The 72,089-nt window shown below is 38.3% G+C and overlaps 3 protein-coding genes and 2 pseudogenes across 3 annotated transcripts in view; 3 read left to right on the plus strand and 2 right to left on the minus strand.

The window, feature by feature from the left end:
- zgc:172090 (uncharacterized protein LOC565611 homolog) overlaps positions 1–821 on the minus strand; it is a 3,906-nt gene extending 3,085 nt beyond the window's left edge. Inside the window, exons 1-3 of the mRNA XM_056453021.1 lie at positions 770–821; positions 298–360; positions 1–214 (exon numbers count right to left, since the gene is read on the minus strand). The exon at positions 1–214 is cut by the window's left edge and continues 3,085 nt beyond it. Of these exons, the coding sequence (XP_056308996.1) occupies positions 1–214; positions 298–342 (259 nt within the window). The 5' untranslated portion in view covers positions 343–360; positions 770–821. The remainder of the gene's footprint in view (positions 215–297; positions 361–769) is intronic.
- Positions 822–3,038: 2,217 nt separating this feature from the next.
- LOC130220763 (GTPase IMAP family member 8-like) lies at positions 3,039–37,860 on the plus strand. The gene is made up of 5 exons (XM_056453000.1): positions 3,039–3,114; positions 16,075–16,160; positions 30,844–30,935; positions 33,585–34,186; positions 34,291–37,860. Exons 2-5 carry the CDS (start codon positions 16,146–16,148, stop codon positions 35,601–35,603), a joined length of 2,022 nt encoding a protein of 673 aa, XP_056308975.1. The 5' UTR covers positions 3,039–3,114; positions 16,075–16,145; the 3' UTR covers positions 35,604–37,860.
- A 12,919-nt stretch (positions 37,861–50,779) lies between these two features.
- On the plus strand, positions 50,780–51,556 carry LOC130220812 (GTPase IMAP family member 4-like). Its single transcript, XM_056453056.1, has one exon. It carries the CDS (start codon positions 50,810–50,812, stop codon positions 51,554–51,556), a length of 747 nt encoding a protein of 248 aa, XP_056309031.1. The 5' UTR covers positions 50,780–50,809.
- A 10,446-nt stretch (positions 51,557–62,002) lies between these two features.
- On the minus strand, positions 62,003–63,609 carry LOC130216961 (uncharacterized; annotated as a pseudogene).
- Positions 63,610–66,072: 2,463 nt separating this feature from the next.
- LOC130216968 (GTPase IMAP family member 4-like) lies at positions 66,073–67,575 on the plus strand (annotated as a pseudogene).
- Positions 67,576–72,089: the final 4,514 nt, after the last annotated feature.

Genomic DNA, 72,089 nt, shown 5'->3' on the forward strand with positions numbered 1-72,089 from the left:
AGTTTGAGTCAAAGTCAGTGTGTGTGGAGAATCTGAAGTCTGGAGTATCGACCACTGTTAGTCTGCGGTTATTCACAGATGCAGTGTGTGTTTGACTGACTCTCGTCACTGATGTAGAGCTTAGTCTTGACTCAAACACTGAAGCATTGAAGATCATGTTTCCTGTGATGCTTTTCCCACATCCACTTTTGCCGATCAGCAGCACCACTGTGTTCTGAAACACACGAGAAATACACAGAAAACTAATGGTACCATTTATTTCTGTTATGAATACTAATGAATAAGAGAGACACTCACCTGCTCCATGAACTGAGGTTCATTTGTCTCTTTGCTCAACGACATTTTCACCAACAAAACAGTCTGAATCAACAATAATGGCAAATGTAATTAGCATAAAAATCACAAAAATTTATATTATTGACATCATGAACACAAATCACTGATTCACATTAACACTAAGGCTCATTTGTTAACATACTTAACATGCAAACTAACATTAAAGTTAAACAAGGTCACGACCGTGAAGCTCACTGTTAGCTTGTTAGTAGTTCTGTTAAATTATATGTATTAATGTTTAAAAACAAACGCTGCATTTGTCACTGCTAAAATTATCATAACATAAGATTAATAGACAAAATCCTTTACATGTATAGTTCTTATTAAACCTAAAACATATCTGATTTGCTGATGTTACTGCAGTAACAAAAGATAATGATCAGCGTCCAGCACAACGAGTTTGTTAAATATATATTAATGTAATTGTACTCACGGAGACGAACTCAAAACAGTCGAGGTTAGATGTCTTCAGTCTTCAGTGAGCTTCAACAAATGCCGGAGACTGTAATGCTTTCACTTTTAACAACAGCGTTACTGAATGATGCTGTTTGTCTCCTGCAGGAGGCGCTGTCACTCCATCAGCTGAACCGGCAATGAATGCCATTGAAACATTTTCTCTGAAGCATTAACATGTTCAGCTAAACATCTGTGCATAAATAGGACCTTCGTGAATATGTAAGCGTTATTATTGTGTGCTATTAGAGAGCCAGTGGTTTAGGCAGTCAGTATTTTACAATAAACCATGTAATTTTCATAAATTATAGGATATATAATAATAAAAATCATGATCATGTGAGATCATGTGCTGCCAGGCAGAATTCGTGCTAGAAATACTAAACCGATGCAGAGAATGAACTAGTATGTTTTATACCAATATTGTCTGACATTAGTGGCTCTTAATTCCGCTCCTCGGGACAACAGCCCTACACTTTAATAAGAAATGTCCTGTTACTTTCCACTCACACATATTGTTAAGGCTCCATCTCTACTTATCTACAACATAATCTGAGATGTGTTAATGTTTTCTTTTATTGTCAGTAAATTGAATGATTATTCAGTAATGTATACCTGATTTCAAATTTTGACAGGTTTTTTTAAGATGTGCTCACCTTGGCTACACTTGTCTGATGTCTATTCATGCATAACTGTGGCATTTAAAACTAATAGCAATTTGTATTTTGTTTGATATCGACACAAATTGCCTGGATTTTATGCTTCTAAATGAAACTTGGCTAGATGACAGCTGTAGCGCAGCAGCCCTGGATGGAGCAGCTCCTTCAAACCTTGATTTTCTGAGTTCAGCCAAGATGTGTTGACATCAGGCTCAACCACAACTTAAGTAATCAGACATTATGTCTGATTTCATCACTCTCTTTTTATCTCTTTCTCCTTTTTCGGTCTGTCTCCTGTTCAGAAACACGTTGAATCCAGTCTGCACTGCCGTTGGTCTTCTCCGCCTGGTTAAAGCTTGCTTGCTCATAATATTACCTTAACATCTTCTGTACCCTCATTCTCCTCATCATTGGGTCTGTTGCTAAAAAAATAAATATGAGTAAAGGGTGGAGGATTTGCTTAAATTATAAAAGCACATTTCACTAATAATATTAAATTCATTATCTATCACTCAAAAAAATGTTGGTATTTTCACATGATTCATTCAAGTGGTCTTTGCTAAACAAATCAAGTCTTGAAATTGACTTAAAAATAACACATGCAATAGTGTTACCACTATTTTTTTAGGTGAATAGCACATAAGATTTTTTTTACAGTGTATTCATGATTCATTTATGTAGCACTGTGGTCCTGCGAGACACATTTAGTTTCTCTGCGTGTTCACACATGTAGCAGAATGACAATAACGCTCGACTTGACTTGAGTGGCGTGGCTTGTAAAGAGCACAGCAATATACTATTTCATCAACCCGAGTCGAATCTGTCCGCTGAACTCATTCTTCATTTTCTCTCTCCAGATTGGAAATACGTTTATTTTTAATAGGAAGGAAACAATGGAAGGAACAATACTCTATAAAGAGTTATTTGTCAAATGTTAGTGACATTTTAATAGTATTCCTTCATATTTACAATGTTAGTCGCCCTCTTGTGAGCCTGTAAATCATCATTTTCCATAACTATTATTTAGTCATCATTGATCATGCCACCCTATGAAGTTTCTTTTAACAAAATAAAATAATTCTGAAATAATACTTTTATCCTATTAAGCCATTTATACTGAAATTTTAAAGAAACATTGATTGTCTTGCTCTTTCTTTGAAATTTCTACTGAAAGTGCAGCTCACTTATTGTTGGGAATGTCCTTTTGTTCAGTCTTTTTGGATTAATATGACTGCATGTTACTGTATAAACATGGTGTAGTTTATTGGAAAGTTTTATATTCATACAAATAAATAAATTAAACACATTTGTGGTATATGTAAATAAGGACTGGAACAGGATTAACATACCATTCAACATCTAGTAGCCTAAAGAGCGATGTTTAACCAACAAACACATACTGTATGTTGTAGCGGTGTCTGTATTGTTTCAAAAGCAGCGTTGCCATTTACCTGCTCGCTACTCCAAGAATTTGTGTTTAATAGGCATATTCATTGATATTTACTTCCTTTTCAAGCTAGTTTTTAACTCCACCCCTGCTGCGGCTCCGTTTACGCCTTCAGAATAAGACGTTTAGTCTGAAATTGAAAGCAGAAATCTCACACTGTTGGAAGCTTACCAAGAGCATCTGAACACAACCTGTATTTCCAAGGTCTTGCTAATAAAGGTAAGGGTAATAACTGCATTATCATAAGGTGGGAGATGATAGATTTATTTCACATTACACATTGTTTGTTTCACATTCAACTTCGGGTTGGAAAATGTTTTTATTTTTTATCAGTTATTGGAGTTTTTTCAAGACACGTAACTAAGATTATCTACACACAAAAAAAGAATAAAATAAATTATAAGCCATCAGTTTTGTACAACTGCCTGTTAAATTAATCTAAAAGATTCATCTGAAATACGTTTGTTAGCTCTTACACAGCAGTTTCTTTTGAAAACAGGACAAAGAGACCGTAAATAAATAGTTTTTAAAATGGCTTTTATTTCTGTAATAGTTTAATTCACATTAATAGAAGGCTACTTTTATTTTTGTATTGCCAAAGTGCCAGGAGTTAAAATGTTACTACTTACCCCACCTGCAGGGCAAGTTGTGACAGACAGGGGGTTAGCTGTAACACACGCTTAAAAAGGCAGATTTCACACAGTTCATTTAAATCCAGTTTACTTTAAATAGGAGCTATATTTCTTCAGTACTTAACTCAGGTTTTTTTCATTCTATATAGCACAGAATGTGTATTCATTTATCTTTTGGATAAACACATTTGGATTTATTTGCATTATTATCAATTATTATACAAGGCATTTGTTTGCATTATTAGCAGAAAAATGTATGTTTTCTATTAAAAAAGATTTTCTACTAAAAAAACATTTTTTTATATTAAAAAATGTTCCCAAAGTTTCACTCAAAATTTATATTGTTTGTTTAATTGGTGTCCGCATGTGGCTTAATTGTAAGACCCTGTTACAACTAACCCTGCTGTGCTGTGTTTTCCTCAAAACAGGCTAGCAGTCACTGTGTGTTTCTTACATCTTTTTAAATGGGTTCATCTTTTAGCCTATATAATATTATATAATATTATAATTATATAAGCCTATATAATATATAATATTTTAGCCAAACAATATAAGATTTTACTAACATGCTTCCACAGATTTTTTTTTTAATAAAAAAATATTGACTATAATAAAAAATACGTTTATGCTAAAAAAATGGTTTCTCCTGTGTTTCTCATCCAAATATTGCTAAACTTTTTCAATAATTGGCAGGATGACATCTGCCAACACTGTGCTGAAAACCTCGGGAAAATGCCATGGTTAACCTGAGCAAATACCTTAAACTTTGTGCTTCATTTTACCCCACGTTACTTCGTGCCCCGCGCTCCCCTACAGAAATATCCACCATCATATTTATTTAGTTTTTACATATATAACGTTTTAGCCTCTGCTGCTATAAAAGGCATTAAACCAATGAAATCATTTTTAAAAGGAAAATGAAAGATGGGTGAGGATCAATGCTTACTCATGTAGCCTAAACAAACGTGTGTAAATGTACTCAAAAATAAAGGATCTAAATGAGAGCTCATCAACAACACTTTTAATCTTTTAGGAGAAACACTTTTTCTACTGTTGTGAGCATTTTGCGTACTGGAAAGGCTTTTTTCCCCACAGTGAATCAAGAGAGTAAAGTGATGTTGTTTACTCTTCTCTTATATTCTGTCACTGGTCTTCTGTTGAGATGTTCCTCTCTTTACATTTAACAGTGGCTGGAGTGAAGAGAGGAGTACAATTATGCAGACTGACACTTCTTCTAATACGACACCTTCTAATAATTAACACAAATAAATAAATAAATAAATAAATAAATAAATAAACAAATAAAAGGCCTATGTTTTTTTTTATTAATTTGTAGGACTGTGCCACAAAAGGAGGCTGAACGCATGTTTTATTACACAATTAAAAGAATCATTTAAATTGTGTAATAAAATCATTTAAAATCTGCAGAATCATTTCCTACACTTATGTCTGTGTCATAAATGAACAGCATAACTTCCTTAATTGCATTGGGGTCTCTTATACCCGAAACTAATGTATTGCATTGCCAACTTGTTTTTAGCTTAATTTAGCGCAATGGATTCTGGGTTCATCTGCTTGCCTGTATGCTGCATTATATATATATATATATATATATATATATATATATATATATATATATATATATATATATATATATATATATATATATATATTACCAAACACCAATTAGCAATATTACCAATATGTACTGTACAGTGAATTTAGTCTTTCCATAGTCTATCAGTGTCATAATGTGAGATCAAAGTGCAGTGAGAGTGATTGGAGGGTACACTGACGTCACACACTGATCGATCTGCAGTTCTGCTTCTAGTGTGCACAACCCCCCAATAATATCTGTTATTTTCTTGTATTGAGTAGGGTAAAACTTCAGGCCCGGAGATCGTTTTCTCAGACGGTGCCACCTGTTGGGTTGGGGAAAACGGCAGGTCCAGAGACCCAACTGCATGCTCAGACCAGCACTTTCTAGCAAGTAGCAACATCAGACCCCTGAGTAAGGTTATTGATTATTAAAGCGATTCCTGAAAATGACAGTTTATTACAAAAATTTTTGTTTTATGGCTTAAATCACTGATGCATCTTATTACACCAACAACCAATTGTTTCAGTGTTTGATTTGAAAAGTGTCAAAGGATAGCATTAGTTTATGATATTTACAGCTTGCTCTTATTTTATGTATTATTGTAGCATTCAGGGATAATTTTCTAGCAATGTTTTCTGGCAAAATAAAAAACCTTAAAGTAAAAATGTTAAAATAAAATGTATAATAGATAACGCAGTTATTATTTGAAAGATATTTTAGTGCTACAGTACATATGACTGTATTGTCTATCTGAAAGTGCTACCAAAGACAATAACAGTAACACAATAACAGTTAAACAGTGGTTAATAAGTTCTGTAAATACAGATAAGATCTTGAAAAGGAAAATATCAATTCATCTGCATAGAATTTACAATATGAGCTCTCGTAGGTTAAAGCAGAAATAATTTGCCTGTGATGTGTATTTTTTCCCAGTTGAATATTACAATTCAAAAAAAAGGGGGTCTATGCCAACACTAATACAGTGCACCAAATGCTGCAGATATTTCCAGTTTTTTGCTCGAGAAATGAAAAACCTCATTAACAAGAATGTAAAGCATTAATTTTATTTGATGTTATTTTCTTTGCAATAAATAATTATTAATCCAATTATTATTTTTCACCACTTTTCTCTGCATTGTTTGCAGCTCGATGACTTGCAGGACCTCATGAAAAAAGTCCTCAAAAATAAAGTTTGTTGTGAGAAAATTACTTAAGAGTACTATAATTTATTGTATGTGAAGAAAGAAATAATATTCATTCCCTCAACTCAATACTAAACAGTGTGGAAAAATGCTTAATGACAATAAATGAGCAATAATTACAAATTCATTCATTCATTTTCGGCTTAGTCCCTTTATTAATTTGTGGGGGGAACCTGAAAATTCCCAGATGTGTTCTTGATATTGATATTGAGGGCAAAACTCACTCAAGAAGTCCCAGAAGTTATTGCAGCTGAATAAAGGAGGTGGGAAGTGCAGCATTTTATTTAGATTTATTATTAAAGTTCAGAGATATCACTTATTTGTCTCAGGAGTTTCTCTAAAAGAAACAGTGAAAGTAAACAATATCATGAAAATCTTAATAAAGGAATAAACATTAAGGGTGTTTATTTGCTGAAAATTTTATTAAAATCTGTTTTATTTATATTGTGCACCGTATATTTGTAATGTCTTTATGCAGAGTATATATTTAAAAAAAAGGGGGAAAAACAATAAATGGTTGTATGAATAATGCTGCAATATTTACATAATTGTCCATTAAAAACGTGTGAAGGTCGTGTGACCATCAGGAAGAACGCAGCATCTCATTTCTCACAGGATGCATTCTCTGTTCTTGAGGTCTCCCGAGTTCGTTCTTCTGAGGTAATCCAGCAAGACCGGTTTCCACAAGAACGTTTGTTTCTTTATTTACCCAGATAAAAATCCCATTGAGATCAAGATCTCATTTACAAGGGTGACCTGGCCAAGAGGTCCGCAACACACGACTTATGAAAAAAATATAATAATAATAATAATAATATTATCATTAATAATAAATAGAAAATCAATATAAGGTAAAAATACAGTTCAGTTGTTCAGCTTTACCACATTTCAATATATTAAAAACACATACATTGAGAAATGGACTGTTGTTGTTGTTTGTTAAATAGGTTAAAGCGACACGATGTCATTGGGATGAGCTCAGATATTTTTAATTCAGACTGAAGAGTATTCCAGGATGAGGGGGCGGCATGACTAAAGGCTCGCTTCCCTATTTCAGAACCCGGGGAACAGTCAAATAATAAGATTCACTTGATCGTAGGGCATACTGGCTTTTAGACTTATGAAGAAGGGAACATAGGTATGAAGGCACCAGTCCCAGGAGAGCCTTGTAGACCAGAGTCATCCAGTGGGTGTACCTTCTTACACTCAGAGAAGGCCACTCAGCTTTGGCATACAATTCACAATGATGAATAAGTCTTTGACAGCCAGTAACAAACCTTAGAGCACTGTGATAGAACGTGAGTTCATTCTCTGCATTCTTGAGAAACAGCCCATGTGTGTGTAGCCATGTGGCATGCTGAGCTGTTTAGCTCTGAAACGAATAAATCTTCTTGAACTTGAAATCTTCTTTACTCTTCATGCTTGAGCAAACAGTACAATATCCCAGTTTATGATAATGTCAACATGAAACACCTTGGGATTCGTTTTAAAAATGACTCGTTTGAATGATTTTGAGTTGAATTATGTTTTTATTCACGTACAGCTGTGATACACACTGCATGAAAGGCCATTTTCAAACATCCATAAAAGGGGCTCTGCAAAGAACAAATAGGGAAGGTTTTTAGGACAAAACCATGACTAGATTGTTAAAGTCATTGTCTGTTTTTGTTAAAAAATAAATAAATAAATAAACTACTTCAGTGTATCGCTGGTTCAAGTCCTGGGGGCTGTTTTATAAAAGCCGTGTAGAAAAGTGAGAATTAAAGTCAAAAGACTGACTTCAATGAGCCAAACTAAATGCCCATGCTCAAATTGGTTCAGTAACAGCAAGTTGAAGATCATTTGATCTAATTAATCTGAGTTCAGATGAAATAATCCAGATAACTGCTCGTGCACATTACTGTCGTGAAACACTGAAGGTCGAGCAAGGATGCATCAATTATCAGAATCAGTTTTATTGCCAAGTGTGCTTCACACACACAAGGAATTTGTTTTGGCTACAGAAGCTTCCAGTGTACATAAAGTGACAAGTGACAACACAAAATAAATATGGAAAAGAGAAAGATGATAAACATTTAACAGATGCAGTTAGTCAAAAAATCTGGATGCTGAATTGTGTGTATTAATTTGTTATAAATTTGATTTGTTATAAATATACAGGTTTTGTCAGTTTGGTGGCTAATTCGTATGAATTCGTTGAGTTCAGCCATATGAAATTGTACGATTTTAAAAAGTAGGCGTGGCACCTAACCCCACCCCTAAACCCAACCGTCATTGGGGGATGCGCAAATCGTACGAAAATGTAAGAATTAGATCGTAAGAATTCATACGAATTAGCCACTAAATCAAAAAGTTACGAATTGCCGTGAGATTGTGTTGGGACAACAGATCACTCTGCGTACCGATGGCAAATGTTTTTGCACATTAGTGTGAATATTTCCCTTGTACAGTCTAACCGGTCTGCTTCTCCTTTATTTTAACAATTTAATTTGACCGTTTATTCTTTTCTTGTTCACAATCACAGATATTTTAAGTGAGAGTTTCGGAACTTGTCTGAGTATATTACATCTGAGAAATTCACTACACGTCTATACTGATATACAGTATTTAAACAGCTATCAATTTTGTTCAATTGATATGCTTACATAAAACGTAGTGCAAGATAAATACCTTTATTGACCATAGACTGTTAAACAAACGGTAGAACGTGATGACGTCAGTAATATGCAAATTAACGTATGACATAATCTAGCAACTTTTAGCAACTTTTCGAGCAGAGCTTACCACCTTTTTATTGAAAATAGTTGGCAACAGTGGTTTAAATGCTCTTACAGAATGAGTTCAACTAAGAAAATTAAATAGTAATATTATAGTACCATAGTAAACGCTCACCCTGACCTGACGCAGGAGAAAAAAATCACATTTTTACAGTGCATCCATGCCTAACTATTTTTAAGACACTTGCACTGCTAAAAAATCTTTTCTTACTTAGAGTTTTTGTCTTGTTTCTTGTCCAAATATCTAAAAAGTCTTAAATGAAGAATCATTTTCTAGACAAGTAAAAAATATTGTCATGTGTTCAGAAATAATGTCAAAAATAAGCGAGTTTTTCCTTAAATCAAGCAAAATAATCTGCCAATGGGGTTAGTTTGAATATAGATTTGCTTACCTCATTGGCAGATTATTTTGCTTGTTTAGATAATAATTTCTAAAAACCAAACAATATTTTTGCTATGATATGCTATCTTCTTATTTTTTTAATTAATTGCTGTGTTAACAACATTCCCTTGAGTGCTGAGGTTTATTTAAAATCAATATCACGCCAGTATATTTGGTTTGTCTACAACAGGACACATCATTCTCTTGTGTCTGCCAGGCATTGACTTGTGAATATTTATGCAGTAAATATGTCAGTAATAAGCAAATTGACGTATGACGTAATCTAGCGACTTTTCGGGCAGAGCTTAGCGCCTTTTCATTGAAAATAGTTGGCAACAGTGTCAGACGAATTCTATGGATTACCTAGGGAGACAACGTTTGTTTACCAAATGAGATGAAAAGTGCACCTTCAAAGCTTTATACTATGTCTATAATGTGTATCTCTCATGTATTCGTGAAGATTCCGCAGTTTTTTTTTCTGACCACAGTTTACATGTCACACATGTATCACATGGACGATTGTAATAACAAAGCCCCGTGGGCGTGGCTGCATTAAAAATAATGAGCTCAGACTGGGAAACTAGACATGTTGGTTTGATACTGATTATTTTATCAAACAATGTTTGTTTTCAACATGCACGCTGCATTTAAAAGTAGACACTTGAAGCTTTGTATAGATATATGCGAAAACAAAACACACAGACATGAGACAGAGTTTCAGTGCATTTTACTGACCTGTTTCTAAAAACAGTTCACGGAGAGAGAAAAGAAAGAATGCCTACACTGTTTATTATCCTTATTTTGCAAAAGCACATAAGTTTGTTGTTGTTGTTGTGAGTGTACACAAAACGTAGACATCTAACAGATTAGATTGATGTATTGCTCTTATCTGTACAATCTAAACTGAAAGTGTAATTTAAGTTTTTTTTTTTGGCGTTAGCAGAAGAAGACAGCTCAGAACACGTATACACAGTCTTCAACACCTGAAGGTTAAGCGATGTGTGCTCTTGCTTCACTTGTAGAAAATCCCGTTATTTATTCATAAATCTCACTTTGATTATATATAGCTACTCTGCTAACATGAAAACCGCTGTCATATTTCCTAGTTCCTCTGTAAGGCCCACCCTCAAGAGGCTCTGATTGGTCAGCTAACATAATGTGCTGGATTCACGGATTGACTCCACCTCACACCCTACAAGCACGCGCTTTTGCGCTGTGTAAACAGTCCAGTCAGAGCAGCGTTAGCTACCTGAATCAGACAGAAAAATGAAGAGCACACAGCTCAACCTCACGCCTGCTCTTTAAAATAAAATCTGACAAGTGTCTTGTACATATATTCGGAATAAGCATGTGTCAGTAATATGAAACGTTCACATATTTTTTGCGAGATCTTTTGTAGAATGCACTGCTGAGGATTGTGGCTGATTACAGCGGTTTGAATGATAAATATAAATTTTTAGCTCAATTGTTAGCAGTGCCAAACAGTATTTCCCCTTGTTTACATCCTTGATTATGTCCTCGCACCACCATACCATTAACACTGCATGTTGTTGATCAATTTTAACAAATAAAAATTCTTAGGGTGCTTTCACACCTAGGGCTTTATTTTGATGATCCATGCGCAAAGTCCAAAGCGCAGGACGCAAACGCATTAAGGGCGTGTCAGAATCCACTTTTGCTATTTTAAGGACGGAAAAATCCGCTTTGCACCACGGCGCATGGTCTAACAGGGTTGAGCTTATTCCCTTAATAAGTTATATAATCAGTTGCGTCGCGCCATAGCGCCATTTGCTATTTACCTGAAGGACTTTGTAAGTGTAAAAACTGAACACTTCACTAGCGAGAAAACAGTTAAACAGAGCATCTGCAGCGCGAGAATGAGAGATGAGCCTTCTCATTGTTTACTTTCACTTTCACTCTAGGGAAACCTTGTACGCACAGACATCCATTAGCCTACATGATTAATTTAGTTTGTTAAGAGCAAAGATTTGATCAAAACTATGTCTAAATTCAGTTTTAATTTCCAGCAAAGGAATAAATGAACAATAACAATGACGTGTGGTCAAACAAATGAGTTATATCCTAATACACATGCTGTGCTCCATATGGTCTAAAACCTGACAGGTGGACAAATCTAAGCTTGTTTTTAATAAAACAAATATAAATATGCAGATAAACAATAATACTGCTAATAATAATGACATTATACAAAAGCAAATTATTACGAATAAACTGAAAAAGCCCCCACCCCAGATAAAGTAGGCATGAAAGTATGGTGTTTATATTTATGTAGAAAATAATAATTTTTGTAATATTTTAATCCTTTAATTCTTTTTCATTTGTAAAGATATTTGTGTATTGTTGTACACCCTGTGTGTATTAAGCAATGTGTAAGCGAGGTGCACAACTAACGCACTCTGCGCTGGACAATAGACCTGATTTGATCTGGTCTACTGAATAGTCTATTATAGTTTCTCAAAATAGCAACGCTCCAGCAATGCGCCTCAACACGCCTCCTTTTTTAAATAAGAACGCCTATGGGCGCACATATGAGCGCAAATGCATTTGCTATTTAAACAGTGTGCTGCAAAACGTCAAAACCACTCTTGCGCCAAGCTAAAACTAGCAAACAACAATTGCATCACGCCTTGCGCTGCATTGCGCCGGGTGTATGATAGGGCCCCTAGACTTTTGTTTTGGAATCATCTCTTTGCCTAGTTAGCGCGATTCGTTTGGCATATGTGAATCCAGCAATCGCGCTCTGATCTGTGCCAAAACAATCGGTCCGAGATCGCCTGAATGAGGTGGTCTCGGCTCAATTAAAACAAACTCTAGAGCAGATCGATTGTAGAGAGAAAGCGATACGATTCGAGCCCAGCTATATCACAGTGTTTTATGGATTTTGTTTTACGGACAAATGACGAAAGACAAACACAAAGGTGTGTGTGTTAATCTATACTTAATGTTAACCTGAGGGAAGATGGAAATATGGAATGAATGACTGGATGCGTGCGAGATGACAGGGCCCTTTGTCACTAGCAGCGTACCGAGAGGAAAAGGAGGGGTGAGTAGACATATGTATGTGCGTGTGTGTGAACGTATGAGTGTGTGTGTGAACCAGTGCGGTCGTCAGAGACGCAGGGAAGAAGCCCGAATACTTCACAACTATACATATACTTTTCTCTTTATTCCTGTTTAAGAACAAAACAACAAATAATAACAGTGATGAAAAACAGATTAAAATGTGTTCAACAGGTTATGGAAAAAAGACCCAATAGTGCGATCTGTGGGCCGTAGCACAGTGCTCATTCAGTAAAGGTACAGCTAAACAGATGTGTGTTCAGTCTTGATTTGAATGTGCCTAATGTTGCAGCACATCTGATCATTTCTGGAAGCTGATTCCAGCAGCAGGGGGCGCTGTTAGTAGCTGAAGGCAGATTCACCCTGCTTTGACTGAACTCTTGGAATTTCTAGTTTAAATGATCCTAAAGATCTGAGTGATCTGTTAGGTTTGTACTCAGTGAGCATATCTGTAATGTATTGAGGTCCTAGGTCATTTAGTGATTTATAGAGCAGAAATAATACTTTACACTGGCTCCCAGTTACATTCAGAATAGAGTTTAAAGACCTGAGGACAGGTGTGATGTGCTCTGATTGACCGGTAAATTGAGAGCTTTGCCTTTTGGCTCAGCTCCTTCTTTAACGCAACGGACCAATATATTGCCCGCATTACTGCTGCCGCTGCACCTATCCACCTGACAATCTCACGCTCCATCCTTCCCTCACTCGTGAACAAAACCCCGAGATACTTGAACTCCTCCACCTGGGGTAAGGACTTTCCTCCAACCTGGAGATGGCAAACCACCTTTTTCTGGTGGAGCACCATGGCCTCGAACTTGGAGGAGCTGATTCTCATCCCAGCCGCGTCACACTCGGCAGCAACAAGCCCAGTGCTTGCTGAAGGTGCATGTTCGATGAAGCCAACATAACAACAACATCTGCAAATAACAGAGATCCTGTGGTCCCTGAACCGGACCCCCTTCAGCCCTAGGCTGTGCTTTGAAATTCTCTCCATAAAAATTATGAACAGAATTGGTGACAAGGGGCAGCCCTGCTGGAGTCCAACATGCACTGGAAAGAAGTCTGACTTATTGCTGGCAATGCGAACCAGACTCCTACTCTGTTCATACAGGGACGAGATCCAAATTCAGGCTTGTTACCATTAGTCAAAGCATTACGAGTTAACATGAACTGTCAATGTTCATTCATTCATTTTTCTTCGGCTTAGTCCCTTATATATCATGGGTCACCACAGTGGAATGAACCGCCATTTATTCCAGCATATTTTTTACACAACAGATGCCCTTCCAGCTGCAACCCAGTACAGGGAAACACCCATACACACTCATTCACACACACTCATACAATACGGACAATTTTAGTTTATCCAATTTCCCTAAAGCGCATGTGTTTGGACTGTGGAGCACCCGGAGGAAACCCACACCAACACGGGGAGAACATGCAGACTCCACACAGAAATGACAACTGACGCAGCCGGGCCTCAAACCAGCAATCTTCTTGCTGTGAGGCCACAGTGTTAACCGCTGAGCCACTGGGCACTTTATATTGAGTCACAGGTCACGCTGTTAACAAACATACACTATTATCTAAGACTATTACCTCAATAGACAATGAATTAGCTGCTTATTAATAGTTAGTAAGGTAGCAGTTGGGTTTAGGATTTGGGCAGGATTAGGGATGTAGAATAAGATCATACCTTATAAGTGCTAATAAACAGTTAATATCTTAATAGGTAATAAGCCAGTGATCGACATACTGTTGTAAGACAGACATTTAATATGTACATGTGGAAATTTTCGCAGCGGTAAAAAGAGTACTGAAAAATCATACTCAAGAAAAAGTACCATTACTTGACAAAAAATGTAGTGCAAGTAAGAGTATCTGTTGTAAACTCAAAGTGTGAGTAAAAAGTAGCCTTTAATGGCTCGTTTCCACTGACTGGTACGGTACGGTTCGGTTTGGTACGGGTCACCTTTATCAGGCTTGCGTTTCCACTAACAAGGGTACCCTTTTGGTGGGTGTGGTGTATGACAGAAAGTTTCAGTCGACGGCATTCTCGCTCGAGGAAATGTCTACAATATAGCTGTACGGGTCACTTACATATATGAAAAGCACTCCTCACAAAACAGATGCTTCATACACATAATACTTGTGTAGAAATGTTTATTACTAACTTTACTATGAACATGAGTTGATTATAACTGCAGATCAAAGACAGTGTGAAACAGCCTACTGTAACATCTGTAATTATATTAAATAACTAAATAAATGAACATATATAAACACATACAGCCCCTTACAGTCTCCGATATGTAACCAACTACAGAAGAACTACACACAGCAGACATTTCGTCAGTATTTAGGTTCAAAACAACACATAAAATATAGCCCACAGTCAGTGTAAACCTCTCATCTGTGTCTTTAATCTTCAGCAGCACATGTAGCCTCTGTTAGACAGTAATTCCGTCATTCTGAGTTCATATTAGTCCAAAAGGTGAAGATAATAAGTTAGTTAATCATGGCATTTTGTTCATGTTTGCTGAATAATAATGTGCTCCTTTTTTTCCGGCTTCTCCTTTGTTTCTTCACGCTTCACTCTCGCGTTTGTCAGTGTCTGACAGGATCGGGTTTCAAAAGCTCGTCAATAATCAAGCGCAGGTTATTATCATCAGCTCAAGAAGTTTGTTATTTCAGATATAATGTTAGACGCACGCGAGCGCTAGCAAGAAAGCGAAACCGCTCGCGCCTCAGACTGCCTCGTAAAAAACTACGGGGCAGAGGGTAAATCAGCTCTACTCCATGGGTTTGTGGCTATTTATCAAGACGACGACAAGGTTTGTTTGAGCCCAGATCAACCATGGCTCGTTATTATATGTATAAATAATTCCACTGTAATCTCTCGGCTGTGTATTTCAAACATGGCACTTTTTTTGTTTTCATTCTGGCTTGTTGCGTAAGCGAATGACGTATCTCTGTAAACCAATAGCGTTCAGCTGCGCGTCTAGCTCCGCCTTTTGGTACCCTTTCTCTTTTTTGGTACCCTTTCGAAAGGGTGCCGAAAAAGTGGTACGGTACGGTTCGGTTCGGTAAGCTTTTTGACAGTGGAAACGCCTATAAAAGCGTACCAAACCAAACCGAACCGTACCGTACCACTCAATGGAAACGGGCCATAAATCTACTCAGTGACTCTTTTAAGGGTGTTTCTAAATGTAATTGAAATGATTTGTCATTAATTCATTTAATGTGAGAACATGTTACATTATTTTATGCACCTTTAAATATATTAATACTTTATAGATATGAGCCAACAAAAAACTAGTTATTTTGTCTTGCTCTATGTGCCATATCAATTTTCTTCATGTGTTTGATTCTGAAATACATCGAAACCAGTACCAAAGTATTCTAAAGTGTTTACCCAAATGCTTGTTTTTTTTTAATCCTAACATATGTGCTTTATCTACTGGATTTGATCTTTCTCTTAGAGTTGTTGCTCCTCTTTTTGCAGGTGAAAATTAAAGTGCTTTCAGGAGCAGTGAACAAAACCAACTGAAGCTCACATTCATACGAATCTCAGAGATGTTTTTCTGTAAGGTAAGTTTACAAATATCTGAAATCAGATTTATTTTAAGCTATAATGATTTAATGCTATATGTAAAATACTATAAATTATAACCTTCAGAAAGGACGTTAGGTGAAAACGTAAAAAGAAATGGCGATGCGCATAAAAAATAGGTTGATGGAAACGGCAAGATGCACACAACCTTTGAAAATGCCCATAAGAAACATGTGCATAACTGAGTAGGATAAACGTTTTATTCGATAAGATGCGCATAAACTACGATGGAAACTATTTTACCAAACAAATTCCAGTATGTGTATTAAAAAGATCATGTGGTGATGAAAATGTGTGTAATTGGACAAACCAGCAGGCTGAGCACACTGTAGAACATCTGAAATGTTGATTTGGTCGTTCTAAAACACTGAAACCATCTCAGTATTAGTGTTATTATATTATTAATGACCTTCAGAACTGTCCAAATCATCTGTGCTCTGCGTCTCATGGCTTTTAATGTCTCCAGGCGTTCATTACATGTCGGCATTGTCTTCTGAGGTGAATGTCATTTATTAAATGAAGAAAAGACTCACTCAGCTTCTTCTACCACAGTAAATTCCTCTTTTATTGTTGATATTTGGAGCCAGTTATTTAGCAAGTGACGATTTTGTTCTCTGGTTGGATGGAAACGCTGCTTTATTTGCATATTTTTATGCAATATTCCAGTTTTACACATAAATTGAATGCATTTTTGGATGGAAACATTGTTCTTTGTGTGACTGAAATATAGGCAAAGTCACAAGAATGGCTTGTCCTTTTTAATGAATAATTATATTAAATTTGCTGACCTTCAACAGAGACATGTATACTGCAACTATAGATTAATGAGATTTTATAGAAACAATTTTTTTAGAACTGCTTACATTCTAAATGTTGTATCAACCTCCACCTTTAAAAAAGTTAAAATGGGAACCTTAAATTAAACATCTCCACTGAACACAGAGGCAATCCAGAGTCGTAGTCAGATTTACAGGCAGATGGTCAGAAGGCAGGCAGCAGACAGGGATAAACAGACAATCAAGGTGCGGGTCAAAACTCTGCAAAACAAGACAAAGTAAATGCGTTGTAATGTCACAAAATGTAAACAAGACTCAGCAACTAGTGTGTGTCTGTGCTGCTTAAATAGCCCATGTTATCAATGTATATACCAGTAATCTGCTCGGGCTGGATTGATCCACTCCCCTGCCCCTAAGAGCAGCTTCCAGACTCTCCAAATACAGACCAGGGGGGAGGTGGAGCAGAGGTAGAAAAGGGGGAGGGATGGAGGGCAAGGACCCTGCAGCAGAGGTGTACCTGAAGCGTGGAGCTGTGGTGAAACCTGGAGTGTGGAGCTGCAGAGGGCCTTGAGCGTGGACCAGCTGAGGGCCTGGAGAGTGGAGCTGCGGTAGGTCTGGGGGCTCAGGTTCAGCAGGCATAGGTGTGTCATACCCCCACAGTGGGTCAGGAGGCTCTTGTTCAGGAAGCACTGGCAGTTTAAGTAAGGCTTGGGTTCAGGGGACTGATATTTCATTTAATCCCATTGGGTCAGGAGGCTTTGGTTCAGGAGGCACTGGAAGTTCATATAACCCCAGTGGGTCAGGAGGCTTTGGTTCAGGAGGTACTGGCAGTTTGTATAACCCCAGTGGGTCAGGACGCTTTGGTTCAGGAGTCACTGGCAGTTTGTATAACCCCAGTGGATCAGGAGGCTTTGGTTCAGGAAGCACTAAAGGGTCATACGGCTTTGGGGAGTCACACTGCTGTGGCCGCACTGGGAAGTCACACAACTCTGGCAGCCATTTGTGGAACTTAGGTTTTGGCTCTGGCCTTTCGTGGGACTTAGGTGGCGGCTTTGGCCTTTCATGGAATTCGGGAGGATCTGACACCCACAATTCGGGGGATTCAGTGGTATTTGGTGTCTGCCATTCGGGGAATTCAAGAGGATCTGGAGCCTACCATTTGGGTAACTCAAGAAGATCTGGCGCCCGCCATTCATGGGACTCAAGAGGATCTGGTGCCTACCATTCGGGTAACTCGAGGATCTGGCGCCTGCCATTCGGGGGAGTCAAGAGGATCTGGCGCCCACCATTCAGGGATTCAAGAGGGTTCAAAGTAAAATAACCCACACTCAAAATAAACAACCACCTTGCATAACAAACAAACAAAGCCAATATAAAACAAGCCTCCCCATATGAGATAATCCTTGCTGTTTTTTTTTTTTTTTTTTTTTTTTAAACATTCTCTTTATTGCATTTTTACATCAGTACAAATGATAACTTTTACATATGTGTACTTTTTTCTTTTTAAACACAAAATTGTAACATCACGTTACTATTATATAAGAGAACAAAAACTAAAAAAAAAAAAAAACAAGAGAAATGGGGGGGAAGGGGCAAAGAAAACAGAAAAAAAAAGAGAAAGAACAAAACTAAATAAGGGGGGATATTTGAGGTGCATTTACTAAGGTTCAATCACTGCTCTCTTGTTAAAGTATTCAATAAATGGATTCCATATTACATGGAAATTCTTTGTTTTATTTTTTAGGGAAAGCCTTAGCTTCTCAAGTTGCAGACAGGACATGACATCCTTTATTAGTGTGGAGCAACAATATAGCTAATATAGCTAATATAGCTAAAATAGGCCCAGGAGAAATTTGTTTTCCCACCACTTCTGATATTAATTCAAAAACTGAAATCCAATAGTTAACCATTTTAGAACAACTCCAAAACATATGACCAAGCGAAGCTGGGGTTTGATTGCATCTATCACACAGTGGGTCTACGGCAGGGAACATCCTAGAGAGCTTTAATTTAGATAAGTGGAGTCGGTGCAGAATCTTAAATTGTATTAAACCGTGCCTGATACACACAGAACCAGAATGAACTTGTTCCTGTGCTTCCTCCCATTGCCAATTTTCAATTTCTGCTCCGAGATCCTCTTCCCATGCCATTTTGAGATGCTCTAATGACACGTCACATTCTAACTGAGATAATTTATTATATATAATTGAAATTCCTCCTTTCATAAATGGGTTCTGTAGAAACAAAGTTTCTACTGAGGAAGTTTGTGGTTCATTAGGAAATGTTATAAAATTCTTTTGGGCAAAACTGCGAGCTTGTAAATATTTGAAAAAATGGGTACTTGGCAGATCATATGTCTGCTGTATTTGTTGAAACGTTGAAAAACAGTTATCAATGAAAAGATCTTTAAAGGAGTGTATCCCTTTATTTGACCAGACATGAAACAAAGAGTCAGTTTGAGAAGGGGTAAATGAATGATTCTTAGTCAGTGGGCTTAAGACAGAACATGTTTGCCACTTAAAGTGTTTTCTAACCTGTTTCCAAATTTTAAAAGTATTAGACACCACTGGATTGTTTAATCGAGGTGTGGGGGGGGTAGATAAGGCCGAGTAAAGTAGAGCTGGCCAAGAGGAAGGGGAACATGACTTATTTTCCATGTCACCCCAATCTGTTAATCCCTCCTTTATCCCAAAAGAAAGTGCCCTTATATTACATGCCCAGTAATACAACTGAAAATGTGGTAAACTCATCCCTCCTTTCATTTTAATTCTTTGTAAATATATCTTCTTGATTCTAGGATTTTTTTTATTCCAAATGTATTGGGTAATCATTCTATCTATTTTCTTAAAAAATGATTTATTAATAAATACTAGGATACATTGGAAAAGAAAAAGATATTTGGGCAAAATAGTCATTTTTACTGTGTTAATACGGCCAGCTAACGAAAGAGGAAGATTGGTCCATTTTTTAAAGAGTCGTTCAGTGTTTTCATATAGTTTTAAGCATATAGTAACTTAATAAATGAAATAAAGTTTGAACCGAATCCAAATTTAGCAAGAGTGGCAAAAAGATAATCCCACTCTACCCGATCAAAGGCTTTTTCAGCATCCATAGAAATAAGTATTTCAGGTTGAGTGGGACTATGATTAGATGTATAAATAATGTTTAATAGTCTTCTGATATTAAAAAATAAAAGACGATTCTTAATGAATCCTGTTTGGTCTGTGGAGATCACTGCGGGAAGAATTTTCTCAAGGCGAGTGGCTAGAACCTTTGCCAAAATTTTTTGGTCCACATCAAGAAGACTGATCGGCCTATAGGAACCAGGATCTAGGGGATCTTTGTCTGTTTTGTGGATTAAAGAGATATTAGCCTGGTAGAATGTTGGCGGTAAACAGCCCTTATCAAATGATTCATTAAAAACGTCCAGAAGCATTGGCGAGATTTGATCACTAAATTTTTTATAAAATTCGGTTGTGAAGCCATCTGGGCCCGGGGCCTTAGAACATTGCATGTTAGTTATAGCCTTTTTTATTTCCTCAATTGTCAGTGGCTGTTCTAAAATTTCTTTGTTTTCTGTGTCTAATAAGGGTATATTAAGTGATTCTAGAAACTGGGTTAAATCAGATGGGTTGTTAGTAGATTCAGAGGAGTATAATTTGACATAAAAGTTTTTAAAAATATTATTAATTTCTAATGGATCGGATATAACTTGTCCTGTATTATTTTTGATTTCCATTATTGTTCGTGATGCTGCTATTTCCTTAATTTGCCAAGCTAGTAATTTACCTGCTCTCTCTCCGTGTTCATAATATGTAGCCTATGCCCGTATCAAACGATTTTTTATTTCTGTAGTGGATAATAATTTAAATTCTGACTGGAGAGAGAGCCTTTCCTTATATAGTTCTGCTGATGGGGAAATTGCATATTTTTTATCTATTTCTAATAGTCTATTAGTCAATTTAGCTTTTTGTTCTCTTTGCTGTTTCCTAATTGAGGCACTGTGAGAAATGATTTGTCCACGCATATATGCTTTAAATGCTTCCCAAATTGTAGATTTGGAGACATCTGTTGTGTTATTTGTCTCCAAATATAATCCTATTTGAGCCTTGGTTTGTTCTATAAAGTTAGTTTCTGCTAATAAGTTATTATCAAATCTCCATTTAATCATGTCGTATTTCGACTCAAACTTTATCTTAAGAATTAAAGGGCTATGGTCCGATATTACCATTGCATCATAATCACAATGTGTTACCTCTGGCAAAAGTTTGTGATCTATTAAAAAATAATCTATTCTTGAAAATGTATGATGAACGGGTGAAAAAAATGAATACTTTCGTTGGTTTGGAAAAGTGTACCTCCATGGATCTATTATTTTAAATTTGTTCATAAACATTTGTAGCAATTTGGCTGATTTTGGCAAAGGTATTATCCTATTTGATGATCTATCTAAGATAGGATCCAGCACAAAATTAAAGTCACCTCCCATAATCAATTGGTGAGTATCTAAATTAGGCAGGATATTCAAAATAGAGGATATAAATCGATCATCATCAATATTGGGGGCATATATATTAACAAATAATGTTGGTGTGTTGTAAAGTTGTCCCGCTACAATAACATATCGTCCATTTGAATCCGAAATTACTTTTGTGGCCGTAAATGGTATACCTTTCTTTAATAATATTGCCGTACCTCTAGACTTAAAATTAAAATTTGAGTGGAAAATTTGTCCGACCCATCTTCCTCTTAAACGGTTCCGGTTCTTTAAATGAGTTTCTTGTAAAAATACAACGTCTGCCCCTAATCTCCTAAGATGAGCTAACACATTTCCTCTTTTTATTGCTCCATTAAGACCCTTACAGTTCCATGAAATAAACTGGACCGAATTTGTATTAGTACATAGTGTCTTCTTAGTCATGATCCGAGTTTTGAGAAATATTGTGAGAAGCAGTTTTTAGAGTGTACAGGGAAAAAGAATGAATAAATAAATAATATAAAATAAACAAGAGAGTTGGAGGGAGGACGGAGAAAAAAAAAAAAAAAAAAACCTGAACCAACAAAATCTGAACAAGTTGAACATAACTCTGTCCATTGTGTGTATGAACATCACACAAAAAACAGCAGAGTAAGTTTAGAGGACTTCTTCTGTTGTTAACGTTACTCATTACTTCAACCAAAGGGTAGTAAACCATTTGACTTACCACTTAGCTCCTTTACAAAAACAAATAAGGCACTCATTAGACCAATTTACATGTACTATTTTCACTTTACTATAATCATTGCGGTTCTTTTTTTTTTTATTTTTTTTTTAATAAAGTTATGTATATGCCCAGCAATATATTAATGTTATTTTTTCTTAAGTGTCCAAGCCTGATAAAAATGAGAACAGACACCGCATTTCTTTTCAGTTAGATGATCAAGCCTCACAGTTCAGCCATCTAGGTTTGAGACTTCTTTTCCAGAAATTTATCAGCTTCTCGAGGGTGCTCAAAAGTGTACCTGATTCCGTCCACAGTAATTGTTAGTCTGGCAGGGTAAAACAGACTGTAGGTTATTCCGGCGGCTCGCAGCTTGGCCTTGACTGGATTGAACGCAGCGCGAAGTTTGCCGACTTCTGGACTCATGTCAGGGAAGATGTGTACTGGGGATCCCTTATAGTAGAGACGGCCTTTATTTCTGGATAACTTAAGAAGTTTCTCTTTGTCCGCATAATAGTGGAAGCGGACGATTAATGCCCGGGATCTCTCTCCCGTTGTAGGTCTCGGAGCAAGGGTCCTGTGCGCTCGATCCACCATCATATTAGAATCCCCAAGTTCGTCAGCTCCAAACAGCTCCAGTAGCAGGTCTTTGATGAATCGAACCGGATTTCCCGCTTCAACCCCTTCAGGGACTCCAACGAATCTTAAATTTTGTCTCCGGCTACGATTCTCTAAATCCATACACTTCTCTTGTATTTTTTTGTGTTCTTTACTCATGCGTTCGTAAGACTGTTCAAGTACTGCCACTTTATCCATCGTGTCACTCAAAGTTTTTCCCATCTCTGTGCACTCCTTCGCCGAATCGGATTGCGCTTTGTGCAAGGTTGCCAGTTCCGGGAAAATTTCTTCTCGTAGCGCACGCAAATCCTCTTTCATCTCTTCGCGGTTTTTTTGCATCTCCAGGTGGAGGTTTTCAATTTGTGATTTAATGTCCTTAATCACCGCTTCCCGATGAGTTTGTAGCTCTGATCGGAGTGTTGTTAGCGAGATGGGAGAGCCGCCGTTTTTGTCATCCATTTTGTTATCACTGCCTTCTGCTTTTGTATTATGTTGAATTGACGATGTAACTTTCTTGCTCGAACTCGGTTTCATGTCAAAAAGTTCGTTATTATGATTATTTGACTGACCTGTGAAGATCTCACGGGGTTGATAGGTCTGTTGAGATATAAATGATTATTTATTTGAGGAGCTCCCGTCTTTCTGGCTCACTCCATGCGGGCGGAAGCGGAAGTCCAATCCTTGCTGTTAATATAGAAATTGAGGATGAACAATAACAGCAGCCATTCACAATTTAGAATCAGAATCAGTTTTATTGCCAAGTGTGCTTCACACACACAAGGAATTTGTTTTGGCTACAGAAGCTTCCAGTGTACATAAAGTGACAAGTGACAACACAAAATCAATATGAAAAAAAGACGATAAACATTAAACAGAGATGCAGTTAGTCAAGAAATCTGGATGCAGAATTGAATGTACAGATTTGTTATAAATATACAGGTTATAAGGTGCTGTGTATTAGGTGATGTGTAATGAGAAAGTATTGCACATATTTTTTGCACAGTAGGGGAATATTTAACTGTTCATGAGGTAGACAGCCTGAGGAAAGAAACTTTTCCTGTGTCTGGCTGTTTTTGTGCTTGGTGCTCTGAAGCGCCGACCAGACGGTAACAGTTGGAACAGGTAGTGTGCTGGGTGTGAGGCGTCCAGAGTGATTTTGCGAGCCCTTTTACTCACTCTGGAAGAGTACATTTCTTGAAGTGTAGGAAGGGTTGTGCCAGTGATACGTTCAGCAGTCCGGACTATTCGCTGTAGTCTACGGAGGGTCGGTTTTGGCAGCTGAGCCGAACCAGATGGTGATTGAAGAGCAGAGGATGGATTGGACGACAGCTGAGTAGAACTGTACGAGTAGCTCCTGTGGCAGGTTGAACTTCCTCAGCTGACGAAGGAAGTACAGTCTCTGCTGGGCTTTCTTCACAATAGAGTCTATATGAATGTCCCACTTCAGATCCTGAGAGATGGTGGTGCCCAGGAACCTGAATGACTCTACTGCAGCCACAGTGCTGTTCATGATGGTGAGTGGGGGGAGTGCAGGGGGGTTTCTCCTGAAGTCCACTATCATCTCCACTGTTTTGAGCGTGTTCAGCTCCAGGTTGTTGTATCTGCACCATAACGCCAGCCGCTCCACCTCCTGTCTGTATGCAGACTCGTCACCGTTCTGGATGAGGCCGATAACAGTAGTGTCGTCTGCAAACTTAATGAGTTTGATGGAGGGGTCTTTTGCAGTGCAGTCGTTGGTGTACAGGGAGAAGAGCAGTGGAGAAAGAACACATCCCTGGGGGGCACCAGTTCTGATGGTGCGGCTGTCGGATGTGATTTTGCCCATTCTGACTAGCTGTTGTCTATCTGGCAGAAAGCTGGTGATCCATTGACAGACAGAGCTAGGAACAGAGAGCTGGGCCAGTTTGTACTCAAGCAGTGATGGGACGATGGTGTTAAAGGCAGAACTGAAGTCCACAAACAGAATCCTTGCGTAGTTCCCTGGTTTGTCCAGATGTTGTAGGGTATAATGCAGTCCCATGTTGACTGCATCATCCACAGACCGGTTTGCTCTATAGCAAACTGCAGGGGGTCCAGCAGGGGTCCAGTGATGTCCTTCAGATATGCTAGCACCAGTCTTTCGAATGACTTCATGACCACAGATATTGAGGCCACAGGTCTGTAGTCATTGAGTCCTGTGATCTTTGGCTTCTTCGGGATTGGGATGATAGTAGAGCGCTTAAAGCAGGATGGAACTTTGCGCTGTTCCAGTAATCTATTGAAGATATGGGAGAAAATGGGAGCCAGCTGGTCAGCGCAGGTTCTCAGACAGGCTGGTGAAACACCGTCTGGCCCTGGTGCTTTCCTTCTCTTCTGTTTACTGAAGATCTGACGCACATTATCCTCACTGATCTGAAGAGCAGGGGGGAGAGGAAGATGGCTGGAGGTGTTGATGGCAGTGTAGGGAGATGGTCCGGGCTGTGTTGATGTGGTATTGATGGCCGTGTAGAGAGATGGTCTGGGCTGTGTTGATGTGGTGTTGATGGCTGTGTAGGGAGATGGTCCGGGCTGTGTTGATGTGGTATTGATGGCTATGTAGGGAGATGGTCCGGGCTGTGTTGATGTGGTATTGATGGCCGTGTCAGGAGATGGTCCGGGCTGTGTTGATGTGGTATTGATGGCCGTGTCAGGAGATGGTCCGGGCTGTGTTGATGTGGTGTTGATGGCGGTGTAGGGAGATGGTCCGGGCTGTGTTGATGTGGTGTTGATGGCTGTGTAGGGAGATGGTCCGGACTGTGTTGATGTGGTATTGATGGCCGTGTCAGGAGATGGTCCGGGCTGTGTTGATGTGGTGTTGATGGCGGTGTAGGGAGATGGTCCGGGCTGTGTTGATGTGGTGTTGATGGCTGTGTAGGGAGATGGTCCGGGCTGTGTTGATGTGGTGTTGATGGCTGTGTAGGGAGATAGTCCGGGCTGTGTTGATGTGGTGTTGATGGCTGTGTAGGGAGATAGTCCGGCCGGGTGTGAGGTGTCTGGTCAAAGGTGTCAAATCTACAGTAGAATGTATTCAGCTCGTTTGCAATATGTTTATTGCTGTCGATGCTGGTGTCTTGTAGTTAGTAAAAACTTTTAAGCCTCTCCACACTGATGCAGGGTCGTTAGCTGAAAACTGGTTATACAAAATACAAACCCACCAGAAATATAGTTAGATCAAAGCACACATACACGCACACTCACAAACGCGCCAACATCACACGAATAAGCACACCTTCACGCCATATAAGCGCACACACACAACCACACACTCTGCCTTGACACGACCAGGTCACACACAATCAGGTGCCCGAGAAGAAAAGTGAATCGCTTCCCTGTAGCACAGTCAGGCAATCTCGATAAAACAACCGTGCAAGAATCATTATTCACACGTTAAAGTTTAAAATCACATTTCTAAATAAAAACACTTAAAAAAAAATTTATGAGAACTTACCACTTGTGTTGAGAGCCAGTTAACTGTGCAGGTGAGTAATCCACCGATCACACATGGATACCACTAAAAGAATGATTTACTTTTAAATACGCCACTATTCCATGCCAGAGAGAAACGGAAGCAAAGGGAAACCTCCGCACTTTTAAAGAGGCCTTGAGCTTAATTTCTGACTCCATTCACCTACATATAATGGGAAACCCCTCCCCTTTGGGGATCACCCCATATACATAGAGTGACCATACATCCTCTTTTTCACAAACATGTCGTGTTTTAGGGAAAAAAAAATTTAATCTCTTAAAATGTCCTGGACTTGACTTTTGCTTTCTAGATGCTGCACATTGATGATTTTGCTCTTCAGTGTTTGGACTCTCAGTAGTGATTATTAAACCACACTGAACTGAGCTCAACTGAACTGAACTTAAACACTACAAACTGAACTACACTGTTCCTATTTACTTTGACCTTTTATGTGAAGCTGCTTTGACACAATCTACATTGTAAAAGCGCTATACAAATAAAGGTGAATTAAATGGAACTTCATGAGTTGTATGCAGTTTTGCATTAATTTTAGCTTTCTCTATATCAGCGGTTCCCAAACTGGGGTGCGCGCACCCGAAAATGTTTGTAATGGCGGAAAATTTGATCTTTTATTATTTTTATGCATTTATTTTGGGTAAACTTCACAAGTCATATTACTGAGAGAACAAAAATTCACTGAGAGAGAAACAAAAAAATCACATTACAAATTGTAATTTACAACTTATGCAGTCATCTCGCTGTTCCACGTCTGTCACAATAGCCCCGCCCTTTCACATTAGGCGCTAAGTTGTTTTCAATTACTATAGTCATCAACATGGACACCTGGTTAAAAACTGGCACTTTAAAGAAGTCAAGTGACAGTAGGGATGAACCATCTACATCGGCCGTTTCTATGGAGACGTACAGCAGCCTTAAATATATAGCCGGGCTTAACAATAAGGCGAGACGTTCGGCCCAGTGCAGGACATATGTGAATCCAGCAATCGCGATCAGATCCGCGCCAAATCAATCAGTCCGAGATCGCATGAATGAGGTCTCTGCTTGATTGAGCGGATCGATAGTAGTGAGAAAACAAAACAATCCAACAAACTAACGACCCAGGCTATATACATCCACATATACGGCTACATAGAGAGAGCAGGGCGAGATGTCATTCCTACCTGCAAATGTGCTTCATGTCTAATACGAAAGTGAAAGCATGCTGAAATTTTACAGAGTGCTGTTTATCCATTACGAAAATTGACCAAAGTTACCATCTGATATTTTAATCTTATAATATGTTGTGTTAGGCCAGTTGTTTTGTTGATTTCTGCACTGACAGCTTGAAAGAAAGATCAACATTGATCTGCTTTATGATCTGATGCAGTCTCGGTTCATATGCTGTCTCTCTATAATTTAATCCTATAATGCAGAATTCTAGCCAACGTTTCTTTAACAGATTAATTCCATAGATAGATTTTTACAAAACTTGACAACTGAAATGAGGCTCTGTATGAGAAAGCCTGACCTCTCTGATTTATATTTGGTGACGATGTCTGTGGGTGTCAAAATTAAAGTGCACACTTTCACTTATAAAATATTCTATACACAACTGGTCACAAGTTTGGGGTCAGTATGATTGTTAAATATGTTAAAATAAGCTTCTCCTGCTCACCAAGGCTGCATTTAATACAGCACTAATTGTAAAATTGTGAAATGTTATTATTGCACTATAAAATTGCTGTTCAAAAGTAGTTTATCATTTAATTTAATAATTTATTCCAGTGACTTTAAATAAACATTTTCAGCTTCATTACTCTACTCTTTAGAGTCACATGATCCTTCACAAATCACTCTATACATTAATTATTATTGCTATTATTATTATTAATGGTAATAGTAATAAAAGCAATACTGTCTGGAGTAATAACTTTATTTGAAACTACATACAACAAGAAAGCAGGCATTTAAAATTTTGATAAATAATTAACAATTAATTTTTTTTACATTCAATAAATGTGGCCTTGATGAACTGAATGATTTTCCTTAAAAAATATATGTAAGAAATTAATAAAACTGACCGCAAACTTTTGACCGGTAGAGTAAAATATATACATATTTAGTTTCAAATTTATTAAAAAAGTTAAGCTGAATAAAAAGGGTAGGTATTACAATTATGTTTGGCTTTTGACACATTATTTAAAATACTGTATGTGGCAAAAAATAGCTATTAACTTCATTTTGGCAGGGCCAGTGAAAATTTTGCCAGGGCAAGTACAAATTTGAACCACTGGCCAGATCGGGCCAGTAGAAAAAATCCTTAGCGTTGAACCCTGTATGGATAATGAACGAGGTGAAGAGGCTCAGGTGGAAACAGAGAAATCCAACAGAGATGTACTGATTGTTACCGACTCGGTCCCAGTCATTCCCCTCACTGGCCAGCAGAGGTCACCATCCCCGGACTTTTAAGCATTACATCATCCATCTAAACTGATTGTGCACACACCTGAACTGAATCTAGTTAGCGACCCACGCTTCCTATATAAGCCACACTCAAACACCAGTTCATTGCGAAGTCTTGTTTAGCCCCGGCCAGCATTACTGAGCGTTCTTTCCTGTCTGATCTTCTGAGAATAACCCTGGATTGTTTCTGACTCTGAGTTGCCTTCTGCCTGCCCACGACCCTTGCTTTATACACGGACTCTGAACCACGCTGCCTGCCCTCGACCCAAGCCTGTCTAACGGATTCTCAACCACTCCGCCTGCCACTGATCTATGCCTGGTAAATCACTCTGTGTCTGTCAGCCGCCAGCCCCAAGACCATTATTGATTACTGTTGATGTGTGTTCACACTTTAGTGCGTATTGGGATGTTTGTGTTTGACTGTGACTAATAAATACTGCATAATGGATCCCTCCGTGTCAGTCTCCTCGTTACACTGATGAAGATAATTAAGGGGGTCACACACCAGAAGTGCCGCTCAGTGACGCACCACGTAGCGCCATGCAGCGACATGCATTTTAGAATTCTGAACATAGGTTTCTATCAGAGTACACACACATCAGCGCCGCAAGTCGGTGGCGCCCAGCCACGACTCAGGACACTGTTCATATTTAACCGTGCCACAGAGCGCCATCTGATTAGTTTCATTTTAATAGCATGCGAATGTGCACGTCTGGTGTGCGATACTTTGAACTCTCATGTGTGCGCCGTGTTGCAGCACTGGGCGGCGCATCCTGTGTGTGACGCCCTTTAGGCCTACGCTTGAGAGTGAGAAAATGTCAAGTAAGAAACGCAAATATAGCGACAGTTACATTGGTTTCGAGTTTACATGGATTGGAGATGCAGAAAATCCAAATCCGCAGTGAGTAGTCTGTGGTGAGGTTTTAGCTAATAGCAGTCTTAAGCCATCATATATGGTCCGACACTTACAAACAAGACAGCCACTTACAAAAGATGGCTGTAAGTTTTTTTTTTCAAGGAAAATTGGAGGAACAAAGCAGTAGCTTTCATCCGAAAAATTGCACCATCGGTTTCCTGGGTACACTGCAGCATCCACCAAGAAGCTCTAGCGATGGAAAACATGCCAGATGAACTTTTGTCTGTACTTGATGATGCTGCGAAAGTAGTCAGCTTCCATTAAATTCACACATTTTGCTATTTTTATGTTAATTGCGTATACAGAAATGTGTGTATTTAGTTATTGTAGTAAAAATGTGGAGTTTAATCGGAGAAAGTGGTGCTTGACAGGTGTCAAATATTAGAAAGGGGTGCACACAGCAAAAAGTTAGGGAACCACTGCTCTATATGTTCTGTCTTGTCATCAAATATTGACCAGTGTGTCTCAATCCCTCAGCAGAGCAAATAGAGAGAGAACGGTGCACATGGCTCCTGAATAGCATCAAAGTAAAAAGGAAATAGTGAATTGTTATATATATTATATATTTTTAATTTCAACTTTTATTTTACTTTAACCCATTGTAAAGAAACAGCATCATGTAAATGGTGTTAAATGCTAAACATTGATTTATTTATTTTTCTTTTGTTGAGGGCCAGTTTAACAGAAAGGATTTGGCTACTTTATGTACTAAAGTTCAGCAACAGTTTCATGTTTGAGAATGCATTTGTAAAGTACTTACATTTCCTCCATCATCAAATGTATTCTAGTAACTTTATTCTGCATAGATTATGGACATTTTTAAAGCAAGTTTACGCTTCACTTTAAAGCTAAATGCACTCAATTAAATGCTAAATGCAGTACATTCTGTAGTAGTGTATTATGGAGTTACAGTTTACTTTCTAGAATATAGTTTAGTACTAAATCATTGCTTAAACAGCTAAAATGACACTTTAACAACAAAATTAGTTTTGTTAAATAATCTAATGTAATTGATATGTATGTAATTGAGAAGTTTAACCTCCATCAAATCAAGAGCAGATATAATGAATTTGTGTTAACATCGATGACTAAACACTGACATGATTTGTTCAAGAATCACACACACATAAAGATAATCACTGAATAATGAACATGTCTTTGGCTGAAATGCTGAGATTGACTTTTGCTCTTTGTGTTTTACAGTGCTGCAGAGGAGCCAGAGAAGTGGACGACATTATAGAAGCTGACAAACTGCTTCAAGACAAAGATGAGAGGACAAGCTCATTCCCAAAAAGGTTAAATTTTCACACTTAAGAACTGAAATATAATAAAATGTTTAAGTCGCTTTTATTTCTGTAGCACTTCATGTAATGCAAATTATTTGAAAGCAGTTTTACAGAGAAAATTAGGCATGAAGGGTAAATCTGGAGTGAAGATTCATTACTGTGAGTTGGATGAGATTCACTGTAGAGCAGCTCTAATGAATCTCCTGTAGTTTGTGAATGAACTTCACACCAGTGATGATCAGTCAATGATAGAGGAGAAGCATCCCTTGACTAAAGAGTGGGACCAATGTCTAAACTACTACACTAGGCAATAAATAATAACTCCTTCATTGACACCAACAACATCCTCATTGTATATACATCCTGTTTATAATCCTTCAGAAGTACATACACTGAAGACTAAGTTTTTACTAATGACTTTATAAAATATGGACGATGCGACAGCCCATTTTCCCATTGAACACTTTGAAGGCAAAACGCCTTGAGACTGCTGAAATTGGAGCCTGGGCATGCACAGAAGGACTGGCTGGTAGAGCCAGAGGTGCGGAATCAAGCTTTCAACTAAACGCTTGTACATCAAATCAACCATGCCCCCTGAACTTCTCACTTGACCGCCGGTATCTGCACTACAACAAAGGCTCGCTAATATAAATATAAGCACTTACATTTAAAAACACATAATAATATATGACTTAAAAACTGAGTGATGAAAGCAGTTATAATTTAATAAAAGCAATACATGTTGGACTGCAGAAATAAACACTCTTTCACACACTCTAGCCTGAGTTAGACTAATATGAGCACAAATAATAGTTCTCTTATAACAGGGTTGTTAGTATTTGTTATCTTCATAGGGGAAGTAATAGCACTTATGAACAAAATATGAACAATAACATATATACAACACATACATTTTTAGAAAGGTTTTTACTTTTTTAATTAGACATCAACAGGACCCAAAATATACAATAGAGGTAAAGTTGGTTTTATATTGGCACTTATAGACATTCTCCTTAATAATATAATTTCAGAAAAGTATTCTTTGCAAATTCTAAATAAAGAAAATCATATTAGCAGAAAATGACTATCAAAGTACAGCATTGTTCACAGTCAATTAGATAGTGTTAATGGTGTTTACAAGTCATGCTTGCTAATTCAGATCGAATATTCAAAGTAACATGGTAAACAATATAGAGACTGCTAAATATAAAACCAACTTCAGCTCTATAAATATACACACCATAGATAACGGTTTACCATGAGGGGAAAAAATCATGTGTTTAAAAGATAAATACAGCAACATTTCTAAATATCAACAGAATATTTCCACATCCCATCGCTGCACTATATAAAATAATCCTCGTCAATTTGTACAATAAACTTCCCAATATTAATGCATCAACTGATGTTTATCAGCTGCTGCAACATCGCTTGTATATGGTTTATTATTTTTTGCCTCCGTGGTTTATTCGATGTCTTCATTATATCTGACAAAAAGGAATTTACCTTCATTTTAAAGTTTATTAGGAGTTTTAAAAGAAAAAGCCAACAGTAAATAATGTATATAAATAATATATAACATTTACAGCTCTATTTGTTATATAAGATTCAGTTTCTAGAATATTAATATTTGATAACAGCAAATTCAGCAGATTAACTCAATATCATGCTAAAACTCCAACACAATCTCACGGCAATTCGTAACTTTTTTTTTACTGGCTAATTGTTACGAATTCGTACGATCTAATTCGTACAATTTAGTACGATTTGCTCATCCTCCAATGACGGTTGGGTTTAGGGGCGGGGTTAGGTGCCACGCCTCCTTTTTAAAATCGTACCATTTCGTACGACTGAACTCGTACGAATTCGTACGAATTAGCCACTAAACTGTCAAAACGTAAAATACTTACGTTTTTTCGTGAGATCAGGCTGAAAACTCAAAAATGCAGAGACGTCCTGTAAATCAAGTTCAAATAACCTTACAGGAGATCATTGTGGAGATCGACTAACATTAGTTATGTCTTCTTAATTATTATTTCAGACCCATAAAGAGAATTACTGCTAGATAATGACCACCTGTATTTTCCCCGTCATCGCTAGGCGTGTATCACCAAACTAACAAAGCCAGATAAAGCCTTGACCTTACCGAATAAACAGTGCTCCACCAGATCCTGTATGTCAGAAACTCTAGTTTACTGCTGAACTCATTTTATCATGGTAAAATAACACTGAAATGGAATAATAACACTTCAGTCTCCTGCCGAAGCTCCGAAGGTCTGTTTAGAGAAACTGTCAATCAGAACTTTCAATCACGATGACATGCCCAGCATTAATTTACTGCTAAAAACAAACTGTTTACAGAAATGAAGATCTGCACCTATATCAGCTGATAACCAGTGCCGTAATTGACCAGAACCATCATTCAGGACATTTTATTGCAAGTGTGATTAATTTTTTTATTTGGGCTCAAGTCTCCTTCATTAACCCGAAGGAGCCAGCTTTATGACTTGTACTGCAGCCAGGCGATCTGCAGGCGATCTAATGGCTGAGACCTTCACTCAAAAGCAGACGTGTGACACACTTTTACATTTGGCACTCTGTGGGATTATAATTAGTAGTGAATTTCACTTTTTTATCCTTGCATCTTTTTGTTTTCAGGGTTGATGCATTGAAAATGAGAGAAATGATGCCCGGGTTAAATGTGGTCCTGCTGGGAAAAACAGGAGTTGGAAAAAGCTCATCAGGAAACACAATCCTGGGTCAACAAGCTTTCATCACAGAGAAAAGTGTCACTCAAGACGTCACTGTGGAGTCTGGATCATTCGGTGAACTACCGGTCACTGTTTACGACACTCCAGGATTATCAGATATAGATATGAGTGAAGAAGAGATTCGGCAGCAGATCAACGAAACCCTCCAGAAATGTGCATCAGGCCGCTGTGTGTTTCTGCTGGTCATCAGAGCTGGCAGATTCACTGAAGAAGAGAGAAAAGCTGTGGAGAAGATTGAGAAGATCCTGGGAGAAAACAACCAGAAAAACAGCTGGATTCTGTTCACTGGAGGAGATGAACTGGAGGGAGAAAACACGACGATACAGGAGTTTATTAATCAGTCTGAAGAACTGAAGACACTCGTGCAGAAATATGAGCACAGATACCATGTGTTCAACAACAAGAAGATGAAGAAAGAGGAGGAGGGACCGAGTGAACAAGTGAAGATGCTGTTTACAAAAATACTGAAGCCTTATCTTGACTCAATGGGTGAGTACTTTATGATAATATTACATATTCTTTACACTTTTTATGAAAATGGCTTAGAAATGTTTAGAAATGGTTTTCAGTTTCTGTTGTACATTTTTATACAGCAGGAGAAAAGATACGACAGCTGAATTCACTGAAGAGAAAAATAACAGCAAATATTGAGCCAGTCTCTCGTGTCTCCAGTCCTCCCTCCAGACGGATTGTTCTTCTGGGTAAATCTGGTGTTGGTAAAAGTGCAGCTGGAAACAAAATCCTGGGACAGAAAGAGTTCACATCTGTAATGAGCACAAATTCAGTAACCTGCGTTTGTTCAGAAGCTCAAGCCACAGTTTCAGGCAGATCTGTGTCTGTAGTCGACACTCCTGGATTCTTTGACACAAAGATGAAACCTGAAGAGTTAATGATGGAGATCGCCAGAAGTGTGTATATCTCCAGCCCTGGACCTCACGCTTTCCTCATTGTGTTTCCTGTGAACATGAGATTCACTGAACATGAGGAACAGATTCCTCAGAAGATTGAGAAGATATTTGGTGAAGAAGTGTTGAAATACTCCATCATTCTCTTCACTTATGGAGATCTGCTGGATGGAGAGTCTGTAGAGAAACTAATAGAGGACAACAGTGGATTAAGATCTCTAGTCCAGCAGTGTGGAGGCAGATATCAGCTATTCAACAACAGAGATGTGAATAACAGAGAGCAGGTGGAGGATCTACTGCAGAAGATTGACTCAATGATACAGCAGAATGGAGGAGAACACTACAGTAATGAGATGTTTGAAGATGCTCTGAGATTCAGAAAAGAGGAAGAAGAGAAGAAACAAAGAGAAGAAAAGCAGAGAAAACAACAAGAGGAGAAACAAATACAAGCGGAGATTGAAAGAGTGAAAAAAGAGACAGAGGAGAGATTTAGAGCAGAAAGGGAAGCTGAAAATCTTAAAGCAGAGAGACCGAGTGAGGAAGAACAGAGAAGACGAGAGAAACAAAGACAAGAGGAGATTGAGAAAGTGCCAAAGGAGACAGAGGAGAGAATCAGAGCAGAGAATAAGGCTAAATTAAATGAGGAGAGTGGATTTTTAAACTTTTTTTCCAAATACAAAGATCATTTTAGCATGGCAGGATGTGTTGTTGGAGGATTAGCTATCGGAGCTCTGGCTTTAACTGGAATTGGAGCTGTTACTGGAGCTAGTGTAGCAGCTTTTTGTGCTGGAGGAGGAAGTCTTTCAGCTTCTGTTGGTGGAGCTTCAATTGCAGCTTCTCTATCTGGAGCTGCTCCTGCTGCTGCTGCTGCTGCTGCTTCTGCTTCTGGAATCATTGGTACTGGAGCTGCTACCGGAGCTGCCATCGGAGCTGCTACCGGAGCTGTCATCGGAGCTGCTTCCGGAGCTGCCATCGGAGCTGCTTCCAGAGCTGCCTTTTGAGCTGTTACTGGAGTTCTTACTAGCAAATATGCTGTTGAGAAGGCTGAAAAATGACCATATTATATACTATATTATATTCACTATTGCGTACGTTTTGCAATCCTTCTAAGCTAACCAATGACTGCCGGGACATTCCAAGAGCAGGACGTGTCCTCTTGGCGGAGAGTTGCTAAACCTCTAATACACATTTCTGCCATTTGTTTTACAGCAACCATGTGCTTTTAACCATACACAATTAATCTGCTCATGATCTCCTTTAATGTAACTTTGCCATGTCTGGTGTCTATTGCCAGTTCATGATCTTTGTAGTGATGAACCAAACAGAGGCACTGCTGTATTTCAGTGTACAATCCGAAGAGAATGCTGTATTATGGTGCTGGATGCTTAGTTTCAGGTTGGTTCAGCTGGTTTCAGGGGTTAGTATTTCACACATGTTTGGAAATGCTTTCCTCAGGGTTTGAGAAGGAAAGGTAACTTTTGATCAGTTAGAATAGTTTAATACCCTGCTTCTCCCACATGTATTGAGTTGTTGTTTGGTGAAGAAGTGCTGAAAGACTTCACTCATTAAAAACTCATGAAATACTCCATCATTCTCTTCACTTATGGAGATCTGCTGGATGGAGAGTCTGTAGAGGAGTTGATAGAGGACAGCAGTGGATTAAGATCAGTAGTCGATCAGTGTGGAGGCAGATATCATGTGTCGATGAGAATAACAGAGAGTTGGATGAGGAGCTACTGCTGAAGATTGACTCAATGATACAGCAGAATGGAGAAGGACACTACAGTAATGAGATGATTGAAGACGCTCAGAGATTCAGACAAGATGAAGAAGAGCGGAGACATAGAAGAAGATGAGAGGAAATGACAAGAGGAGAAACAAATACGAGATGAGATTGAGGAGAGTCAGAGCAAAGAGAATAGCTCCATTAGCATCAACATCATCAGAACAACAAAACTACAGAACAAAATAGGAAATACAGAAGAATTTAAGCAATTTTATTCATTTTTTATAGGGATTTTTTTGGTGGCGTTGATGGCGGAATTCTTGCTTGGAAAGTTGGTAATGTATTGATGTTTTAGCTGCTGTTGGTAGAGCTTGTTGCTGGAGTTGTTGCTTTAGCAGTCGATTGATTTTTAGTAGGCTAGTCAGAGATCTGTTTAATTAAGTTTTTCATCAATGCTCAGCATAATGCTGTGTATAGTTTCATATCTAAACAAAATACACAGATGTGACCATTAAGAATGTGTGTGTCTCCAGGAAAGGGATCTTACAAACTGTATATAAGAACTGGAGTGGACCGTGCTGAAGTTCTCCTGTACATGATGAACATGGTAGCAGTAGGGCCAGTCATGTTTCACTCTTAGTTGACAGCCTGTGTGTCTTCTGAAGTCAATGTGTTCACCTCTCACTGTATAAGAGACAGAACCACAAATATACTGTTATGTACAGCTCAAATATAGATAAAATATGAATGATTTCATTATTAATAGTTTGGTATATACATGGGTGTTTGAAGAAATGCTTGAAGTTTCTGCCAACCCGACTCTACACCATAACTTTTCAATCCAGATGGATGGAGCAACCATTACTGCATTCAAAATGGTAAAAAGCCTTGAAGTAACGATTGATGACCAACTGAACTTCTCTGACCACATTTCTAGAACTGCTCGATCTTGCAGATTCGCACTCTATAACATCAGAAAGGTCCGACCCTTCCTATCTGAACATACAGCTCAACTCATTGTTCAAGCTCTTGTTCTCTCCAAACTGGACTATTGCAACTCTCTGCTAGCCGGGCTACCAGCTAGTTCTATCAAACCTCTTCAGCTGCTTCAGAACGCAGCAGCACGAGTGGTCTATGATGAACCCAAAAGAGCACATGTCACTCCGCTACTCACCCGTTTGCACTGGCTGCCAGTTGCTGCCCGCATCAAATTCAAAGCTCTGATGTTTGCTTACAAAGTGACCTCTGGCTTTGCTCCTTCTTATCTGCTCTCACTTCTGCAGATATATGTGCCCTCCAGAAACTTGCGTTCTGTGAATGAACGTCGCCTCGTTGTTCCATCCCAAAGAGGGAAGAAATCACTTTCCCGAACTCTCACATTCAATCTGCCCAGTTGGTGGAATGAACTCCCTAACTACATCAGAACAGCAGAGTCACTTGCTGTCTTCAAGAAATGACTAAAAACTCAACTGTTTAGTCTCCACTTTCCTTCCTAATCTTAGCTGCCTCTCTGGCTATACCACTAACTGTACTCTCTCTCTCTCTCTCAAAAAAAATAACATTTCTAATGCTTTGCTTCTTAGACTTTACACACCTGAAACTTGTCTATAGCACTTGTTCACTGCTGCTCTTATAGTTGTGTAAATTGCTTCCTTGTCCTCATTTGTAAGTCGCTTTGGATAAAAGCGTCTGCTAAATGACTAAATGTAAATGTAAATTTGTGTAGGCAACTATCCACACTGACATGCAGCAACGTTTTAAAATGAAAACGGCCTCTTCAACATTTTCAAAATGCTGCATTTTCGGCGCTCAAACTTCAGTGTAGTGTGGAGGCAAGGTGGAATCGTAGCAAAAATTATGTGTTTTAAAACTAAAACATATTAGTGTAAACATGTGACCACATCGTAACACCCCCAAAGTCCACATGTTAACCAGGGTCTGATCTTATCAGTATGGACCTTCTTGGTGGAAAAAGACATGTTTTGCCATATAAACAAATGCATATGATCATTTGCCTTCCTACAAATGCAGAAAGATTAAGACATCTAGCCAATAGATATCATAACATAATTAACAGTTTGGTTTACAGATTGTTTTCAGATTATCAAAGGCTAATTAAAATTGTAATTAAAATACCCTTCACTTTCTTTTTCACATGAGATCAAGTTTGAACTATATCTGAAATACGTTTTTGCAATAAACTGTGATGTTTCTAGCTGTGTTTGGTTATTTATAACAGTTTCAGTTAGTCGGTTTGACTATTTTCCACTTTTTCCAAAATCCACTGATGACTGATTTTTACAATAGAGATGTAAAACAGAAATCCTAGTGATGCCTCCAACATATATATTTTGCCTAGCAGTTCCATATCCAGCCCAGGCTGTTCATGCTGGTAGGTTTTCTCCTGAATGGGAGCAGTTCATCTAAACACACGTGTGTAGTAAAATTTAAAAGACACACTGATTTCAGCAGACAAGTTCGGCTGAGGGAATAGCTTTGAAAAACAGAGAAGGCGAATCAAGAATTAAGCTAAAATGCTTTATATTACATAAAAAAATACTTTTTAAATACACTTAATGAAATAGTAATTAAGGAGGTCATGAACTACAGTATCTTGGGTTGTAAATTTGTACTCTTCTATGGGTCCACTTCTATTGTAATCAACGTTTATTTTGACACCAGAACACATACTTTAGAAGTAACTGACTATTGTCTGTGCTGTGAATAGGTGTGGCCAACTGTAGAAGCAGAAGTATACGCCCACTGCTCTGATTGGCTGACCGTTTTGCATATTGATAGAGCTAAACAGCCAGTGAAGTAGAAGTGGTGTCAGAGTTAAGGTCAGATGTAGTTCTCATAAAAGATTCAGCACAATTCACTGCTCTGTTAAAGATTAAGAGACATCATTATCAGAAATATAATGAATTTAAACAGATATACAAGGCAGATTGACTTTTGCTACATGTTTTGCTAATAGCCTGTATGCGCCACCTAGTGTGAATTCTGCTGTATTACAATAATTGTAGCAGAATGCTTAAAAAACACAGCAGTGACTCAGTGATATGATTTTTAAATCCATAAGTCTGTGGTAATTCTCATATAACATTTCATTCACTGCTCAACAATGAGTTCTAGCACTTCATATTGTCAAAGTTAGGAGTAATGAGCAGATTTTGAGTTGACACCCAAAGTTAGTCACAGATCTTTTCACATCACAGTCGAAACCACTCAGAGAAGATGCAGATGAAATCACTGTACTGTTGAAATATGTCTGTCCTCCGACAGATCACGCTGATGTAATGTGCATCAATTTCAAGTCCAAGCAGTTTGTTCCTTTTCAAAACAACAACGCCAGTGACTCGGGGGGGGCCCACTATCCTCCTCAGTGGTTATAAATATAGAAACGTTGCACACACAACAATAGGTCTATATTAACACAAGCATATTGATGACAACCATATAATTGTTAATAATCATTTATTAATTTGTTTAATTTAATGTTAACCTCGCCTAATGATACTGGTTGAGACAATGCTTACAGCACACAGTTTCTTGCTTTAATTTTGGAGACCACCACTCCGAGGTCATCCTCCATCTTCGGTTGTGATCTTGACTTATTTTTAATGTATTTGATTCCCAAATAAAGCTGTCAGAAAGTTGAACCTGAGCTTTAAAATCAATCTGCTGCTGCTGACACTATTGTTGTGTTGTTAATCTAAGGTGAACACACCAGGGGGCGCAATCCCATGCAAAATGAATTGAAAGGCTGATGGCTTTTTATTAGCGTGTTGTTGCTTTTTTTAAACTATTACCTACTGTTTTTGTGTGTTAAGGATACATTATGTATTTTCTAATAGTTTAATAAAATGTATTAGACTTTCCACCCAGTGTCATTGTCCCATGACCTCCACTTTGGAAACCACTGCTGTAGAGTCATTTAACATTCATTTAATAAACATGCAGCAAAGAAATCCCTGAGTGAGTGAGTGAGGGAGTGAGTGAGTGAGTGAGAGGGTGGGTGAGTGAATGAGTGAGTGAGTGAGTGAGTGAGAGGGTGGGTGAGTGAATGAGTGAGTGAGTGAGTGAGCGAGAGGGTGGGTGAGTGAGTGAGTGAGTGAGAGGGTGGGTGAGTGAGTGAGTGAGTGAGAGGGTGGGTGAGTGAGTGAGTGAGTGAGAGGGTGGGTGAGTGAGTGAGTGAATGAGTGAGTGAGTGAGTGAGTGAGTGAGTGAGAGGGTGGGTGAGTGAGTGAGTGAATGAGTGAGTGAATGAGTGAGTGAGTGAGTTGGGGTAGTGTGTGTGTGGGGATGTTTTCTGTCTAATGAATGAATATAGTTTGGATACTCATTCATTTCCTATGGCGGTCACTTTTGACCGGGAACAGCACAGGTGTAACAAGGTTGATTAAAACACTCAAAATTCAATGAAAGAGGTGAGCATCACTTTTATATGTTCAAGTGCACAGTGTGGAGGATATCATGAGGCCTTGAGGCAATCAGATGTAAAACACACGATTTATGAGTGATTTAAGTTTTAAATCGGTCAGATTTGACCCCAACATGACAGGAAGGGTAAATATTATTTTTCACCAGATAAAGAGCAGGCAAGTTCAGTAAGAGGAGGCAGAAGAGGAAACAAACCCCAACCCAAAATGCTTTTCAATTCAAGTAATTTCAGAATTGTAATATGATGATCATGACATTGATGCTGACTGGTCAGTACTGCATTTTTTACCATAAAAATAAGTAATGATTTATATTTAGCATTGCATTTATTGTCATTTTACCAAGAATGTGTTTGCTCTTTCAGAACTCAGGCAGTTGTGCTGGACCCTCTGTACTTCATACAGGAGATGACAGTACACTTGCAAGTTTAAGAGGTGAAATGTTCAGGTTATTTGTTTTGATATTGATGCTTTTATATTTATTATTTGGCAAAACCAATTACTGATGCCTATATTTTTCCTAAGTGTGTTTACATGGACACATTTTGCTTCGGTTCATTTTGAATCACCTTTTGAATCAGTTAATTTTGTTAACATGTATTCAAACTAAATAAAGTAACTGGGTTGATGTGGGTGTTTTATCCCACAGGCGTCTGTCTTAAAAAGAAGACTTAAATGATAGAGAAGCACTGAAATCGCACACCCTACCCCTTTCAGATCCCCATCCAAAGCTTTCTGAACTAAGGAACGCAGACAGACTGGATGATCAGAGAAAGCATTACTCCACTACATCGTGTCATTGACAGGTGAGAAAACATTACATTAGTAACGAGACTACTATACTATAATAATTTATTGTAGTTTAAACATTACTGTATTTGTTAGGGAAGCAGACGGACAAACAAGGTGAGTATATGATGAAAGATGTTTATTACAACAGCGGAGCACAAAAGGATTACGATGGGGAATTGAATGGAGATCGGTTGAGCTGATGATTCTTCTTTGGGGCAGGATGGATGACAGACACTGAGGAAGACCGAATGCACACACCAGAGGGCTTGCGGGGAAGACAGACTGACGACACACACAACTCTGACAGGACACCGGGAACACTGGACAGACTGGAAGGAAACAGAGATCAGGTAAGTTCAGACGATGATATATAGTGATAGTGACTACCAGGAGGTACTCGCTATGAGTCCGCTTCGTGGGAACGAGACTGGACAATGAGTGAGGTGAGGTGTGTGCTTATATAGTGAGTCTGAGTGATTGGGTGCAGCTGTGCGTGGTTAATACTCAGGTGAGGATGCTCGTTGCGTGATACTGGTGGAAGAGCCTGGCCAATCCGTCACAGTATTTGAATGTTCAGAATAAAAATAGGAGTCTATGAGGTAGCCACGGTTTTGTTTTTCAAGCCGCTACTGTAATCAGTTAAATGAACTAAGCAGTTATTTATTTCTGCAACAATTGAAATACTACAAGTTCTTTATTTTGGTACTGTATGTTCAAAGTGATGAGAAAATAACCCGTTCCACTGCTGAATCTGTTTTTTTTTTTCAGCCACCTGATGATGAAAAAAGACATTTTCAAAGTGGGCATCTTGATGGTGAGCCAGGCCTTCCCAGAGGATGTTGTGAACATGGCTGTGATACTGGTGGAGGGCACAATGATTTTCGGATGTCAAAGGTTTCCCAAATGCTTTTGCAACATATTTTGAACTTTATGCTTTGACCGTAAACTATTCCAAAGGACTAAGACACACCTTAATCCAGCTAATTTTCATGAAGATTTAGGAAAGCTGCATTTCAAAGACTCATTATTCTTCAGGAGTGATGTTTTTCTGTGATGTGATCTTCTTTAATGTTTCACAACAGAGCAATCAGATGTAGGTACAACTGTACATGTGTTTTGAACATTTTAATTGTTTGGAGAATGTTTGGAAAAGATCCAAAAAATAAGTTAAAATTGAACAAACCCTTCAAATAGCAAAAACATGTTAGGAATGTTTTGCAAAGCATCGTGCATAACATTGTATTGTTTCCTCAATTTAAAAAACATTTTTTTACGGTGATGCAGTGGCGCAGTAGGTAGTGCGGTCGCCTCACAGCAAGAAGCCTCGGCTGGGTCAGTTTCACGTGGGTTTCCTCCGGGTGCTCCGGTTTCCCCCACAGTCCAAACACATGCGGTACAGGTGAATTGGGTAGGCTAAATTGTCCGTAGTGTATGAGTGTGAATGAGTGTGTGTGGATGTTTCCCAGGGATCCGCTGCATAAAACAAATGCTGACGGTTCATTCCGCTGTGGCGACCCCGGATTAATAAAGGGACTAAGCCAAAAAGAAAATGAATGAATGAATAAATGAATATTTTTTTACTCAACAAATACAGCTTAGTTTATTTTTTGTGGATTATTTAGAGTTTTACAAAAGTTCAACTAACATTTTTTTAAAAACAGCTTTTTCCCAAAACTTCTCTTTTTTCTTCACATGTTTGCTGAACTTATTGGTTTAATTAGCTGAACTTTTCTAAATGATGTGGGTAGAACAAACAAAATTAACTAAGTGTTATAAGTTGAGTTAAAATATTGTGTGCAATATAGAGTTATATACTTTAGTTTTCCTCTTTTCAGCCCGGTGGTCTCTGATTGAAAGGAGGCGACATTCATTGGAATAAAATCATACTGTACAGCAGGACTGAATTAATGATGTTTCAGTGGTTTTTCTTTAATGTAAATATTGCTTTAATTTTAGTTGAACGAATGCTGATTTTGTGACCATTTTAATCTATTTATTTTGGTTTTCTTTGTAAAAACATTATTTCAGGATGCAAAACTGGCTAAAACTTCAACTTTACATTTCAACATTAATTGTATGATAGTGTGGTTGATGTTTTAACACCTATTCAGTGTTGGTTTCAGTGTAAATAGTGATTTAACTTTGGTTGAATAAATATTGATTTTGTGACCATTTTGATCTATTTATTATCATTGAATTAACATTATTTCAGGGTGCAAAACTGGCTAAAAATCAATGATGAGTTTTAACGTGGTTTAAAAAATAGTTTGGTTGATGTTTTAACATTTATTCAATGTTAATTTAACTTAGGTTTGCTATCTGGGTAAGAAGGAACTTAAAAAATGTAAAAAATGTATGTATGTGCCACTTAAATTTGGTATCGCTTGTATTTGGCATGTTATGGATTTTAACTATGGCAAATAAGTGAGAGGAGATGGAAAGCTATGATGTCTACATGTTTTCCTGAAACATTTACAAGGTCAATTCTTTCTTTTATGAAGATAGTGGAAAATTAAGAAATGTATAACAAAATGGTTTGTCATTTTTTTATTGTTGTTTTTTGCCTTATTTTTGTTCTTGTGCTATATTTATGTCTTGTATTATTTAAATTTCTTTTAAATAATGTTGTCTAGCTGTATTTTAATAATTTTACTAACATATATGTACATATAGTATAGGAAAACGGCCAATTTTATATATGTCACATTTATCAAAGACCTATATCAAAACCTATATTAAAACATATATGTTTATATAGGTTCTTTCCATGTGGGATACACTGTTCGCACACAAAACTTCTTGTGCGTGCTCAAAACACTGGCTGCTCACGTGCAAATGAAAGAATACGGATTTACAGACTTAGTGTTCTCTCTTGCTTTCGTGCTTTAGGCCTACATGTTGTGTTGTTATGCGTGGGGCTTTAAGGGGGTGTGTTCAATGAAGGTGAAGAAATAAAGATGGCTGGACTGAAAAGGATTGAATGTATTTGAGCCTGTCAGTTAAAAATGTAAATAAAACATGGTGTCAGAAGTGGTTCCCTCGCATGGATTACAGAAAAAGTAAGTCTAAAGAAATGAGAGAGTGGGCTAAACTCAAACCTGCAGGAGTGAAAAAGCTGCAGATGACTAAACATCAAATACTCAAGGGATGAAAGTGGGGTAGGAGGTTATAACGGGAAAATAAGCATCTATACTGCTGCATGTCACTGGCGAAGATGCACTAGACAGTGTCCAAATACCAGTGTATGAGTTTAAGCTACAAAACGTCATGGACCGATTTGAAGAGTACTTTGTACTGAAGCAGAACATCACTTATGAAAGGTACAAATTCCTCTCTTGCAATCAAAAAGTGGGAGAAAGCTTTGGTCAATGTTAAGCGGAGCTTCATTCTTAAAACCTGTGACTTTGGCGATCTGCGCGAATCTCTAATAAGGGATAAAGTAGTGTGTGACTTTCCGGACAACGCCGTAAGAGAGACACTGCAGTGAGAGCAAGATCTTTTGCTTGAAAAAGCAGTAAACATATGCAGAGCAGTAGAGACTTCTCATGCGCAGGCAAAGGAATTAAACAAACAAGATAAAATGGTACATGCCCTAAAAAATATAAAGCCTTCACAAACTGAAGCAAACAGAACAGAAGCAAATAAATAAGAATGTGGAAAGTGCGGCAGCCGCCACGAATCCAGAAAGTGACCAGAGTTTGGAAAAACGTGTAATAAGTGTGGAAAGAGCAATCACTTCTGGAATTAAAGTACACACTGTGGAACAAAACAGACATTTTTTGTACATGCTTTAATGTCAGCAGCATCACCAAAGAAGAATGGTTTATACCATTAACAGTCAATAGTACAATAGTGTCATTTAAATTGGATGCAGATGTCCAAGTGAACCTGATATCAGAGAAAGAATACAAAAGTCTCAGACAGAAGCCAAAATTACACAAAGTCAAAATAAAAGTCACTGGATATACCAGAGAGGAAGTGCCAGTGAAATACAGTTGCACAGTAGATGTCTTATTGATGATTGTAGACAAAGTGCAGCCAATTTTGAGCTTAAAATCATGTGAGCAACTAGACTTAGTAAAGAAAATCTTTGTGGCTAATGTGAAAAATGACACAGACAATGATACACTCCTCGACGAATACGGAGATGATTTTGAGAGCTTGGGATGCCTACCAGGGGAACATAAAATTTCAACCGATGCATCACAGTGTGGCTGGCGTAGGTGCTGTGTTACTTCAGCAGTATAACGACGTATGTCAGCCAGTGGCCTATGCATCCAGAGCATTATTTGCTACAGAAACAAGATACACGCAAATAGAGAAGGAACTGCTAGCAATTACATACGCATGTGAAAGATCCCATCAACTCGTGGAATCACCTAGACTGCAGCTCTACACATGAAGTTTGGCCATAGGAGAAATGGTCGTGCCCAACTGAGCCTGGTTTCTCTCCAAGTTTTTTTTCTTCACTTTCACCAACTGGTGAAGTTTGTTCCTCCACTGTCGCCACTGGCTTGCTTGGTTTGGAACTTGTGGAGCTGCGCATGGAAGGATTTGCTCTTCAATATTTGGACTCTCAGTAGTGATTATTAAACCACACTGAACTGAGCTAAACTGAACTTAAACACTACAAACTGAACTACACTGTTCCTATTCACTATGATCTTCTATGTGAAGCTGTTTTGACACAATCTACATTGTAAAAGCGCTATACAAATAAAGATGAATTGAATTGAACTTGTCTACACAGTTCATCAGATTGATGGCAGATCTTCTAGTAAACATCGAATAAGAATATTCACTTCCCTTGATCAGTATGAAGGACTCCGAGACTCATAAGGAACATCCACGGAAGAAGGGGAGAAGACGAAGGAGTGAAGATTAGGACAACCATCCGACTTCAATACCAGCCGATGACTGAGAGAAGAAGGTGAGCTTAAATAGGGTCCTTTGATGATGGGGAACAGGTGCAAGTGATTAGAATGCCGGTGAGGGTTCACGGGATTGGATGGAGGTGGATTGTGAGGGAGAGCGATGATTGGGTAAGCAGAAACGAGTCAGGGATGTCACATTCGTGCTGTAGATGGACAGGAAGGAACAGAGACCTGTGCAACAGAAATAAAAGCTTATGTACAGTAGAAGTCAGAATTATTCGCCCCCCTTTGAGTTTTTTTCTTTGTTAAATATTTCCCAAATGATGTTGAACAGATTCAGGAAATGTTCACAGTATGTCTGATAATATTTGTTCTTCTGGAGAAAGTCTTATTTGTTTTATTTCGGCTAGAATAAAAGCAGTTTTTAATTGTTTAAACACCATTTTAAGGTCAATATTATTAGCCCCCTTAAAATATATATTTTTTCGATAGTCTTCAGAACAAACCATCATTATACAATAACTTGCCTAATTACCCTAACCTGCCTAGTTAACCTAATTAACCTAGTTAAGCCTTTAAATGTCCCTTTAAGCTGTATAGAAGTGTCTTGAAGAATATCTAGTCTAATATTATTTACTGTCATCATGACAAAGAGAAAATAAATCAGTTATTAGAGATTAGTTATTAAAACTATTATAATTAGAAATGTGCTGAAAAAATCTGCTCTGTTTAACAGAAATTGGGGAAAAAATAAACAAGGGGGCGAATAATTCTGACCTCAACTGTGGATATGGGAGTAGCCTCACTCCCAGTGTCTGTTGACAGGATGAAACAGATAAAACTGGAGACAGACAAGGACGAAATAATGAAAGAACTGAAGGTGGCTATACAGCAAGGATGGCCGGAAGAAATAAAAAGACTGTCCTGTAAGAATTAAAGATTCTTGGGCTTGCAGATCAGAACTCACAGTTTTAGATGGTTGTCAAAGGCAGCAAATTTGTCATCCCAATGAACATTAGGAAAGAAATGCTTAGAAAAATGTCACAAAGGACACCTGGGAGAAGAAAAGTGCAAAAGGAGAGCTAGGGAGGTGATGTACTGGCCCAGGATGAATCCGGACATTTCACAATTGACATCACCATGCGAGATTTGTTTGACCTTCAGGCCCAGACTGCAGGCAGAGCTGCTTCTTCCGCATCTTGTAACAGGTAGGAGAGAGCGGGGCACACAGTAACACTTATTGGTTTTGGTCAAATAATGAACAGAGTAATGGGGTTAGACAAACCATTTGTTTTTTACCAACAACACACAAGCCTCTCCTACAAATGAGCACTGGTTGTGTGATCGCCAGACCTGTGGTTTCTGTGCAGTATTGACAAAAGTGCCCGGAGTATAAATGATACTGTTTACCCCACCTGCGGGGCGAGTTGTAACAGTCAGGGGGTTAGATGTAACACATGCTTACAAAGGCAGATTTCACACAGTTAATTTAAATCCAGTTTACTTTAAATATTAGCTATATTTCCTCAGTATTTAGCTCAATTTATTTTTATTCTACATAGCACAGCATGTTTATTTATGTATCTATTGGATAAACACATTTGAATTTATTTGCTTTATTATCCGTTATTGTACAATGCAATTTAACCGCATTATTAGAAATAATTTTATTTAATTCTATTAAATCAATATTTTCCATTAAAAAACATTTTATTTAAAAAAATTTCAACATTACACCCAAAATTCATCAATTATTTTGTTAGTTTAATTGGTGTCCAACAGTGTGTGGCTTAACTGTAACACCCTGTTACAACTAACCCTGCTGTGTCATGTTTTCCTCAAAACTGGCTGGCAGTCACTGTGTGTTTCTTACATCTTTCAAAATGGGTTCATCTTTTAGCCTAGAGGATGGTGATCGCAACAATATAAGATTTTACATACATACTTTCACAGATTTTTTTTTTAAATACAAAAATATCGAGTATAATAAAAAATACTTTTATGCTGCAAAAATGGTTTCTCCTGTGTTTCTCATCCAAATTTCGCCGAACTTTTACAATAATTATATATATATATAGATATGAGAAAAAGAGAGAGAGAATCTGGATTGAATCATGGGGTATACACCATCCTCTCTCTAGTCTCAATAATAGTATTGTGTTAATAATCTTCATCATCTTCTGAGTCTAGTTCATCAGGCTGAGCAAGACTGCTTTGTCCTTTACTGTAAGAGAAAATTGTAGGTGCTTTTAACAGACAAAAATGTAAAAATAAGTCACCTGGTTAACAGTAAGTTACCTTACTACGGTGAGTAACCCTAAATTCCCAGATTCAGGGTGAGACACATCACTTGTGTTTCTTTTTGTCCTCATCAGTGTTCTTCAGTAGAGTTCATGTCACGTGTTGTTAAGAAGGTTTAGAGTATTACCGTGGTGTCACGTGTGTTACCATGAATAGCTTCTTCCATCGTCTCTTAGTCAGAGAGAATTCACAGGATAAGCAGAAAACATCAATGTCTCTCAATGTAATTATTCCAGATTCTCAACATTCAGTGAGTTTTGGTTTATTACACAAATGTCATTTTCTCACTAAAACACTGATGAATTTCCTCATGAGGATCTTTCTCTGCAGGTTGGATTGCAATTTCATGACTGCAAACTAGCTTTCAAGTAGGACTGAGAAATTCCTCTACGTTTATTCACATTGTCGATAAATCTTACAATCTCGTAAGGTTAGAAACAGTAACCTCATTCTGAGTTAAACAGATAGTGATTACCAGTTTTCAGTTTTCTCAGAATTTCATCTTTAGTGTTCAACAGAGGAAAGATCTTCAAGGGGTTTCAAACCATTACGAGTGTGAGTAAATACTGAGCGATTTTTCCTATATAAGTGAAGTAGCTCTTTAATGGCTTCACATAATACCTCTGCCCAACCCAAGAAGAACACAAAGGTAGACACTGAATATGAATTACTGGAACTGAATCACTGATAAAGACCTGAATAATATGAATAATTGAGACTCGCCTTAATGACACGAGATTTAATGACTTATTTGAAGAATGCAACATCCACTAACATCTGAACCACCCATTTTAGTCCAGTAAATAATGATTGAGCTCTTTCCTTCTGAGATTAAGACAAGTTTATAAACCTGTGTGTGTACAGAAGTGAAAGCATCTGAAGCTCAGCTGTGTGGTGAGTGTTTGCACATCTTCAGTCTCACTTCTACATTATGTAGGATCATATAATCGAAGATAATCGAATATGAGAAGAACTCTAAATACAGCGGAATAAGTGTTGAACACGTCATGATTTCTTTTTTTTTTTTTGTTTGTAAAAATAATTCTAAAGGAGCCATTGACATAAAATTGACACAGATATGAATTTATTCATAGAAATGGAGTTTTCATTATTTTCTCTGTTTGCAGATTTGCTGTTTTACAGGTTTTGCAGCTCAGCTCTGCTAAAATCATCAAACCAGAACAATGGTACTGTAGATCACTACAAATATCAATGCACACTCATTTACATGTAAAGTCAATGCTGGACAAAAGGTTATTAAACTGATGAATGTCTCTGATAATCTTGCACACAGGCATATATACGTCACAGAAGATCTCACCCTTCACATAAAGCAGGTAAATCCAGAATCACACACAAAATGAACACAAGATTAACAACAGCGCTCGAAAGACAGTAGTAAGTAGTAGTGTAGTAAGTACTGTTTGTTGACCAAGGCTGCATTTATTAGATCAAAAAACTACAGAAGCAGAAACATCGTGAAATATTATTCACATACATGTATAACAATTTAGTAAAGTCATTTATTATTGTGATTAAGAGCAGAATATAGTGCGGTACTGTCACAAGATCCTTCAGAAATCATCAGAATATAGAGATTTGCTGCTCTGTTATGATCAGTTATTATATGATGCATCACGTCAGACTGAACACTGGAGTAACGATGCTGAAAATTCAGCTTTACATCAGCAGTGAATCACATTTATTGTAAAGTGTTTCATTTTGGCTTCTTCTTTTCTTTTTTGCCCTGGGGTTTGATCTTGATAATGTGTGTAGAAAACTCTTAAAACTAAACGTGCACCAGAATACCTTTGAGTTTATTCATCTATGATGAAGAGTCAGGTGAAGAGTCACATGAGCCGCCTTATAAAATGTAAGATGTGCCTTTTGCAGAGGAAGTTGCATACGCATGTTTACACCCCTGCTTTTTTATACGCCACTTTTATAAATGAGACCTTTAGTGAGCCGAATAGACTGAACAAAAACTTGTATCTTAAATAATCAACTGCTCAGCGATTAGAGATTTTGTTCTGACTTCTTCTTCTTCCTCCCGCTGAAATGTAGGAGCTCAGATGCAGGACAATGGCCACATTAAAATCGTCCTCCTGGGGAAAACCGGAGTTGGGAAAAGCTCATCAGGAAACACCATACTGGGAGAAAACAGATTCACGTGTGGAAGAAGCCTGTCTGCTATCACAGATACATCTAGCATTGAGAAATCAGTCATTAATGGCAGAAATGTGTCTGTCGTCGACACTCCTGGGTTCTTTTCTACTAATCTTCCTAAAGAGCAGCTGGCGAAGGAGTTTGCGAGAAGTGTTCATCACACTGCTCCAGGAGTTCATGCTTTCTTGTTTGTTGTGCCGTACGGCAGGTTCACAAAGCAGGAGGAGGACATACTGAAGAAAGTGCAGAAGGTTTTTGGTAAAGATGTGTTGAAGCATGTGATAATCCTCTTCACATATGGAGATGAATGTAACAGTGAGAAAATTCAGAAAGAGATAGCTGAGAATAAAGTTGTCAATAGAGTCATAAAGAAATGTAGAGATTATCATGTCTTCAATAACAGAGATCTGGATGACAGACAGCAGGTCAGTGATCTACTAGAGAAGATTGACTCAATGGTGGAGAAGAAAGGGTTCTACACAAGTGAGATGTATGAAAAGGCACAAACCTGCACATTTGAAAGGTTTTGGGAAAAATTCAAGGTATTTTTCATTGTTCTCATTGATATCCTCTTGGGATTAACAAAACTTATGATATCCATGTCAGAATTTGTGGATCAGCCTTTGTTTGCGTTTGATTTTTCTTGTATATAACTGTGTTGTATAATTTGTTAATTTTCTGACTTTCCTTGGCTAAATACTGTAGATTGTTCATTTCAGAAAACCCAAACTTTTAAAATTTTAAGTGTTTTAACATGTGAAGTCATCGTATAATATATATTGTAAAAAAATAATTGATGGTTTATGCTAATCGTAAAATCACTGTGGGTGCATTGTGGGGTCTAAGAGGATGCTAAACTTTAGAAAGGCATGTGATGTACTTCTTTCATATTTTATAAAATAAAATGCTTTTAACTGACAGAGAAACTGAGAAACACTGCAGACAGCTTTGATGCATCACTAAATCGTTAACTACTTCAGCTTGACTTTTGTTTTACTTTTTTCTTTTCTTTAAGCCATGTTTGAATGCCATTTTATTTAAAAATATCATTAATGTGGATTACACAGATTAAATAGTAACCAGAAAATAAAAAACAGCAACCAGAACTAATGATAAAGATGATCCCAAACTCAAATCAGTCAGGCCAATATGTTGACATGATTATTGTAGCTACCTGGCTTAATAAATGATTGACTCTTCCATTGGTGATTCCCACAATTTATTGGAGTGCAACATAATCACGCAGCTCTTTGCTAATCAACCCACAACAACTTGTTCTCCAATTAAACCAGGAGCTAAACTTTCAGACCTTTGCAGACCATATTGCTGAGATGCTGTGACCATGTGCGGTCTCTTACTCATGTTACATCCGTTTGACTAATTACAACTTCAAAATAAAAGACTTATTTAACAAACTAAACCCTTCTGTGATAAAAAATAACTAATATACCATAAATATATCAACATATGTACATTTAACAAAGAAGAAAAAACGACATATTAAAATCAATACTAATCTAATTATGGGTGACGCAGTAGTGCTGTCGCCACACAGCAAGAAGGTCACTGGTTGGAGCCAGATGCTCCGGTTTCCACCACAGTCCAAAGACATGAGGTACAGGTGAATTGGGTAGGCTAAATTGTCCGTAGTGTATGAGTGTGTGTGGATGTTTCCCAGAGATGGGTTGCAGCTGGAAGGGCATCCTGTATCCTGTATCCTCCCTAGCTTCCTTTCATTTCTAGGCAGGTTTTCTTCCTTGACCATCACAATGTCATTAACTTGGAGATTTATCTTTGGTGTATTCCCCTTCTGATGAGTCACTATATTTGCCAAATATTCTTTATTTGGTGTAACAATTTTGAAGTCAATGCCGTACTGTACTGCACTGTAATGTCTTCACATACTACAAATTTACCTGCTGAAGGCAAAGCAGTCACTGACTTCAATGAAATAATAATAATAATAATAATAATAATACATTTTATTTAAAGGCGCCTTTCTAGCAACTCAAGGACACCGTACAATCAACAAGAGCAATAAAACAACAAGAGAAATAATAATATATACACGAAAATAGTGCAGATACTATTAAGTATTAAAAGCCATCTTAAATAAGTGGGTTTTTAGTCTTGATTTGAGAGTAGAGAGTTCCAAAGCCACAGAGCAGAGCGGCTAAATGCTCTGTTGCCCATAGACGATAGACGAGGGAACAGACAAGATGTGATGTGATGAGAAGAAAGGGGTTCTGGTGATGATACGGGCAGCGTCTGAACCAACTGAAGCTTATGGAGAGATTTATGAGTGAGACCGAAGAGAAGGGAGTTGCAGTAATCTAAACGAGATGTGACAAGGCTATGGACAAAAACAGAAGTGGCATGAGGGGTAAGAGAAGGGCGGAGACGGTTAATGTTGTGTAGGTGGAAGTAAACAAGACCGGGTGATGTTACTGATGTGAGAATCAAAAGATAGGGTGCTATCAAGGATGACACCCAGACTCTTAACCTGTTTAGAGGGATAAATGGAACAGTCGTCAATAGAAAGAGTAAAGCTGTCAGTTTTGGAGAGTTGATTTGGTACCAACAAGCAAAACCTCGGTTTTTGAACTATTTAGTTTGAGGAAGTTAAGAGAGAGCCAGGATTTGATTTCTGCTAAGCAGACTGTAAGGAATGAAGGTGAAAAACAAGAAGAGGGTTTTCCAGAGAGATAGAGCTGGGTGCCATCCGCATAGCAGTGAAACTGTACGTTATATTTACAGAGAATATCACCAAGTGTAAGGAGATAGATGATAAAAAGCAGGGGCCCCAGGACTGAGCCCTGGGGAACACCCATAGAAACTGTAAAATGCTAAGAAGTGAATGATTTGAGTTGAATGAACTGAGTGTAGCCAGAGAGATAAGATTTGAACCAGTCAAGTGTGATATTGCTGATGCCAATATGCCAGGATAGTCTATTGATGAGGGTGCTGTGACAAATACTGTCAAAGGCCACAATCAGGTCAAGGAGAATGAGAACAGATATTATTCCAGAATCAACTGCCATAAGAAGGTCATTGGTGATTTTAATCAGGGCAGTTTCTGTGCTGTGGAGTGGGCGTAAACCAGACTGGAACTGTTTATACAGGTTGTTCTGAGATAAGTGGGTTTGGAGTTGTGTTGCTACAATTTTTTCAAGGATTTTGGAAATAAATGGTAAATTAGAAATAGGTCGTAAATTATTAAAATTGGATGGGTCTGAACCAGGTTTTTTGAGTATTGGAGTAATTGCTGCAATTTTGAAGGAAGCAGGAACAGTTCCATTGGAAAGTGAACAGTGAATAATGGCTGAAATGAGAGGTATGAGGGAAAGGAGACAGGCTTTAACCAGAACAGTGGGGAGAGGATCTAAATGAGAGGAAGATGACTTAGATTTGGAAATAAGATTAGAAATGACAGCAGATGTAAGCAGATGGTTCAGAGTAATTGGTCTTAGGCTTTGTGGATCGTTCAAACAGTTTGTCTACTATTAACAACTCAACAGATCTTATATTTCTTATATGACGTTCCTATATGCCACTAGCATGACTTACATGAGGTGAATTCATGATAAACTCGCACTGACTTTCCAACAGGAAAGCACTTACTCTTTCTGCATCCTTTTCCTTGAGTGCAATTTTCAACTCATTTCTTGCTTCCACAACGTTGGTTCCTTGATCAGATCTCAGCTGCTAAACTGTACCGAACTGTGATGAAACAGTATAGAGCATTTATAAAGGAATCAATTGTCAAGTTATTACATAGTTTAATTTGTACAGCACAGGAGAATAGACAGGTAGACCATACCTTTTGTCCATTGTTTGTCCAGATTTAACAGCAAATGAACCAAAATAATTCATCCCATGCAGTGTACATAAATGGAGGAGATGGATCAACTCTTTCTGCCGGAAGATCAGCCATTTTTTGTTTCTCGACAGGTCTTCTGCAAATAACAAAACTTGTAATGAAGGACACCACAGCTTTGCTGATTACTGGTGAAAAATCACTTTAACTGACTGTAGTCAGGATGTGGAGGAAGGCTACATTTTGCCCGCTCAGAGCAATGATGTCTCACTCAAGTAATCCTTCACGTTTTTATTTAACTGTTTTTGTGCGTGGTTCTGCAATGTAAAATATATATAAAAAAAAACAGGTAGAAGTACAATACAGCAATAATAAAGTTTACATAAGGAGAGACTTTACCTTGACAATAAATGTAAACATACAGTAATAATACAATGTGTTGAACTGAGGAACATTTTGTGTCAATGCCAGTAGATATGTTGTCTTTGTGTGTGCCACCATGAACTTTACATGTGAATACTCCTGCTGGTTAAGCTGACTCACGAAGTAAATGTGCATTAATACAGTATAATAACGGCTAAAATGTACTGGCTGAAATAGCAAACAAATATATGTGTATATACTAATTAGTAACCTTCATGGTAGTGTGGTATACTGGGCATAGGCACCTACATTTTGAAGGGGCACTTTTACAGATAAAAGCAAACAAAGCCCCGGCATCTCCCACCACAACCCCTCCCTGTGCATTTTGATGCCCTGAATGCTGCTCTGAGATCGAGCATGAGTTGGCAGGTGGCTGATGACTGCTGAATCATTATGCACCCATTGTCTTAGGTCAAATCCTCCTGAACATAAGAGTTTGTCTATCAGCGCTTCTGTCTCACTTGAATAAAAGCTCCGATGACAGTTGTTGCCATAACCTTGCTAGTTCTTTCTTAATCTGAAATGGCAGAATGTCCATTTTCCACTACTTTTCTACATAGACAGTAGTCTTTGGCTGCAAACTGGTGAAAAGACATTGCTGTGAGAAAAGTTGTCTGGTAAATTCTTGTGCTGGGCCCTGTAGAGTCCACCCTAAACATGTTCTCACGGCAGCATGGCCACCAGGGTGTCCTAGTGTGACTGGATCTATGGGTGTAATTTGGTGAGAGTAGTCAGAGCCAATGGAAACCACTGGTTTCACTTTATAAATGTGCTGTAGTGGCAAGCCTGCTTGTACCATTTCTGGAGTACATTTACTGTCTGTGTGTGTTTGGCTAAGCCCAGACTGCTGGCTGTGAAGGCGGCCCACATCTTGTAAGCCTTCATTGGGTTAGCCACTGAAGACACTGTAAAACTCACGGCCGCCCCATGAATGGTCTGTGTGTCTTGCCTAACTGTGCGTAGAACCATATCCTCTGGCTGTCCCTTCACACCCAACTTCCGAAATGCATCTTGTAAGATAATGGTCCACTCTGACCCATCATCAAGAATTGCAAAAGGCCTCCATAGACTTTTTCCCATTTCTGAGCAAATCTTTAGTGACCTTTAGAAGTATTTTACTGTCACACGTTGGATGATCCACATACAAGGCTCACTGGTTGGAGTTAAGTCTTTTATAGCTCTAATTTGCTGCTCATTCACATCATATTCATGTTGATACAGTTTGCTCTACACCACCCAGTTACTGTCTGTTTGTGAATGTTTTAATTTGACAACATGTTCGCATTCATACCCATACTCGTAGTCATAGCGTTGATCTAATATGTACATCAAAGGGTATAACACTTCTATCTCTGCTTCTTTCTTCATCTCTTCTTCATCTCCATCTAAAATTTTTGAAATGCCACAGCAGCATGCTCCTAATAAGACCAGATATGTCCCTATCACTCACTCTTCTCCTTGGTATACCCCTGAGCTCCATACTCTTAAGGCCACTGTCATACAGCTTGAACTTCTCTATAGGAGAACCGGTCTTACTGTTCATTATTTGGCTTTTCATGATCATCTTAAATCTTATAAATCTGCTCTCACTTCAGCTCGCTCTAAATTTGTCTTTGCCACAATTAATAAATAAAGTAATTGGCCAAAAGAGTGATTTAATACAATAAATAAACTTACTAACCCCCCACCTCAGGATGCCTTAGCCTCAACTGAGTTTGTCTGCTCTCTTTTAGATTATTTGCTCAATAAGACTAATGTTGTCCTCCAATGTTTCCCTACTGATACAGAGCTCAGCCATCAAATCTTTCCAGTCAGTCTCTGTCTTGCTTTTCCCTGATGACCCCTGATCTCTCTAAGCTAATCTTGAAATCCAGCTCATCGTCATGTCACCTTGATCCTGCTCCTACTTCTCTCCTGAAACTTTGCCACTCTGTTATCTCCCCTGTCATCTCTCACTTTATCAATGCATTTCTTACCTATGCTTAATATTCTCTGTCACTAAAAACTGCTGTCGTCACACCCATGCTTAGGAAACCCAACCTCGACCCCTCAGTTCTAATTATCATCTAATCTACCTTTCATATCTAAATTACTGGAAAGTACTGTTGCTGCCCAACTCCAGTCTTTTCTAGTTGATAATGATCTCTTTGACCCTTTTCAATCTGGTTTTCGCTCCTCCATAGTACAGAAACTGCACTTGTAAAGATAGTGAATGATCTACTGCTTTCTGGTGATTCTGGCTCCTTAGCTATATTACTGCTACTCGATCTCAGCTCTGCCTTTGATACTGTCTCTCATGATTTACTTATCTCACGTCTCTCTGATCTGGGTATTTCTGGTACTGCTCTCACTTAGTTTTCTTCAAATCTCTCAGATAGACAATTCTTCATCTCTGTTAAGGATTTTCGGACACCCACTGTCCCCCTGAAGTGAGGTGTTCCTTAGGGATCTTTCTAGGCCCACTATTATTCACAATTTACTTCATCCCAGTTGGTCTGATTTTACAACGTCATGGTCTATCACATTTATGCAGATGATATTCAACTTTATTCTATCTGTAAACCTATTCTATCTGCCAAAACTGATCAAATCTTTGCTTGTATGAAGGACAGTAAAGGTGGGCTTAACTCAATGTTTTTGAAACTCAATATGGACAAAACTGAGATAATTTTTATTGCCAGCTCAGCACAATTGAGTCAGATTGAATCAGATAAAAATATTCACACTTTATCTTCCATTTGTCCCGCAAATAGAAGACATTATATCTTACCAATCTTGTTAACATTATTTACGTGGCCAACGATAATAACATAACACAGTATGGGTTAACTTTTAGCAAGGTAACAAGATCTACAGCTGGGGGCAATGACTTAGAAGCACATAAACAAGATACACAGTTCTTACAAAATGAGAACAAAGATTTATTGAGCTACACTACGATACATGAAACTAACTACGTAATAAGCAAACAACAAACAAACGCACACACACATTCACACATACACACAGAGGCAGTTCAGAGGATGTAAGATGAGTTGAACAACCATCCCAAATTAATTCTAATACTTCTTACAAGATCTTGGAATAACACCTGAGAAACCACAAAAGTAGAGATATGGCTTATCTTTAACTGCTTAAGATCAATCTGCACCAGATCAACAAGAGACGACGTTTGTTTGTTACTTGCGAATTTGCTGGAGCCTGGAAGTCCTGAATTTCCCTCGCCGGCTGGCCTCGGGAAAGCACGGTGCGCCTCATTGGCTGGTGGCTTCTGTTGCCATGAAGGGCGGGGCCACGGCCCATACCATAGTAGTAAGGGTCAATCATTAACAGACTGCATGTAGATTTCACATGGCAAGTTTGTAACTTTATCACATCAAACGTTACAAGACGAATACTGTTTGTGCTGCTAGTTTTTCATTTATACCAATGTATAGCAAATGTCACTAGCTTTCGTTCAATACCAGACATCATACATTTCAGACACATACAGATCATTTTAATCTGCTATAAGGGTTAAAACAACACATTAATTAACCTGGTTGGTTCGAATAAACAGCGTATGAGGAAAACCATGGCATATTATTTAAAGATACATCTGCCTTAGTTCTAACATTTTAAGAGATTGTCTTTTTGTTCGTAAGCATCATTTCTCTTTGTCTCTACGAAATGTGTACATCTGGCAGGATGTCCCATATGACTAAAGCATGACCGGGAGTCATTCAAAAGTCTTGTGAAGCAGTTCCCGCTGAAAGTCCTGTAAAGCCCTATTGATAAGTTTATTAATCATTTACTAGTTAGCTGAAGGGTACCAGAACATCTGCAGCCAAAGTATTGGTCAGAGAAGTCAAAATCAATTACCACTCTGTTATCCTGATGGTATAAGCCCTCAAGCCAGTTCAATGACAGACAATTTGGTGCCCAGTTTCCGAGATTTCAGATTCAACTTGTGTTGTTTACTGCAATATGCCCATGAGTTACTTCATATCCCCCTTTGATTGGCGATGTTCCCGGTGTGAACATTGGCAGGCACTGAACAAACAGGCAGAAGCAGAGAGAACAGGCAAACACAAGACACAAACAACCTCATCACTAACTGAATCTTGGTGCAAGGTTTAGGCACTTTGGAGTGCTCGGGTTAGCAACACTTAAGGTGTATGAAGAGCATAGTTTGGTATGATCAGAATTTAGGCTTAAGACTAACCAAAGTATAGAAGGTTCAGCAAAGTGTATGGGCATTATCTCAATCAGTAAAAAATAAAAAATTTTGGTCAGCAATATTGCATCTAAGCATACGCGAAATGTGGGGTGTGCACTTTTGAACAACTTTTGGAGGGCCTTACTTGCTCATGGAGGAAGCAGGCAAGTGTCAAAGTCAACATATACCCTACAATGGTGTTTTGACGAGAGTCAAAACCAATAAATTTCATTATTTACCCTCAATCCTCTTTTCGGTTCTGGATTTGAAGATGAAGAAATGTGGTTGAAAAAACTTTTGAGTTTTGCCTAAACATGTCGTCAGACAGGGGCTACAACATGAAATTTTCAATACAGCGAACACACCTTTAAGTCATTGATCCGTGAGGCTTGGTGAAAGGAGTCAATCCTAATTCTGAGCTCTGGACTTAAAACATCATCTGTGGGGGTTCCCTGATGAGGCAAGAGAAATGAATTGAAAGACATAGAGAGAGAGAGAAAGAAAACAACACTGAGACATAAGGACATTGAGTGAGGTTAGCACAACAAACAAGTGTCATGTAAGGGTCCATCTATTAGTCCTATGACAGAACTAACAACAGTACAGAAGGTTAAATGCGGTGTAAGCCTTTAGCACATGTGATAAGAAATATTTTTATTAGTTAAATTTATTTTAATTTGTTTCCAACTCCGAATTTTAATCTGACTCCAATTTATAATAATTTTAGATTTAGATTCATCTAACTCAAGCTGATTACCTTAAAGGTCGTGATTAGGTTCTAATTTAGATTGGTTAACCTAATAAATCCTATTTTCAATTAATGGTTCATCGTTTACCCGAAGTGGCTTAGAGTCAGTATGCTGGCCGGTTTCATCTGCTCACATACAACATCCTCACCAGTTCTGATTCTTAGCAGATAAGTTAATTTCCTTTAAGTAATAATAGGCCGCCCCATGCTTGCTCATACTTAAAGGAAATTAGCTTCCAGTTATATTCTCTGACTAAGCTAAATAAAACTTTCTTTAAGTAACAATAGGCCCGCTCCATGCTTGTCATACTTAAAGGAAATTAGCTTCCAGTTATATTCTCTGACTAAGCTAAATCAAACTTTCTGTAAGTATGAGCAAGCATGGAGCGGCCTATTGTTACTTAAGAAAGTTTGATTTAGCTTAGTCAGAGAATATAACTGGAAGCTAATTTCCTTTAAGTAACAATAGGCCGCTCCATGCTTGCTCATACTTACAGAAAGTTTGATTTAGTCCCTAGATTATATCATACTAAGTCAGTGATTGTCAGAAATCACCAGGTCTCTAGAGCTGTGCCCATGCTTCATCCATTGAGCCTGAATGTATGACTAATCCTGGTCATAGGCTGTGGAAACATCAGCCTAAACAATTTACTAGATTTAAAGATTTCAGGAGATATTATAGTTAAACAAGAATTTACATTTATTTGTCAGGCAAAGATTTTCCATTTCAATTCACATAACTAAACAAATAAGCCAATCAAGATTGTACAACATCAATTATTCAAAGATACATTTAAGAGTTAGAGATTAATACCTGACCGTGTAGAAATACATTGCAGCATATGAGTCCTGATGCAGAGCTCAGAGACTCACAAAGTGGGGTATACCATCTACAGAATCCCACAGACACTTCTGCACCCTTTGCCTAAATACTCAAATCATCATAAATTCAAGACAATAAAAGCTTCACCAAGACTCTTGCCTGGTCGTGAGTTGATGCAAAGACCATTTTCCCTGGAGTGGAGCATCTGGCAAAGATCTTATCAAAGTCAAAACCCAAATTAATAGCTATAAGGGAGATTGTAAAATATTATAGTGAAATTAGGACCACTTTACCAATCACACAGAGACATTTAAAATGACACCAAACATGAATATAAAGGCACAAGATACACCATATTAAAAACTTAAAACATTCTGTGTGGAATGTGAGGGAGCTGCTCTGGTGGAGAAGGTAAAGTCCAGGGCAAAGAGGGGGGCTCAGGATGCATGATCGAGACAACCTGAACAACTGTTTTTCTAGCTGATCTTCTCAGATTAGAAAGTTTATTGTTTAGTGCTTGACCATTCTTGTGGTCTTGTGTCGTGTGGAGTTCCATAACTGATTTAAGGGTTTAATATTATGGAGAGATATAGCCATCCTTTCAGTCACATATGTGTAATTGCTCCTCTCTACTAGAGATTGGTCCTAGCAGTGCAGTGGAGGGGAGAGAGTGTATGTATTGGATTTAGGAAAACATAGCTAGGGCAAGGTGTCTTCCTAAAATGGCAACAATGACAAAAACAGGTTAGCATTATATTAAGAGTTAGAATAATGGGTTTGTGTGAGCAGGTTGGTTCCTCTCCCTTTCTGGTCACTTGGAGTTGAGGCACTGGAGTTGGCATGGCACAGGTAGGGATTTGGATTGATTCTGAGTTCAGTGGAGTGGCAAACGACCAAGACAGCACTCTTAGAAGTTGGAAGGGTTTCATCCACAAGTGTTTGTGTGATGCAGTGGTGACCTGAGGAATCAGATGTGAGTTATCATCTAACTCTGGTGTTCAGGTACAGTCTATTGAGTCTTTGAAGTTATGGCGCTCACAGTTCTCTATAAGTGAGGTGAAGAGGTGCTGTTTTGTGAGGTCGTTGCTTGTCAGGCAGAATCAGGTTTTCCTTTCCCACTTCCAATTCTCATCCCTTCGTTGGAAGAACTCTTTCAGGATCATTTTCATCAGTTCTTGAGGGTCAAAACATGGTGATGTTTTCCTTCTGGGGGTTCAGTTGGAGCTTGATCAGCGTGGAATCTTTGTGAGTTCTTTTGTTGACCTCTTGGCTGGTTGCATCAAGGTGGTGTTGCTTTACCTTGCAGGTACCACTGGATTCACCACGAGCTTGTCCCCCTTTGGTTTGCAAATGAGGTGGACCTGTTCCACGGTCTCTCCCGGTGACATTCAGGTGAGTGTTGTCGTCCAGACAGTCCTTTCCAGCGGCGGTTCCACTGTTTGGGTCCGGTATCAGCATGACAGTCTCGTTGTCTGTTGTAAGATGACACATTCCACTCACTGGGAGGTAGTTTAGCATTGTCTGGACCTTGGGCACCCTCAAGGGCCAGATCTTGACTTTAGGTGTTGAAGTCATAAAAGCAGGGATTTTGGCAGTCTTTTCTGAAGTCGTCGGGTTTTATGTGCCAAATCTCGTAATTGCTGAGTGTTCATTGTGTGGGGCATGCAAGAACCCCAAGATGGTGGCTTACCCCCAGGATGGAGGTTTCTCAGGAAGAGAAATTTGAAGTTCAGGTCCTCTTCCATCTCATGTTCATTGCGGCTGCCGAAGTAGGCTCGTCTGAGTCTGCCATAGTAGGCTTGAGAAGACTCATGGTAACCTTGTTTCGTCTCCAGGGCAGCTACAAGTCCTTGTTCAGTACTCGATGTCATCAAACTCTTTGATGAGGGCTTCTCGGAGCAGGAGGTAGTCAGTTTTTGTGTGAGCAGGCTGACGGTCCAGGAATCTGCGCACTTCAGGGCCTCCAGGTTGCTCGAAACAAATACAGTCTATCTTTGTCAGTGACAATGGGTCTCATTTCCAGGTGAAAGTCAATGTCTTGCAGATAGGCATGAACATCTTGGCTGCCTGGCAAATGGTGATACGTGGCTGGCTGGAACAGAAGGAGCTGGTGAGGATTTTGGCAGTGACCCCTTAGCTTCTCACTGTGTTTCAGTTCATATGCGTGCTTGAGTTCAGCTTTGATGCTGTTGGACTCTTCTTTGATGTAGTCCAGCTGCTGCGTTAGTCATCTGATCTCATGTCTAGCTTCACTCAGGTGAGTTTCGAGGTCTTTGGTTCTGCTGTCCTTGTCTTTAGAGTCAGCATTTACCTCTTCCAGTAGCTGTTTGACATACTTAAGCTTGTTAGCGACGTCAGCATTGTTGGCTTTGGTTTGTTTCATTCTTGGGTGGTGGCGGCTAGAGTCTCTTGAAGTTTATCGATCTCCTCTTTGGCAGCTTGATCAGTCTCATCTGGCTGTTCCTGTCCTTCCTGAGCCTCCAGTTCCAGCTGGTTAATGCGGGATTGCACATGTGACACCTTGTGCTGGAGCTGGGCGCAATGCCTGTCACTCAGCTTGAGGGTGGCGATGAGAAGGTGAATCAAAGTACCTGTGATCTTGGCTAGGTCTTTGTGATTGTAGCTTTTGCTTGGGTCTTGCGTCATAAGGCTGTTTAGCTTCTCATCCAGCTGGTCCTGTGTCAGATGCTGTAGCATTATAGAATTTGCCCTTGACCTGCGTTGCTGGTGAACACACACAGTTAGAACAGCTAGAGAACAGAGGAAGAGAGCAAGACTTATAAGGAGTAGAGTGATAATTGGCTGCTTCCAGGTTCCTAGGGAGAACGATTCCTTTAGCTTTTGTCAAGCATGTGAAAGGATGTTTCACGGCTGGAAGTTGGAAATGGGGAGCTCTAATCACCAGGACTGTGATTGTTATTAAATTTCCTTCAATGTGAAAGAAAGTACAATAACAATGACAGTATTTGTACAAAAGGACCGCTGATGTCTAAGTCCCGTATGACACCAACCAATCAGTATGCACAATACAATGCAGCATCATCGAGGTGGGATGAGCAAAGAACTAGTTGAGAGTGACAGTGCACACGAGAGATAACGCCGGATAACACACCTGCTATCTAACTCACTCCGGTTCAAAGGACCACTTGACATGTAGGCGTCGGTAGATGTATTAATTTTTGCCGAGTGTGTTAGATAGCAGGTGTGTTATCCAGAGTTATCTCTTGTGTGCACTGTCACTCTCAACTAGTTCTTTGCTCAGCCCACCTCGATGATGCTGCTTTGCATTGAGCACACTGATTGGTTGGTGTCATCCAGGACTTAGACATCAGCGGTCCTTTTGCACAGTATTGGTTTCTTTCTTATTAGGATTGACACCATACACCAAGTAGACCACTTTTGGATGCGAATCGGAAATCAAATTTGAAAACACCTGTCTTCTGGTTGACTCGTTTCGTCCTTGATTGGGTAGCGTCCTATGGCGAGAAAGGGTAGAGAGAGAGTCAGATAATTTTAACATAAAATGTTTAAGTTTCACAAACATCTGTTAAATGTTTCTAATGTTCTCTGCTTCATGATTCACACAGGTACAATCTCAAAAGGGCAACAGTAGTCAACTCTGAAGAAGACAGTTAAAAAAAGAATAGAAAGTGAAGCAAGTTTTCAAATTACAAAGTTGACAAAGTGCTGGCACTGTTATGCTCATGAGAATATGCCCATGAGTTACTTCATGTGTTAATAATCTTCATCATCTTCTGAGTCTAGTTCATCAGGCTGAGCAAGACTGCTTTGTCCTTTACTGTAAGAGAAAATTGTAGGTGCTTTTAACAGACAAAAATGTAAAATAAGTCACCTGGTTTACAGTAAGTTACCTTACTACGGTGAGTAACCCTAAATTCCCAGATTCAGGGTGAGACACATCACTTGTGTTTCTTTTTGTCCTCATCAGTGTTCTACGGTAGAGTTCATGTCACGTATTGTTAAGAAGGTTTAGAGTATTACCGTGGTGTCACATGTGTTACCATGAATATTCACAGAGAATTCACAGGATAAGCAGAAAATATCAATGTCTCTCAATGTAATTATTCCAGATTCTCAACATTCAGTGAGTTTTAGTTTATTACACAAATGTCATTTTCTCACTAAAACACTGATGAATTTCCTCATGAGGGATCTTTCTCTGCAGGTGGATTGCAATTTAATGACTGCAACTAGCTAAGTAGGACTGAGAATTCCTCTACGTTTTTTCACATTGTCGACAAATCTTACAATTCGTAAGGTTAGAAACAGTAACCTCATTCTGAGTTAAACAGATAGTGATTACCAGTTTTCAGTTTTCTCAGAATTTCATCTTTAGTGTTCAACAGAGGAAAGATCTTCAAGGGGTTTCAAACCATTACGGGTGTGAGTAAATACTGAGCGATTTTTCCTATATAAGAGAAGTAGCTCTTTAATGGCTTCACATAATACCTCTTGCCCAACCCAAGAAGAACACAAAGGTAGACACTGAATATGAATTACTGGAACTGAATCACTGATAAAGACCTGAATAATATGAATAATTGAGACTCGCCTTAATGACACGAGATTTAATGACTTATTTGAAGAATGCAACATCCACTAACATCTGAACCACCCATTTTAGTCCAGTAAATAATGATTGAGCTCTTTCCTTCTGAGATTAAGACAAGTTTATAAACCTGTGTGTGTACAGAAGTGAAAGCATCTGAAGCTCAGCAGTGTGGTAAGTGTTTGCACATCTTCAGTCTCACTTCTACATTATGTAGGATCATATAATCGAAGATAATCGAATATGAGAAGAACTCTAAATACAGCGGAATAAGTGTTGAACAGGTCATGATTTCTTTTTTTTTTTTTTTTTGTAAAAATAATTCTAAAGGAGCCATTGACATAAAATCGACACAGATATGAATTTATTCATAGAAATGGAGTTTTCATTATTTTCTCTGTTTGCAGATTTGCTGTTTTACAGGTTTTGCAGCTCAGCTCTGCTAAAATCATCAAACTAGAACAACGGTACTGTAGATCACTACAAATATCAATGCACAACTCATTTACATGTAAAGTCAATGCTGGACAAAAGGTTATTAAACTGATGAATGTCTCTGATAATCTTGCACACAGGCATACTATATACGTCACAGAAGATCTCAGCCTTCACATAAAGCAGGTAAATCCAGAATCACACACAAATGAACACAAGATTAACAACAGCGCTCGAAAGACAGTAGTAAGTAGAAGTACTGTTTGTTGACCAAGGCTGCATTTATTAGATCAAAAAACTACAGAAGCAGAAACATCGTGAAATATTATTCACATACACGTATAACAATTTAGTAATGTCGTTTATTTTCATTAGGAGCAGAATATAGTGCGGTGTACTGTCACAAGATCCTTCAGAAATCATCAGAATATAGAGATTTGCTGCTCTGTTATGATCAGGTATTATATGATGCATCACGTCAGACTGAACACTGGAGTAACGATGCTGAAAATTTAGCTTTACATCAGCAGTGAATCACATTTATTGTAAAGTGTTTCATTTTGGCTTCTTCTTTTCTTTTTTGCCCTGGGGTTGATCTTGATAATGTGTGTAGAAAACTCTTAAAACTGAACGTGCACCAGAATACCTTTGAGTTTATTCATCTATGATGAAGAGTCAGATGAAGAGTCACATGAGCCGCCTTATGAGATGTAAGATGTGACTTTTGCAGAGGAAGTTGCTACGCATGTTTACACCCCTGCTTTTTTTATACGCCACTTTTATAAATGAGACCTTTAGTGAGCCGAATAGACTAAACAAAAACTTGCATCTTAAATAATCAACTGCTCAGCGATTAGAGATTTTGTTCTGACTTCTTCTTCTTCCTCCTGCTGAAATGTAGGAGCTCAGATGCAGGACAATGGCCACATTAAAATCGTCCTCCTGGGGAAAACCGGAGTGGGAAAAGCTCATCAGGAAACACCATACTGGGAGAAAACAGATTCACATGTGGAAGAAGCCTGTCTGCTGTCACAGATACATCTAGCATTGAGATATCAGTCATTAATGGCAGAAATGTGTCCGTCATTGACACTCCTGGGTTCTTTTCTACTAATCTTCCCAAAAAGCAGCTGGCGAAGGAGGTTGCGAGAAGTGTTCATCTCTCTGCTCCAGGAGTTCATGCTTTCTTGTTTGTTGTGCCGTACGGCAGGTTCACAAAGCAGGAGGAGGACATACTGAAGAAAGTGCAGAAGGTTTTTGGTAAAGACGTGCTGAAGCATGTGATAATCCTCTTCACATATGGAGATGATGTAACAGTGAGAAAATTGACTCAGAGATAGCTGAGAATGAAGTTGTCAACAGAGTCATAAAGAAATATCATGGTTATCATGTCTTCAATAACAGAGGTCTGGATGACAGACAGCAGGTCAGTGATCTACTGAACAAGATTGACTCAATGGTAGAGTTTAATCAAGGGTGCTACACTAATGAGATGTACGAATATGCACGGAGGCACACATTTGAGTGGTTTTGGGAAAATTCAAGACATTTTTCTTGCTCTCATTGAGTTCTTGTGTGGATTAGACAAAAAACTTAAAATGTCCATCCAAGAACTTGTGCACAACCAATGCCACCAGCTAAAGGAAAAGAGTAAATAACCGGTGTGTTGTCTATTTTGTTAATTTTCTGTTTTGTCTTATTGAATTGTTTTATAACTTCTTTGATTTGGCTAAGTACTATAAATCTAAATACTGTGAAAACATTTCAGGAAACCCAAACTCTCTGATAAATAAATGTTTCAGTATGTGAGGGGAACATCATTGTTTAAGCCATGTTGTTAAAAATGAATGGAGGCTTTTGAACATAAAACCATTATGCACACATTGTGGGGTTATAAAAAGGATCCTAAACTCTAGAAAGGCATGTAATGTACATCTTTCATATTTTGTGCAATAAAAACTCTTAATTGACAGCTGAGAAATACTGAGTGTTAATGCAGACAGCATTTGATGCATCACTAAATCATTAACGACAACTTAAGCTTGAGATTCTTACGTTTTTCTTACCATCTTCCTTTTTTCAGCTCTGGACATAATTTAAAGGGTCACGAAACACCAGAACACATGTTTTGAGATGTTGACAGTCATATATGTGTCCACGCTGTTATAAACACTATTAGGACACATATATTGAGCTAACAAGTGAAAATTGGTTGCTTTTGCGTTATTTGAGCAAATTCAATCTTCCGGTTTGAAGAGAAATGTTGAAGCTGCGTCACGCCAATTAGATCCTTGTGTAAATTCCAATATGCAGACTAGATGTCTGTACCTGCGAGCGCATCGTGACGTCTCTGAGTGTGCAGCATTAATTCATGACTAAGACTGATCAGCGCGCTCTATTTTGTATGCGGTGCAGCTCATTAATATGTGTGAGCGAAGACTGGTTTTTACTTGTTACAGAGTTAAGAGCAGTTATAATAGTTTTGGATTTCTCATTAGTTTTAGTTTCTATTTCGTTTGACTTTTTGTTTACAAATTTAGTTAGTTTTAATTAGTTTTTAGAGGCAGATTTACTCTAGTTTTATTAGTTTCTATATTTTGAAATGACTTCGTTTTAGTTTAGTTTTTTATTAGTTTCAGTATTTAGTTTTAGTTTTCTTTTCTAAATGAGGATATTTGTTAGGTGCAAGTTTTAACATCATCAGAATAAATATTATATAATACTCAGCCTTACATTTTCTGAAACCTGTATTCAGAGGACACATGACCACTACCATCTACCACTACCATCTACCCATCTCAAATTCAAATACAACAGCCCACTAGTAACAGCAGCCTTAAGTCACAATATGTGTGCAGGCTGATTCTGAGGTTAGATACACAGTAGTGATGGGAAGTTTAGATATTTACCACGGATGTTAGGACTCAACATACCAAAATTATGTAGTGAGCAATAGTAATTTCAGTCAGTTAAAACATCACCATGATCTAAAAAATGTCTCACAGTAAAGTTTTGCAACCCAACTGAAGCATGATTCACCTATTTTAACTCATTACGATTTTCTGTTATGAAATATACTTACGTTTTTCACCAGGTCCTCTCACTTAAGCCCTCGGTTTACCCGTGCTGCAGTTGTTCAAGTTTAGTTCAGTCACAGCAGGCTGTCATGCACTGTTTGTGTTTGGTTCACTGAATCACGCATGCGCAGTTTTATCGGTTAACCGCTTCTCAAATTTGATCTCAGTGTAACGTTGCTGTTCTTATAACTGAAAAAGAATATATATTGGATTATTTAGAGTTAGAGGGGGGTATTAGGCTTGTTAAAAAGTAAGTAGTTTGTGGACGAGTGCTTACGACTCGAATCCCTGCTGAAAAAAACAGCTTAAACCAGCCTAGGCTGGTTGGCTGGTTTTAGCTGGTTGACCAGCCTGGTTTTAGAGGGGTTTTGGCCATTTCCAGGCTGGTTTCCAGCCATTTCCAGCCTGGTCTTAGCTGGTCAGGCGGCAAAATGACTAGCTAAAACCAGCTTGACCACCTAGCCAGGCTGGGAGCCCAGCCAAAACCAACAATGTCCAGCTAAGACCAGGCTGGAAATGGCTGGAAACCAGCCGGAAATGGCCAAAACCCCTCTAAACCAGGCTGGTCAACCAGCTAAAACCAGCCAACCAGCCTAGGCTGGTTTAAGCTGGATTTTTCAGCAGGGATTGTTTCAAATGATTCAGTTCGTTTTGATGAACTCGTTCAACCGGTTCACTTAGAAGATCCGGTTAAAAAGATTCGTTCGCGATCGCAATACAGAAATAAAACCCATTATTGGGCACAAATGTGTTAAAGTAATAGTTTTAAGTGCACTGTAACGCGCTGCTGTCATGTCCACTCGTTGTTTTTGTCGTGGGAGCAACAGCGAGGACTGACTGGAGGTGAACCGGCGCGATGGCAGCAGGATTACAGACTCCTGCAGCGTGAATTAGATTTACTTCTAAACAGCTTACAGTAAGATTATGTATTAAATACATTTACAAATACGAAAAGGAAGGAGGTTTTGCTATAATTTTAGTTAGTTTCAGTTAGTTTTGTATGTACACAATACCGTTTCAGTTCTAGTTTTTTTGAAAAACTCTCGTTTTTATTTTTATTTTAGTTAACCACAATTATTTTACATTTTAGTTTTCGTTTTTCGTTCGTTTTCGTTAACTATAATAACCTTCGTTCAGAGAGATGCCACGATGTGTGCCAACCACAGTGCAACTACAGTGCTCTGCTAACATGCGACAGAAATACGTTTGTACGGAACATTTTTTACCCGAGAGCTTTTCTCATCTGGAAATGGTGAAATCTGGATTTGCTGCTCGTCTCCTTTTAATAAAGACGTGGGTGGCACCAGTTGGTGTTGCATGTTCGTCTCTACAGATTTGGTAAGTGTGTGATCAGTGGTCTTTGGTCTGTCTTTAAACACTAAAAGAGTATTGCAGACGATACGAACAACATTTGTCATCTGAATAAACAAACATAGTCAAAATGTTACTCAGTTTACAGTACGTTAATATCACTACAATATTTGGACTGAAAGATCTGCTGTAAATGCTGCTCTGTGAGTTGTAAACATGTAAACACCGTTGTTACGGCCCAAAACTCAAAACTGGCTCGAAACAACAACAATCAAGGTTGAGCCGCACATATGATGAAGATATGATAAAGATGATTCTGGTATAAGTAAAATGAAGAGGTGTATCAAGTAGGGAAAAAACATTCAATCATCGAGACACAGAGCTATTGTTTTGATGAGTAAATTAGAAATTGAAGGGTTAATTTAAAAAGCGTTGAAAGGTTTGTGGAAAAGTAAATGGGATGGTGAAATATAGTGGATGACACTAATATACTGTTTTGTGTTTGTGTTATTTGTGAATAATTTCATTATTCTCAGGTTCCATTCATTGGTCAATTCAGCTGCAGTGGCGCCCCCAGAAAATTTTCTTAGGGGTGGCCAGACGAGGCCTCACCAAATCTTAGGGTGCACACCAAAAAATAATGAAGTCAGTGTAATGTTATATTTTTGTTTCTGGTAAATGAAATGATATGGTTTTAATTCATTTACTTATTTACTCTTGAAATATTGCAAGGGCAACGCGGTGGTGCGGAAGGTAGTGCTGTCACCTCACAGCCAAGAAGGTCGCTGGTTCAAGCCTCGGCTGGGTCAGTTGGCGTTTCTGTGGGGAGTTTGCATGTTCTCCCTGCATTCGCGTGGGTTTTCCTCCAGGTGCTCCGGTTTCCCCCACAGTCCAAACACATGCGCTACAGGTGAATTGGGTAGGCTAAATTGGCCGTAGTAAATGAGTGTGTATGGATGTTTCCCAGAGATGGGTTGCAGCTGGAAGGGCTTCATAAAACATGTGCTGGATAAGTTCGTTCCACTGTGGCGACCCCAGATTAATAAAAGGACTAAGCCGAAAAGAAAATAAATGAATGAAATATTGCCATTTTTTCTTTTAAATAATTCAGCAAGTACATATGCAAAACCAAATAAAGATCAATATTTAATTTAAAAACACGTTTCATATATATAAATAACTTTTCAGTTATTTTCACATACTTTTATTGTACAGCATATAGTATATGCCATGTCTAAAATTAATAAAGATTAATGAGTTAATTAATAAAACAAACAAATGAACAAAACTGACAAAAGGCTTTACTATATACACACACGCTCACTATACAGACACTAGTAATATCATTATCCATATCCTTTTGAGCCACAAAATTATTAATGCAGCTTCTTCTATTGATGTATCTTCAGGTAAATTAAATTGCTGCTGTCTATTGAAGGTGTGTGCCTGCTGTCAGCGATGATCGGGTAGGGCAGTGGCGGTTCTAGTTTAAATGACACCCTGGGCGAACCACCCCATACACCCCCACCCCCCTTAAATTGTTAGATTTTTATTCAATAAACATAACAATTTATTCATATTTATTCTAAATTGTCTTTGTTAATGTTAATAGAAATACAGTTCATGTTAATTCATATTGCATTAATGTTAACAAGGGAGAATTTGGATTATTATAATGCATTAGTAAATGTGGTACAAGCATCGTTCATTAGTTCATCTTAGTAAATATATTAATTAATGAACCTTATTGAAAGTTGTGACCGAAATAATTATATAGTGAATTA

Source organism: Danio aesculapii, chromosome 3 (genome assembly GCF_903798145.1).
Source record: "Danio aesculapii chromosome 3, fDanAes4.1, whole genome shotgun sequence".
Lineage (NCBI taxonomy): Eukaryota > Metazoa > Chordata > Actinopteri > Cypriniformes > Danionidae > Danio > Danio aesculapii.

What these genes read in the sequence shown, in the direction of transcription:
- LOC130220812 (XM_056453056.1), top strand. Translation starts at nt 50,810, where the DNA reads ATGCAGGACAATGGCCACATTAAAATCGTCCTCCTGGGGAAAACCGGA.
- LOC130220763 (XM_056453000.1), top strand. An exon ending in ACAAGCTCATTCCCAAAAAG is followed by an intron (nt 30,936 to 33,584) that starts GTTAAATTTTCA and finishes TTTTGTTTTCAG; the next exon opens with GGTTGATGCATTGAAAATGA. An exon ending in GCCTTATCTTGACTCAATGG is followed by an intron (nt 34,187 to 34,290) that starts GTGAGTACTTTA and finishes ATTTTTATACAG; the next exon opens with CAGGAGAAAAGATACGACAG.